General features: G+C 42.8%; 1 protein-coding gene across 2 annotated transcripts; it reads right to left on the reverse strand.

The window, feature by feature from the left end:
• Positions 1 to 3,853: 3,853 nt before the first annotated feature.
• LOC111760600 (zinc finger protein 83-like) lies at positions 3,854 to 34,124 on the reverse strand. 2 transcript variants are annotated; one of them, XM_058279428.2, is made up of 3 exons: positions 33,819 to 34,124; positions 21,416 to 21,542; positions 3,854 to 7,858 (listed from the first exon to the last, which is right to left on the reverse strand). In XM_058279428.2, exons 1-3 carry the CDS (start codon positions 34,080 to 34,082, stop codon positions 5,901 to 5,903), a joined length of 2,349 nt encoding a protein of 782 aa, XP_058135411.1. In that variant the 5' UTR covers positions 34,083 to 34,124; the 3' UTR covers positions 3,854 to 5,900. The 2 variants fall into 2 exon arrangements, with proteins under 2 accessions (XP_058135411.1, XP_071065739.1); XM_071209638.1 differs by lacking the exon at positions 33,819 to 34,124 and adding an exon at positions 31,834 to 33,614.
• Positions 34,125 to 62,096: the final 27,972 nt, after the last annotated feature.

A 62,096-nucleotide genomic window follows, 5' to 3' on the forward strand; every position in this document is an offset into this window, starting at 1 on the left:
AAGCATGGAATAAAGTCAATATGCATAAACTCCCTGCAGCTCAGTGTGCCTTTGTCTTTGCTTATGGCCCAGACTCCCCCAGTCTGACTGAGGGGCCCGCTTCAGACCCCAACAGACCCCTTGTTACAAACCTTCTTTAGAGACATGAGTACACTAAACCTCTTTCTTGTGAACATGCCATCTTCACATCCTAGAGAAAAATCTGACTTTTACAGATCCCAAACTTCATGCAGTTTTCTCCCTGATGTCATGTCTTTTTTACCTGTTGACATGCAAGAGATGGCATTTGAAAATCAGCTAAACATAGTTTTGTGCTCCTTCCCTCTTTTTATTTTAAAAAAGATCTATTTATTTATTGCCCCCCTCCTTCTGGATTGTTTTTTGCTATCTGTTCTCTGTGTCCATTCGCTGCACGTTTTTTCTGTCTGCTTGTCTCCCTTTTGCTGTGTCATCTTGCTGTGTCAGCTCTCCATGGCACACGGGCCAGTCTGCCTTCACAAGGAGGCCCTGGGTCACAAACCCAGGGCCTCCCATATGGTAGACAGGAGCCCAACTGATTGAGCCACAGCTGCTTTCCATGTGCTCTCTTTTCTGCAACTCCAGTTAGATCTGAGCATTTCTACATGAAACTATTTTAAATATGCCAATATACCATCATAACATGTTTTATACAAATCGCTACCATCCCTCTAAGGATGAAAGATATAAAACCCATAACTTGGCTTCATTTAAAAACTTGCTTTATCAACACCTGTTTCTACACACTGCCAGGTATACAAGCTTGAAGTAGGAAAAAGCAAGGGCAATAAACCTTGTCTTTCAACATCATTTGTTCCTCATGCTGCTCAGTAATTGCTTTAAATGCTGTAAACCTGTGTCAGGTTTCCGCTGCCATTCTCTTTAGATACTCACTATTCTCCAAGACACATTCTATTCATGACATCATTCTATTTAAAAAGTATAATACGGTAGTTGCCCCAATGTAATTGAACAAATAATAATAAGGGTGTAAACTCTGAGGGGGCATTTGGGCAGGTCAGTCTATTGAAAGAGGGAAGGCGGCTGAGACCTAGCAGAGCACATACACACCAGACAACAGGGCTGTGAGATCCCACCCAGAAACCTCCTGAGGGGAAGCCTGCTGGAAAGATCCCACAAGCCCCTGGCCACAAGATCTCCATTTAGAACTTTTTCTGGGGTGAAGGAGAAACCCTGGACACCTTCAAACAAAAGTCCCCAGCATTCACGTCCTGAGAACTAACAGGTGGGGCAACCACTCAGAACAGCACAGCTGGGTCCCCTCCCCAATCTTATGAAGGGGGAGGAATAAGAAGGCCTAATCAGGGGCAACACATCCTGCAGCACAACCACAAATAATGCCTCAGATTGTGTACTGTTTCTCTTTTTTTGTTTGTTTCTTATTCATAATAGCAGAAAAATAGAATCCAATTTTTCATCAACAGATGAGTGGATCAACAAAATATGGTACGCTTATACAATGAAATATTATTTAGCCACAAAAAGGAATGAAATGCTGATAGATGCCACAACATGAAGCTTGGAAACACCCTAAGTAAAAAAAGGCACACATGATGCCCAATATTGTATGATTGTACTTACATGAAATGTGCAGACTAGGCAAATACATAGATAGATTAGATGTTGCCAAGAGCTGGGAGTGGGGGTTGAGAGTGGGGGATTGGGAGTGACTGCAAATGGGAGCAGGGTTTCTTTTCGGGTGATGAAAATGTTCTGGAAGTAGATAGTGCTAATGGCTGCATAACTTTGCAATACACTAGAAACCACAAAATTATACACTTTAAGACTCATTTTTATGGTATGTATATAATAAAACAAATCCATCTAATAGATTCACTTTGAACTCAGAAAACCAATTGAGATCTACAAAGTTTGTTCTACAAGGACTTAGAAACACATCATCCAATGTCTACTGCAGTAAGGGAGGCAAGAGATATGATGGCAATGGCAATGGAGAGAGGAACTAGATACATTGTTTTAAGGCAAAATGAATATATTGTGTACCCAAAGTCCCAGTATGAGAATTACACGGTACCAACAGGTCTCCTGCCTTCACTTTACAATATTTCATTTCATCACCTTAAAGCACTCTGGCTCTTTCATGAATTAATCTTTTCTTCATATTTAGACAGGAACTATGATGTTTCCATTATTACCATAGGTACATTCTCATCTCACACCAGTCCCAAAACAATCCCTTATGTGTCTATTAAATTTCTCACAGGAGTCAACAAAAGAAAATTTATATGTATTATATAGGTAAAGGAATTTTATGAGATTTGTGGAAGTCATGTAACAATGCATACCATATTTACAAATTTAAATTTTTATCTTTCAAAAATTGTTTTACTTATATTTGTTCTCTCAGTACTTCCATTTTTAGTAGTTTTTTTTTTCTTTTTTAAAGTGTTACATTAAAAAAATGAGGTCCCTATATATCCCCCCCCCCCCAATTTCTCCCACATTAACAACCTCCCTTATCATCACAGGACATTTTTATAAGGTTAGTGTAAAATTACCCTAGGAAATTTTCCTAAACAATATTTCACAAGCACTTTCATCATATTGAACAAAGGGTCCTAGCTATGAATCAGGAAAGGCTATGTAAGAATGTACAAGCATGAGGAAAACTGTGCTCCTTTCCAACCATGGAATCAGGAGCTTCAACAGGAAACATTCTATTGTATTAAAAGGCCTGACTCCTGTGTGTTCATGTTCATTGCTGACAGCTTTAAACTGTCCTCCCTATCTGCCCTACATCTGGCCAAGCTGGTAGCTCAGGTCTTCCTTTAACACAAGCAGGAATATCAAATCATGCAATGGTATCTCATCCCAGATCCAGACCCTAAGCTCAATCAACAGCCCAAGCCAGTCTCCTTTTCCTAATCTCTGAAGCCATATTTCGAGAACAGGTTGGGAAGCTCTATCTAGAAAATCTCATTATATAATAAACATCTTCAATCCCTTTTGCGTGTGGAATTATCGGTGTCAATCTCCAAATCAAATTTTTCGAACTAAATTTGTGTTTCTAATTTGGTTAAAATTTAATTAGCATGCGGAAGCAGCTGTGGCTCAATCAGTTGGGCTCCCATCTACCATATGGGAGGCCCTGGGTTTGCATCCTGGGGCCTTCTTGTGAAGGCAGAGCTGGCCCATGTGCCGCAGAGAGCTGTCGGCCCATGCACTGCAGAGATGACCCAGCAAGATGATGCAGCAAAGGGAGACAAAACACAGAAAAAATGTGCAGCAAATGGACACAGAGAACAGACAGGAAAAAACAAGCCACAAGGGGGGGATAGATAAATACATTTTAAAAATAAATATATAAATTATCAAGAAGCGGATATGGATTAGGCGACTGAGCTTCCACCTACATGAGAGGTCTGTGGTTTGGTTTCCTGGTGCCTCCTAAAGTAGATATCAAGCTGGCATGACAGGTAGGCACGGCGAGCTGACACAAGATGATGCAAAGAGACACAAGGAGGAAAACAATGAGATACTACAAAGCAGGGAATGAAGGTGAACTGAGTGATTAGGCACCTCCCTCCCACATCAGAAGTCCTGGGTTGTTTCTAGTGCCTCCTAAACATACAGCACACAGCAAGTTCAAACAATGAGGGACGAGGGAGAAATAAATCTTTAAAAATAAACTGTAAGTTATTTTAGGGAGTATGTGAATTTCCTTATCTACAAAAAAAATTTTCCTTTAATGATTATGTTCATAATCATTTCACATTATTTTACGAGGGATCAAGGCAGGAAAAACAGTTGCCTTTATTTTTACTCCTTAAATTTTCTTTTATTTCCTAATATCTTTCATATGCTTAATATACTTTTTTTAAAAAAGATTTTTATTTATCTCCCCTTCCCCCCACTGTCTGCTCTCTGTGTCTATTTGCTGTGTGCTCTTCTGCATCTGCTTGCATCATCCAGCAGCACTGGGAAACTGTCTCCTTTTTTTTCGTTGTTGCATCATCTTGTGCATCAGCTCTCGGTGTATGCGGTGGCACTCCTGGGTGGGCTGTGCTTTTTCCATGCAGGGCAGCTCTCCTCCTTGCATGTGGAGCACTCCTATGCAGGGGCACACCTGCGTGGCATGGCACTCCTTGGGTGTGGCAGCACTGCATGCGGGCCAGCTCACCACATGGGTCAGGAGGCCCTGGGGATCGAACCCTGAACCGTCCAATGGTAGACAGACACTCTATCAGTTGAGCCACATCTGCTTCCCTTAATATACTTCTAACCTCCTGAAGTAAATGCCAATGCAAGCCATGGACATTACTGAAGCACAAAATGGGCATGAAAATATAAGATTATATGGTGCCCCCTAAAACTATGACACCTATTTGAGTATCAATGCAGGTTCTGGAAGGGCAGCCTGAAACTGCAATGCATAGGTATTTTAACTGCAGTTGCAAAAATACACAAGGGATAGAGTGCAGGTGAATAACTTAAGTGCAAACTACAGAAATATATTCCCCAAATTTTACGTTGATTCCACAACGGTAAGGAACTATAAATGTCATTCAAACTTGAGAGCCTACTGGGTTATTTTTAATGCTCATTATGAAGTACTGCAATAAGGTGGGGAAGACTTGTTTTGATAGAAGGAAACAGATTCATCCAGAGTTATTAAAGATTACTAAATTAATTAAAACACGAGAACTACCGTACATTTTCTGAATAAAATGGTACCAAACACAGAGCAGTGATTAAATGTGAATTCCACATGATATTCTTGTGCTTTTTGTTAGTTTTCTCTCTCACCTAAATTACCAAGATTAAGACAAAATGTTTATTAATCTTAGATACAACCACTATTTCCTTTCAAAGGCAAGGGTAACCATTATTTCCCATTAACTCCATGACAGAAGCAGTAACTAACAACTTACCATTCTGCTCCCATCTTAGTCACCTATTGTCCTGGCCTGTTCTGGTTCATGTTATATTAGATTCACAATGTTGCTTTTCAGTATGTAATTTGTGATGTCCATTCAGATTTGCAAATTGGGTGCAGGCTTTACCACATTCATAACGTATGTAGGATTTCTTTCTAGTATGGGTCCACTCATGCTAATTGAGGCTTGCACATAAGTAAAATATTTATTACATTAGTAAAGTTTCTGACATTTCATAAGGATTGAACTATGGATAAAATTTTTGGCAAACATTTAGAAATTCAAGTTTTCCCACAGAATCATAAAACCATCTAACCATCTTTACCAACCTTTTTGTAGGCAGTTATACACTGCACTTAGAACATGCTACACCAAAATAAAAATCATACTAAGTCCACACTACTGTGTACTATTTAATAAATACATCATACCTGCACCAACACATCCCCGTAAGAATATTTTTAATTGCATAAAAAGTTGCATTAAAAAATTAATTGCATAAAATTACAAAGGAAATCAGTTACATATATAGAGTTACTAAACTAAAAAACATATAATACTATACATATGGGCTCCTTTCTTAACACATTAAATAATCCAACACATCAAAAATATAGGACAAATTTAAACTTTATTTTTAAAATATGACATCCTACTATAATTTTTTACAAACATTCATAAGTGAAGGAAATGCTAGATTTTTTAGTGGAGGTCAGAGGAAATAAAGATAGTAAATTGATTTTTTTCTAATCCAACCTCCAGACTCCCTGTAATCTTTCCATGGACGCCTTAGGGGTCTGTGGACTCCTGGTTAAGAACCCGTGGTTTAGATCATCTTTATAAATTGCTTTAGTCCTATATTATTCCAAAATGTGGATGTTCCACATTTTATTTTATCTTATTTAAGAAAAATTGCAATGAACTATGGGTAAAACTTTAGCACGAACATTACATATGTGTCTTCTATCCAGCATGTGTACCCTGATGCTTAGAGAGGTGTGAGGACTGCTTAAAGGCTTTGCCACATTTGTTACATTTGTAAGGTTTCTCTCCAGTGTGAACTCTTCCGTGGTCCTTGAGGACAGACATATAGCTAAAAGTCTTGCCACAAATATTACATTTGTGTGGCCTTTCTTCAGGATGACTATGTACATTCCGATGTCTAGAGAAGGGTGTCCACGTAGTAAAGGCTTTGCCACATTCATTACATTTGTAAGGTTTCTCTCCAGTGTGAATTCGTTGGTGGGTCTTAAGAGTAGACCGATGCCTAAAGGCCTTGTCACATTCATTACATTTGTAAGGTTTCTCCCCAGTATGAATTCTCTGATGTTCTACAAGACAGAATTTTTTCACAAAAGATTTACCACATTCATCACATTGGTAAGGTTTCTCCCCAGTATGAATTCTGTGATGTTCTACAAGAGAGAATTTTTGCACAAAAGATTTACCACATTCATCACATTGGTAAGGTTTCTTTCCAGTGTGAACTCTCTGATGACACCAAAATTCTGAACAATTCATGAAAGTCCTACCACATTCATTACATTTGTAAGGTTTTTCTCCACTATGAATTCTCTGATGCTTTACAAGAGATGACCTGTGGATAAAAGTCTTGCCACACACATTACATTTGCGTAACATTCCAGTATGTGTATTCTGATGGTCAGAAAGGAGAGAGGACCGCTTAAAAGCTTTGCCACATTCCTTACATATGTAAGGTTTCTCATCAGCGTGAACTCTTCGGTGCATCCTGAGGGTACACTGTTGCCTGAAGGACTGGTCACATTGCTTACATCTGTAAGGTTTCTCGCCAGTATGAATTCTCTGATGGTCCACAAGGTGTGACCTTCGCCTAAAAGACTTACCACATTCATTGCATTTGTGTGGTCTTTCTCGAGTATGAATTCTCTGATGTCTCAGAAGGCGTGAAAGATGGATAAAACTCTTGCCACAGAGATGACATGTGTGTGGCTCCTCTCTAGGAGGGGTATGTCTATTCTGATGCTTAGAGAGGTATGACAACTGACTAAATGCTTTGCCACACTCATTACATTTGTAAGGTTTCTCCCTGGTGTGAATACTTTGGTGGATCATGAGGCCAGAATGTTGTTTAAAGACCCTGTCACATTCATTACATTTAAAAAAGTTCTCTCCAGTATGAATTCTTTGGTGGCTCTTGAGGCCAGACCAGTGCCTAAAGGTCTTGCCACATCCAACACATTCGTATGGATTTCCTCTGGTATGGATTCTTTGATGTCTTGTGAGGTTTGAGAAGCTGTTAACGGCTTTGCCACACTCCTTACGTTTGTAAGACTTGTCTCTAATGGGAATTTTCTGTTGTGCAAGCAATGAATGATGCACAAAACCCTTACCATATTTATTGCAAACGTTGGTTTTGTCACTAGGAAATTGTTGAACTGGTAACACCAAGAAACAATTTTTGATGGATTTCTCAACTTGACTACATTCGTAAGTTTTCTCTTCAGTTTGAAATCTCTGCATTTCAGCCAGATTTGATTGAAAGTCAATTCTATTTTCAAAGCACCTGATATCCTTGTTCCCTGCACAGCCTCCGTTACTTCTTAGATTCAAAGAAGTCTCTAAAAATGATGTGTCATGTTTGAAGTATTGATATGCAAATTTTCTAACAAAAACACTGTGCTTTAGAGAGAAATTGCTGCAAAATTTGGTAGGCTGGCAATCTTTTCTGCAAGTGACATCATTATGGGTCACAGGCAATGTTTTACAATTTACTTTGCCACATCCCTGCCAATTCTGAAATACATTTATATCTTCCCAGACTTTCCTGAAGTCAAAATCCTCAACTCCATGTCTTTCCAGTATCACTGGTTGGCATAATTCTCCCATCCTAAAGTCCTCTTTTGGCAATAATACCTTCATTGCACATTTAGGAGAGATTTCTGAAAGATAAGAAAAGATCATAGACTTCATATTAACCACAGTTGGAACATGATACTTGAACATGATAGAGTGATTCTTAGAGTGAAAAGAATTAAGAAACCTCTCAATCATGGTCCTCAAACGTTTAGGAACACAGAGACCAGGATCCTTCAATAAACAGTGATTACATGTAATTGAAATTCTTTTAAGCGAAGCCTACTTTCAAATACTCTTATGTCCAGTCCACTCACACTATGTAAACTTACATATCTTGAAACAAGGAATATCTTTTCACTTTCATCTCAGCATACACATCAATTCACAGTAGACATATGGGTGTGTGATATTTGGAGAGAAACAGATATTTGATTATAGAATACTGCACAATTGCTGTACAAAAGGAAATACTAAAGCACAGAATTATGAAATATAATGTATATAATACACAAAAATCTTATGTAATGAATAACAAATGGCAATTCAGGGTTGCAAAACTAAAATGAAGAGGAAAATCAGGAAGAACTTAATAAAAACCACTGGAGGAATAACAAAATATTTTTATGAATAGCTGTTTTAAAACTAACTTTATCTATTCAGTACAAGCATTTTCTAACGTTGTAGTCAAGGAGGAGCAAAAAATATGAGAACTGAAAAATAATTGAGAATCACTGACTATTGAAATATCAATCTGGGAAAAAAACAAAGTACTATAAAGATTAAGAATTGGGGAAGGGTGGTGCCAAAGAAACTGGCAAGTAGGGAACACTTAATTAAAAATGCATTCCAGGGAAGCGGATTTGGCTCAACTGATAGAGCGTCCACCAACCACATAGGAGGTCCAGGGTTCAAACCCAGGGCCTCCTGACCCATGTGGTGAGCTGGCCCACGTTCAGTGCTGATGCACAGCAAGGAGAGCCGTGCCACCGCAGGGGTGTTCCAGCGTAGGGGAACCCCACACACAAGGAGTGCACCCTGTGTGAAAAAAGTGTAGCCTGCCCAAGAGTAGAACTGTGTAGGGAGCCACCCGCTGTGAGGTCTGTTTACAATCTCCAACAACATGGCGGATTTCATAACTACCACAGCCCTGCCCCGCCATTTCCTTCTTCTTCTTCCTCTTTGTTTCTTTGTTCTCCCCTTCCCGCCACAACTCTGGTGCCCACAGCAATACGCATGCGCAAGGCCCGGAACTCCGCAGACCCGGCACGAACTTTCAGCCAATCCCCTCCTTGGACATCTGCCACCCACAAGACCGGCCTATCACCTATGGACACATTCCCTTCCCTCAGTATAAATTCCCATGTTCTACCCCCAGTAAACGAGGCTTGATCAGAATCCTGTCTTGCCTCCATTCTTTCTCGTCTCCTGCCCACTTCTTCCCACAGGCCCCTGGAACCCACCCCCACTGACTTGGGACAAGTGGCGCCCAAGGTGGATGGGACCCGGCGAAGAAGTTCTGGCCGACGCTGAAAAGCCTGCGCAGGTACCCCAAGCCATCAGCTGGGGCAAAAGAGATCCAAGCCATCAGCTTGGGCAGAGGAGACCCAAGCCATCAGCTTGGGCGGTGGAGACCTTCAAAAGACTGCCTATCTTCTGAAGACTGTCTCGGTGACTGATCGGCTATAATGGGGCAGGCATCCTCTAGTGATGGCTCCCTTTTCCTATCCGGCCTGCAGGCCGCGCTTAAGACGAGAGGAGTAAAGGTTACTGTTAAAGAACTCTCTAAATTCTTTGCCTTCCTGCAAGAAATCTGCCCCTGGTTCCCCCAAGAAGGTACTATTGATGAGAAATGGCGGCGCCGCATAGGCAACGCCTTGCAGGATTTTTATAAAACCTTCGGCCCCAGTAGGGTCCCTGTTACTGCTTTCAGTTACTGGGCTGTTGATTAATGATCTCCTTGCCGTGCGCCACTTTTGCCCCCAAGCAGCTAAAGTGGTAGAACAGTGCGAAAAAGTTCTTTGCCCTCCGTCCTCTCCCCCCCCCCCCCCCCCCCCCCCCCCGCAGGATAATGAGGCCCCTTGCCCTCCACCCTTACCTCCTTCCCCTCAGGCTGCAAAGCCTGCTAGCCACTCAAGTTCAGTCTCCATCACTATAAATAGTGATGATGACAGTTCCCCTTCCGATAGCGAGGAAAATAGCTCAAACTTATGTCCAAAACCTAAAACTGCGCCCTCAAAAAGTACTCCCCCTGCTTCCCAAGCTCCGGCTCCTTTAAGCAATCAAATAACTCATTATCCCCCGCCCAGCGCTCCACTGGCCGCGCCCCCGCCTCTCTATCCGGCTCTTCCTCCTTCCCTACCCCCCGGAAACTACCCCCCACCCCCACCCCCCGGCACCTCATGCCCCGGCTCCCCCCCCTCCCCCCCCCGCCTTCTTACCTCCTCCTATGTTTCAGCCGCCACCTCATGCCCCCTTTCCTGCCTCTGAACCTCCTGATGCAAACGCTCAATTGCGCGCTGAAGTTTCTACCCTTACTGCTCAGTTACTGGGAAAGAACCGCCTTTTAGAACACCGTAACTCCCTTCTCCACCAGCTTGCCCTGCAGTCCCCCGCCCCTGCTCCTCCTTCGTCTGCCACACCCGCGCCCGCCACTGCACACGCTTCCTCCTCTAACGTTCTCGCTTCCTCCTCTAACGTTCTCGCAGTTCGCTCGACCGCCTCCATTCCGCTTTAGCTGGGCGTGTCACAGCTTCCGCCTTCCCTGTCACTCAATCACCCGCCTCCTCGGATGACGAAGGCGACGGCGTCTCCCAAAGCAAGTCTACCAGGCCTGCCCCCAGCGGCACCATACCGCTTTCAGTGTAAAAGACCTAAAAGAGCTCAAAGTGCGGCTGCCACCTATGGTCCTACCGCGCCTTGCACACTTTCTGTGCTGGAGAGTCTTGCTGACTGTTGGCTCACCCCAAATGACTGGGTTACTCTCACACGCGCCGCCCTCTCAGCTGGCGATGCGCTCCTCTGGCGAGCCCAATATGAAATCTTTTGCAAAGAGGCCGCTGATCGTAGCCGTACCGGCCTTGACGACACTAGAGATACGCTTCTCGGCGCCCGCACTTATGAAAAAACCAAGGAGCAAATTGAATTCTCTGCGGTTCTCTATGACCAAATTCGTACAGCTGCCCTGAAGGCATGGAAGCGGCTCCCTACTAAAGGCCAGTCATTCACCTCCATCAGTTCCATTCTTCAGGGTCCTGAAGAGTCATTTTCAGATTTTGTGGGGCGCCTTCGCACCGCAGCCGAGCGCCTGTTCAGGAGGCCACCGACTCTGATTTTCTAAAACAATTAGCTTTTGAGAATGCAAATGCTGCCTGCCAGGAAGCCCTTCGTGCTCACAAAGGTACGGAGTCTCTCTCCGGTTATATAAAGCTCTGTTCCAGTATTACTCCCACTAGTCAACAGGGCCTTGTTATTGCTACAGCCTTACAGGAACAGGCTGCAGCCTTACAGGAGCAGGGTCGTGCTACTGCAACAGGTACTGAGCAGCAGAGCCTCGCCCTTGCAACAGCCCTAAAAGAACAACACCGTGCCCTCACTGCCGCTTTAAAAACCCTCCTTACTCCCCTCCCCTCCGCTATCTCCTTCTCGCACAAAACCTGCTACTCCTGTGGCCAACCTGGACACTTCTCTAAAAACTGTCCCTCCCGCATCTCCATTCCTCCTGCCGTCTCTCCCACTCCCCATCCACCACGGCCCCCAAGTCTATGCCCCCGTTGTTTTCGCGGCTATCACTGGGCTCGCGACTGTCACTCTCGTGTCTCCGCTTCCGGAGCGCCACCCACTCCACCGTCGGGAAACGGGAAAGGGGGCCTGCCCAGGCCCCACAAACAATGAGGGCTCCACCACTTCCCGTCTCCTTCCTTCCTCCAACTCCAACGCGCCACCCCGGGCAGCGCAGGACTGGACCTCTGCACCACCTCCCACACGGTACTAACACCCCCCACAGGCGTTCAGCCCCTGCCTACAGGAGTTTTCGGCCCCCTACCACCTAACTCCGTTGGCTTAATCATTGGCCGCGGGTCTAGCGCCCTTCTGGGCTTCACATTACACCCGGAGTAGTTGACCCAGACTTCACAGGAGAAATAAAAATTCTCGCTTCTGCGCCAAAAAGCGTACTGTCTTTCCCCGACGGCACTCCTGTCGCACAGCTTCTCTTGCTACCACTAACGCCCACCTCACATGCCGCGGCTGGAACCTATAGGGGAGAACAAGCCCTTGGGGCCTCTGATGTTTTTTGGGCCCAACCAATTACCCCTTCCAAACCTATGCTAACCTTACGCTTAAATGGCCGTGCCTTTAAAGGACTTGATACCGGAGCAGACGTTACCATCCTCCAAAAAACTCATTGGCCTCCCTCTTGGCCGTTAGTCCCCGCTATCACCAGCCTGCGTGGAATCGGGCAATCCCAACTCCCTGAACAAAGCTTGCAACTCCTTCACTGGGAGGATGAAGAGGGAAATAAAGGACTTATTCAGCCCTATGTCCTCCCTCACATTCCCTTTAATTTATGGGGGAGAGACCTCCTCTCCCAAATGGGAATAATCATTGGAAGTCCGAATAATATAGTTACTGCACAGATGTTAAACCAGGGTTTTAAACCCGGCAAAGGTCTAGGAAAATCAGAAACAGGCAGAGTTGAGCCCATCCCCGCCACCGGCCAAACGGACCGTACAGGCCTGGGATATTTTTCCTAGGGGCCATTGATCTTCCTGTACCCCACGCAGATAAAATCGCCTGGGTCTCCAGTGAACCTGTGTGGGTCGATCAATGGCCTCTGTCATCGGACAAGTTATGTGCTGTCCAGCAGTTAGTACAGGAACAGCTGGCAGCAGGACACATCACCGAAAGTAACTCTCCTTGGAACACTCCTATTTTTGTTAGCAAAAAGAAATCAGGAAAATGGCGGTTATTGCAAGACTTAAGAGCAGTATATAAAACTATGGTCCCCATGGGAGCCTTACAGCCTGGTCTCCCAACCCCTGTTGCCATTCCTCTTGGATATTATAAAATTATTGTAGATTTAAAAGACTGTTTCTTCACTATTCCCTTACATCCAGCCCACCAAGAACGTTTTGCGTTCAGCCTCCCCTCTATAAATTTTAGAGAGCCCATGAAAAGATACCAGTGGAAGGTTTTGCCCCAGGGCATGGCAAACAGCCCTACTTTGTATCAAAAATTCATTGCCTCTGCTATAAATGGCACTAGAACTATGTGGAAAACCTTGTACATTATCCATTATATGGATGATATCTTAATTGCAGGTGCCAATCACCAGGATGTCCTTAAGTGTTACGGGGATTTAAAAGAAGCCTTACAAAACCACGGGCTTCAAATTGCCCCCGAAAAAATCCAACTACAAGACCCCTATACTTACCTCGGTTTTCACATAACTGGCAACAAAATTACTACCAGAAAGGCCAACCTTAGACTAGATACATTAAAAACCCTGAATGACTTCCAGAAACTCTTGGGGGACATAAACTGGTTACGTCCTTACCTTAAATTAACCACAGGAGACTTAAAACCCCTATTTAACATTTTACAAGGAGACTCTAATCCCAACTCTCCTAGGAGTCTTACTCAAGAAGGACGCCAAGCCCTTAAAATAGTTGAACAAGCTATGCAGTCACAATTTGTCACTACTATAGACTATAACCAACCCTTGTTTTTTGTCATATGCAAAACTTCTCTTACTCCCACAGCAGTATTCTGGCAAACTGCCCCTATAATGTGGGTGCACTTACCCACGTCACCCACTAAAGTAATTTATCCCTATTATCAAGCTGTTGCAGATATTGTCTGCCTAGGAAGAGAACAAAGTAGGCGCTATTTTGGCAAAGAACCTGATACCATTATTCAACCATACACTAAAGAACAGATCAACTGGCTATTACAAACAACTGACTGCTGGCCTATTGCTTGTGCATCTTATGCTGGACAAATAGACAATCATTACCCTAATGATAAGTTACTGCAGTTTATGAGCACATGACTTCATTTTTCCCTTAACCACCTCTTCCCAGCCCATCACTGAAGCTCTGTCAGTATTCACTGACGGATCCTCCTCAGGTATGGCTGCTTACGTCTATAATGACAAAACTGTCTGGTTTCAAACTCATTCAAAATCTGCTCAACTTACAGAACTACAGGCTGTCATAGCTGTATTCTCTGCATTCCAAAATGCCTCTTTTAACCTCTTCACAGATAGCGCTTACATAGCTCAATCAGTCCCTTTGCTTGAAACAGCTGCTCAAATAAAAAATGTCTCAGAAGCAACCATTTTGTTCACTCAACTGCAGTCCCTCATTCATAATAGGAGTCACCCCTTCTTTATTGGCCACCTCAGAGTCCATTCCAATCTTCCAGGTCCCCTCTCCCAAGGCAATCATTTAGCTGATCAAGCCACTCGGCTACTGTGCTTTGTTACTCAGGGCAAGCATGACAACTCGAATAATCTTGACAAAGCTGTTAAAGCCCACCAGTTGCATCACATTAACACACATGCTTTAAGGCTTATGTTCAAAATTACCAGGGAGCAAGCTCGTCTAATTGTCAAAGAATGCCCTTCTTGCATAACCTTTTTACCTACACCTCATCTAGGAGTAAACCCCTGTGGTCTAATACCCAATGCCCTCTGGCAGATGGATGTAACTCATGTTCCTGAGTTTGGTAATCTAAAGTATGTGCATGTTACCGTTGATACCTTTAGTGGCTTTATTTTTGCCACCCCACAAACAGGGGAGGCAGGAAAAAACGTTATCACACATGTGCTAACTGCCATGTCTGTGTTAGGAGCCTCACAACAAATGAAAACAGACAATGGACCCGGATACACTAGCCGTGTATTCACCACATTTTGCAAACACTTAGGCATAAAGCACACCACGGGCATCCCCTACAACCCCCAAGTTCAAGGCATCGTCGAAAGGGCACATTTGTCTTTAAAACATACTATTGAAAAAATAAAGAAAGGGGAATGGTACCCCATCAAAGGATCCCCCAAAAATCTGCTATCCCACTCTCTCTTTATTCTAAATTTTTTAAGCTTGGATCAAAAAGGACACTCTGCGGCTGACCACTTCTGGCATCCTAATACTAGCGCAAAACATGCCACAGTCCTATGGAAGCACCCAATGGATAACACCTGGCATGGACCAGACCCTGTCCTAATATGGGGCAGAGGATCAGTTTGTGTCTACTCTAAAGAACTAGATGCAGCCAGGTGGCTGCCAGAGCGATTAGTTAAACAAATAGATAAGAACAACCTATCCAGGGTAGAGGAATCTCCCTGAGATTAGTTTCCTTTTCATCCACAGGTAGTTACTAACCTTCGTGCAGATGTGTAGCATCCCTGGAAGCTTCTTTTGTTGTGGAGCCATCATCAGAGAAGCCCTCCTGCTCTACGCCGGAACACCTAACGATTGGACCACGCTAGAGAATCTTCTACCAATTTTCTTCTTCGTAACGTATATTTGCCTCCCTCTCGCTATCGCTTGTTATCTGTAGTCTACCTACACATAATGCACCCCTTTGTGTTTTCTCTTACTCTTGCTCTAACCCTCTCATTCTCCGCGTCACAGTCATCAGTAAGTAAGGTTAAAAAAGACCACTATGCAGTTACCTTTTCAGTGCGTTACTCATACACTGACCCGCACGTCCAGGCAAAATCTGGACCTCTAGGAATAGCGTATTGCGGTCCAACCAAGTGCGAGGGTGCCCTCGATATACTAATCAATAGGGCAACCCTGCTCAAAGCAGGAGGGATGGGTAAAGCTCTTGGTGCATACATGTGCTGGCCCACCACCAAACACTCACCTACTGCACCCAATATGGTTATGACAAGACATATGGCGGGTGCCCCTATTGGCAATGTACCATAGACCGCCCGCAATCTTGCAAAGGCGTCACCAACAAATGGTGTATCTACCACCAACATCACAACGGTACTGCCTGGCTCCATATTCAGGACCTCAACCATGAAAAGTGGAAAGCGGGAATCACAAAGGCCTTTTACTCTGAAACCGTGAGCTACCCTAAACCCACCGTCTTTATCTCTATCTTCAGAACCGTCTCTAAATACAATACTACCTGGGACATTTCAGCCCTTGCAGAAGATATAAAGCAACAAGAACTAAGCCTAAAAACAAACCTTGCTAGCACACCCCTACTTACATGGCCAGAGATTATTCAAACCACTTTGGACATTCTTAATAGCACCAGCTGGCTAAACCTCATTAGCTGTTTCCTCTGCACTGCCTTCCAGCATCCCTTACTAATCGCTACCCCAGTCCCTCTGAACGCCACCCCCCCAATTCAACAGCTCCCTCGCCGCAGACAACACCTTCCCCCTCGCCCCACCTCAGGGCAACCTCACCTGTATTTTTCTTAACTCAACAGCTCGCTCTGCCCCCTCATTCAAATGCACTCGCAACCTATCTAGCACTGCGACTTGTGCACCCCCCCCACTCCTTTACTGGTGTTAAGGTACCATCTCCCACTGCATCAATTACTCCAATCCTGTCCCCTGCATCCCCGTCCTCCTCACTCCATACCTAACCTACTATACACAGGGGGAACTACGCACCCTCCTAGCCCCCCGCCAGCCCAGGGCCATTCTACTCCCAATCTTAATTGGAACAGCCCTCGCAGGCACAGTCACGGCCCTCGGGCTCAGCGCCTGCAGTTTAGCACACTCTGTCCTGCAAGGACAACATTTTGAAACATTACGACAACTTAATCTACAATTCACTGCCGAGTCCCTCCAGAGGCAGCTTACCTCCCTCGCCCAAGTAGTCCTTCAAAACCGCATGGCCCTTGACCTACTTACAGCTGAAAAAGGGGGAACCTGCCTCTTTCTCCAGGAGGAATGCTGTTACTATATAAATGAATCTGGTATTGTTGAGCAAAATGTTAAAAAATTGCGAGAATTGTGGGAAGGAATACTGCCCTCCCAATCAACTTCCTCCTTATCTGCCTGGCTCACCTCCCCCCTCGTAACGTGGCTGGGTCCCCTCCTCAGCCCCCTAATCGCTCTTCTTTTAATCTGTGCATTTGCACCTTGCCTCCTTAAATTCCTCCAAGAAAGGATGAAGCAAATTTCTGCCCACGTGATGTTTCTTGCCACTGTTCGTCAATACCAGCCTATCTGGACCGAAGAACAAACAACCAACCTTTGAAAATACAAATCTCTTATGTTGCCTTTGCCAACTTGTACCCTAATAGCGTTTCCTTGCCTGTTTTCCCTATCCACGGTCACCACCGCCCCTATCACGGCTTAACCTTCTCTGTTTAATTAATATCACTGAATGGCTTCAGCAAGGACTCAGCGGCTCGAATGGGCAACGGGCACCCTGGCCTAACAAGACCAGGGCGGGTGTGACCTCACCCACTAATCTCAGTACATCATGCATGTCATGCGCGGTGTGAAGCTCCCTGTTACAGCTTGCTATATTTGCAAGTCATTTGTCACTGAGGCGCTGGTCTGGTTAGCCAATGACGGGCAACTGGGCTGACCCATCAGTCAACCTAAGACAGGGATGTGGCCTTTCGCTGCCACTCTTCCCAATGACGGGTAAGACTGATCACTTAACGGGTGCAGCCCCGACCTAAGACAGGCACAGCCCCCCTCAGTACGGGAGCACCTTGCAGCCGCACGTCACCACTGAGCATAAGCCCTGCCCTAATGTAAGCCATCGCCAGCTGTTCTTTTCTTCTGTTCATAATACATTAAACAGAGAAGGGGGACCTGTGGGGAGCCACCTGCTATGAGGTCTGTTTACAGCCTCCAACAACATGGCGGATTTCATAACTACCACAGCCCTGCCCCGCCATTTCCTTCTTCTTCTTCCTCTTTGTTTCTTTGTTCTCCCTTTCCCGCCACAACTCTGGTGCCCACAGCAATACGCATGCGCAAGGCGCGAAACTCCGCAGACCCGGCACGAACTTTCAGCCAATCCCCTCCTTGGATGTCTGCCACCCACAAGACCAGCCTATCACCTATGGACACGTTCCCTTCCCTCAGTATAAATTCCCATGTTCTACCCCCAGTAAACGAGGCTTGATCAGAATCCTGTCTTGCCTCCATTCTTTCTCGTCTCCTGCCCCCCACTTCTTCCCACAGGCCCCTGGAATCCGCCCCTGCCAGTTTGGGACAGAACTGCACACATGGAGAGCTGACGCATCAAGATGATGCAACAAAAAGAGACATGGCAGGGGCTAACAAGAATGCAAGTGGACAAAAGAACACACAGTGAATGAACATAGAGAGCAGGCAGTGGGGTGGGAGGAAGGAGAGAGAAATAAATAAAAATAAAATCTTTAAAAAACAAACAAAAAAGTGCATTCCAAAAATGAATAGCAAAACACTGGAAAAAACTAACAGAATCTATTTAATAACAACTCTGGAAGTTAATAACAGGTATACTAGAAATAACTGACCATTTAAGAGCATGCCTTTATTTTGCCTAATTTGAAGTCTCTCACAACACAAAGTAGAAAAAGGACCAAAATACAAGAGTTAAAGCTATAAAATGATTAGAAAGAAAAAGGAGTAAATTTTCATGACTTAGTGTTTGGCAATGGATTCTTAGATAATGGGACCAAATGCACAAACAACATTTAGAAAACACAGATAAGTATGACTTCATCAAAATTAAAAACTTTTCTGCAAGAGAAGTTTGCATTAGGGATCCACAGACCAAACTCACAATGAGATATCATATCAAACTTATAAAGATGATGGTATTTAAACAACAACAAAAAGACAACAAATGTTCAAGAGGATATTGACAACTAGAACTGAAGTCCATTGTTGGTGGGAGTCTAAAATGGTATGCATTGTGGAAAGCAATATGGTAGTTTCTCAAAAAATTAAAGACAATTAGTATATGATCCAGCAAATGAGCTTCTAGAAATAAACCCAAAGAAAGTGCAAACAGGGTCTCAAATAGATAACTGTACAATAATATTTATAGCAGCAATATTTACTATAAGCAAAAGGTGGAAACAAAACATGCCCAACAACAGATGAATGGATAAATAAAATATGGTACATACACCTAATGAAAAAATAAGTATGAAGTATGAAGACATGCTGTAACATGGAAAATGCTTGAAAATATGCAATGAAATAAACAGGACACAGAGGTACAAATACTGTATCATGTCACTTATAAGAGATGTCTAGAAATAGTAAATTTGCACAGTCAAAAGTAGATTAGAGGTTACCAAGGAATGGAAGCAGAGAGAGAATATGTGTTTGGTGGATGTGGAGTTTTGTTTAAAATAACTAACTTTGTTCTTCATGAAGAAAGTGAAAAGACATTTCACAAAATTGGAGAAAATATCTGAAAATCATATATCTGGAAGAGGGTCTTGTAACTAGAATACACAAAGAACTATCACAACTGAGTAACAGAAAGACAAACAATCCAATTATTACATGGGTCAAGGATGTGAACAGATACTTCTCTAAGAAAGATATACAAATGGTCAATAAGCGCAAGAAAAGATGCTTATCATATTTAGCCATTAGGTAAATACAAATCCAAACTACAATAAGAAGCCATTTCACGATGACTAAAATCAAAATGTCAGGCTATAATGAGGGCGGGTTTCTTATGTAAGTGAAGAAACTGGAAATGTCATGGATTCAACTTTGTACCCTATTTTGGAAATTGAGGCAGTTTGAGATTATTTTATGAATGCCCAAAAGAGAAAGATTCTGTTTGCAAACTAATCTATTCCTGGGTGTGATACCCTTTGACTGTATTAAATTTAGCCATGGGGCCTTGATTAAGATTACTTGGGAAGACTTATTTAGCGCTTTTGATCAGGCTGTCAATATGCATCTCTGCCCCCTGGCTGGGTGTGATATAAATGCACATTCATTGAAACACACAGCAAGAAAAAGACAGCTGTCATTTTTGATCCTGCTATGTGACAAAGGAGAAAGCTCAAATAGCTGAGGCCCAGGGGAGACACAAGACATTTAGCCTGACAGCTCACAGCCGAGATCGGGACGAAAGTAGAGCAACAAAGACTAATATAGGAAGCCTAGAAAGAAAGAAGCCCTATTTAAGAGGAAGATGAGGCCCAGAAGGGGAAGGCAGAGACCAGCCAGAGATCAGTGACCATCTTGTTTCAACACATGACACGACAAATGACTTTGGTGAGAAAGGAACCTTGAATTGGACTTTTTACGGCTTTGTAACTGTAAGCTTTAACCACAAGTAAATATCCTTCATAATCAAGATTCCTGGAGTCCTTTAAAAGAGGAAAGGCCATGGGAAGAAGGGAGAAGTCAACAGTACCTGGAGGAAAAAGGAGAAGACACTGCCATGTGCAACGCCATGTGACAGCAAAGCTAAGGAACTCTGAACATTGATGACCAGCAAGAAGATACCAATCTTGGAAGCTAGCAAGACTTCTAGTGTCTGAAACCACGACCCATTAAATTCCTGTTGTTAAGCCAGCCCATTGTACGCTATTTGTTTTAGCAGCCAGGAAACTAATACAGGAACCCTCATACATTGTTGGTGAGAATGTAAATTGGTGTAGCTACTTTGGAAAACAATCTGGCATGCCCTAAAATGATTAAACCTAGTAGTACTATATTACCCAGCAATTCCGATTCTACATATATACATAAGAGAATTGAAAACATCTATTCAGTCAAATAATTAAACACAAAGGTTTATAACAGCATCATTCATTATAATCAAAAAGCTGGAAACCACTGAAATGTCCATCAAGTGATGAATGAAAAACAAAATATGGTATATCATACAATGGAATACAATTCAGACATAAAAAGGAATGTCTTGATTTGTGCTACACTATGGGTGGAAACATGATGCTAAAAAAGAAGCCAGTCACAAAAGACTACACACCATGTGATTTCATTGGTAAGAACTGTCTCAAAAAGGGAAATCTATAGAGACAGTAAGTAGACTAGTGGTTGCGTAGGGCTGGAGGGAATGGGAGGAAGCGAGGTTGACAATTGAAGGGTAAAATAAAGGGCTTCATTTTGAGATGATGCAAATATCTGTGAAAATACTAAAAACCACTGAAATATACCTCTTATATGAGGGCCTTGTGCAATCCATGAATATCTCAATAAAGCTTTTAGGAAAATAGTTTGGCATAAGATTTTTTTTTTTTTAAAGGGTATACTGAGGATTGAAGCTAGCACCTCATACACAGAAATCAAACACTCAAACACTGAGCTATATCTGCTCCCCATGAGAGTTGTTGTTTTTTTTTTTTTCTTTTGTTTTTGTTTTTAGGAGGTCCTGGGGATCAAACCTGGGACTTCACATATGGGAAACAGGTGCTCAACCAGTTGAACTATATCTACTTCCCTGACATAAGGTTTTGTGCTTCCTTAAACAATTAGATCCACCACTAATATGGTATGAGGTGTGTGCTTAATGTCCAGATGCTATAGTACTAAGCTTTTCATTTCTGAAATCAACATAAGCTAATCTCAGTTAAGCAAGGCTAAGGATCTTAAGTGACTTCCAAGGCAAAATGCAAAGATACCCAAGGGCACACACTAACTTAGGGAAGGATGTCATCCTCACCTAGGGAAACCAGGTTTCTGTAGTTCTCCAACATCACGTCCCTGTACAAAGCCCTCTGCTCAGGGTCCAGGCATTCCCATTCCTCCTGAGAGAATTCTATGGCCACATCCCAGAATGTTATCAGCCCCTGAAATGAAAAACACATTTCACCAAGTGGACATGGGGAAGAATTCTTGTCCTCTCACAAAATGATAGGAGACAGAGTTAAGGATTAACTCAACTGATGTGTCCACAGATTCAAGTAAATTAATTAGGAGCAAGTTAAATAGCTCATCATTTATCTCATCATTTTATTATCATGCTCTTCCATGAAAGGGTATAAAATACACACTAGATCACTATGAATTTCAAATCTTTGTGGATGGAAGAAGAAACATACAAGTGAAAAATATTCAACAGTGTCCTCTATATGGAAGTGGTAGATATGATGTACATAATGAGTTACTATTCTTCATAGCATTAATTCAGTAACTTGAATATGTAGAAAACCATTAATTTCAATGGAAAGAATTGAAGACATATTTATAAATTGATTTTCAAATGAATTTAAGAAGGAAAATATGGATAACAACAAACAGGACAGTAAGAAGACAACATGCGTGGGGGAACCATGGTTAGGTGCACCAGTATTTATCACTGTTACTGCTTCCTTGTGATTTGTCTCTTTAATTAATATATAATGGCCTTCTTCATCTCATCACTTTTTTGCATTTAAAGTCTGTTTTGGGGAAGCGGACTTAGCCCAATGGATAGGGCGTGTGCTTACCACACGGGAGGTCCATGGTTCAAACCCCAGACCTCCTTGACCTGTGTGGAGCTGGCCCATGCGCAGTGCTGATGCGCACAAGGTGTGCCCTGCCATGCAGGGGTGTCCCCGCGTAGGGGAGCCCCACGTGTGAGGAGTGCGCCCTGTAAGGAGAGCCATCCAGCACGAAAGAAAGTGCAGCCTGCCCAAGAATGGCACTGCATACATGGACAGCTGACACAACAAGATGATGCAACAAAAAGAAACATAGATTCCCGGTGCCGCTGATAAGGATAGAAGAACACACACAGGGAATGGACACAGAAAGCAGACAACTGGGGGGAAGGGGAGAGAATAAATAAAATATAAATCTTTAAAAAAAAAAAAGTCTGTTTTGTCTGACACCAGTGTAGCTACATCTGCTTTCTTTGGATTACTATGCTGTGAAATATCTTTCTCCAAACTTTCACTTTCAGTCTATTTGCATCCTAGGGTTAGGGGCAGAGGTTTTAACCAGGGGTCCACGGACTCTCAAGGGGATCTGTGGAAAGATTTCAGAGGGTCTGTGAGCTTGAATTAATTTTGAATAATCCTAAAATTAAATTTAGACATGCTGATGTCGAGTGACATAAAACTATGCCACTACATTGAGAAGGGGTCCGTGGTTCTCACCTGACTGGCAAAGGAGTCCACAGATCAAAAAATGTTAAGAACCCCTGGTCTAAGGTGAGTTCCTTTCAGACAGCATATGGATGGCTCATGTTTTATTATCCATATTATCAGCCTATATCATTTGATTGGGGAGAATTATACATTAAAATCCAATGTTTTATCCTTTGACCTTCAGAGATCAGATCATACCTTATTTTGTCCATCTTTTTACCTTTTTGGTTACACTTTTTGCTAGTCTTCACTTCTACAGTCACCCCCATGCCTCTCTCTTCTCTTATGGCTGCAGAATTCCCTTTAGTGTTTCCTGTAGAGCCTGATTCTTGGTTGTGAAATCTTTAGTTTCTATTTATCTGTGAATATAAAGTCGCCATAGCTGAAAAGTATTTTTGTCAGATAAAGAATTCTTGGCTGGCAGATATCTTTTAGTAACTTAATTAGATCGTACTTTTGCCATCTTGCCTCCAGTTTTTGAAGAGATACCCACTCGAAGTCATATTGGATATCCTTTATGTGTGATGTTTTGCTTTTCCCTTCCTGCTTTCAGAATTCTCTTTATCTTTGATATTTGGCATTCTGATTATGTGTCTTCGGGTAGGTCTATTTGGATTTGTTCTAATTGGAGTACGTTGCATTTCTTGGACATGTATATTCATGTCTTTCAAGTGAGCTGGGGAATTTTCAGCGATCATTTCCTCAAATACGCTTTCTGCCCTTTTCCCTTCTCATCTGCTAGAACTCCCAAAACATATGTCTGTGTTATCATTCAATTCCCTGAGCATGTGCTCAAGTTTTTCCATTCTTTTCTTTCTCTGTTCTTTTCAGTTTCAGTTCTTTTCTCCACATTGCCGAGGCTTTCTTCCAGGATTTCAAATCTGCTGGTGCGGACATGTATTGTATTTTAAATCTCACTTATTGTGTCTTTCATTGCCATAACCGTTTCTATTTCTATCCAATATATTTTGGATTGCTCCTGTTAACTCAATCCAGGGATAAAGACCCAGCATTGGAGAGCAGGCCAGATCCCAAGGGCCTTGGAGAGGATGGCAGTAAAGGTACCTGCATGCCTCTTTTATTTATTTATTATAATTTGTACTTTTGTGTGAACTTTTCTGATCTGGCAAGCAGATGGCGGTCTTTGGCAGACTACTCCGCTCAGAGGCAGGTGCTGGGGGATAATGCATTCAGCTTAACTCCTCAGGCAGGTGGGAGGTAGAGAAATAATATCCTCAGGGCTGGGCAAGCTTACAAATGTCCTCAGTGGCTGTTCTCCACCCTTGGTTGGCCACACCCTCTCTCCTCAGCAATAAGCCTGGGGCAATAGGGAGGGTGTTTGAGAAGACAAATAAGCTTTAGCCCCTGGTGGGCTCTCAGTACAAAGTATTGGCCACTATTAACAAAACAGAAAACTCAGAAGTGTTGGAGAGGATGTGGAGAGATGGGAATGCTTATTCACTGTTGGTGGGAATGTAGAATGGTGTAACCATTTTGAAAGTCTGCTTTGCAGTTCCTAAAGAAGTTATATATAGATCTATATACCTTGTGACCAGGCAATACTGCCACTAGGTATAGACCCAGAAATACTGAGGGCAATGGTATTAATAGACATCTGCATACCAATGTTCATAGTGACATTATTCACAATTGTCAAAAGACGCACACCACCCAGGTGTCCATAAACAGGTGAATGGATAATCAAACAGTGATATACATACGATGGAAAATTATGCAGCTATAAGAAATGAGGTCATAAAGCAAGCCAGGCACAAAAGGAAAAATATACTATAATTTTGCTGTGATGATCTAAACATAATGAGCAAATTCATGGAGTTAAAAGCTAGAATCTAAGTCACCAGTGAAAAGAATGTTGTAAGAGAATGGAAAGCTGAGCTTTAATCTGCAGAATTGGTAAAAACATGTTTGTGAATGTTGGCAAATAAATAGAAATAGTGAAAGTACATCACAGATTTTGCAATTAGCAGCACTAACATGAATATGATAGTGGTTTATTTTTTGTTGTTTTACTTTTTTTTTTTTGATTAATGAAGATGTTCTAATATTGAGTGAAGTTATGAATGCACAATTTGGTGATTATCTCAAATGTCACTGACTGTAAGTTTTATGAATAAAATAAAATACACCAAATGGAAGATAGTAGTAATGAAGCAGGCTAGTAGGACAGGGAATGAATAGCCGGGATTTGGAACCTGACAGACAGTCCACGTGGACATCAGTAACCCCCAAGATTCTGCTGTCCAGAACAAAGACTTCTTCTGACAGCAAGGAAAAGCACCAGATGTTCCCTAGGAACTTTATCACTGGGTACTCACTAGAGGATGGGTGGGTAGTGTAATCAATTCTAACAGCAAACAGCTGGAACCCCCTCCCCTGCCATTAGCAAAGGGGTGGAATAATCAACAGTTTAAAAGCAAACCAAGAGCCCTGAACACACTCTCCTGCTCTTTTGCCTCTGGACCCAGGCTCCAGCTGCTTCTACCCAGCTTGGATCACCACACAAGTAAAACCTGGGCATTTATAACCTATAATGGGTAATTGTAGCCTGTAAATCAGCCCTCTTTATCACTTTTCAGCCCCTTCCTCTCTATCTGGGACCCCTGCTCTATTATTTTCTCCCATTTCTCTTTCCTCCCTACTTGAAAAAAATACTGGTCTAACTCACCCGACTTGCTCTTGAAATTCATTTCTCCAGCATAGTCAAAGAACATAGATGAGATCTGATAACAGTAATACTTTCATGATGCTTGTCATAATTTATTTAAAAAGTTTCACAATAATGCAAGGTATTTGTGGTGGGGCGATGTATAGGAGCCCTGTATGATGTTATACATGTTTGTTTCGTAATTTCACAACTTTTACTAAACACATTGTTTATGTATGTTCATGTATGACCGATATGCTTCAAAAATTGTTTTAAGGGAAGCAGATTTGGCTCAGTGGATAGAACGTCCACCTACCACATGAGAGATCCAGGGTTCAAATCCAGGGCCTCCTGATCTATATGGTGAAGCTGGCCCACGCGCAGTGCTGATGCGCACAAGAAGTGCTGTGCATGCAGGAGTATCCCCTACATAGGGGAACCCGCTGCGCAAGGAGGGAGCCCCATAAGGAGAGCCACTCTGTGCACGCCAAAAAAAAGTGCAGCCCGGCCAGGAGTGGCGCCGCACACACGGATAGTTGACACAGCAAGATGACGCAACAACAACAACAACAAAAAACTGTTTTAAAATGAAAAATATATAAATAAATAAAACGCTATTCCAAAGCCCCAAAAAGTCATATATTTCAACTGAATTCTTAGGATTTAAGGTAAAAACACAAAATCACTCCACAGAACAGGGATTCTTAAGCCTAGAGACTATGGATCCCCCAAAGAATGCAATGATGTGCTCTGGGGCTGTGGGAAAATGGGTGGGAAGAAGCTGTCAACCTGCTAAAATTACATACACTTTTAGGAGGCAGCAGTACGGAGTCTTTATCAGATTCTCAGAGACCCATGATCCCAAGAGTGAAGCCCTGTTGGTATAAGACCAGGCCTAGAGCTGTAGCCACATGGATATATGTCTAATGCCATGAGTCCTTGCTCAGTACTTATGGAATAAATGAATTACACAATCACTATTTTCTACTTCTCATATCTTGTCAAGATCCAGGTTAACTTCTTTCTCCAGGAAGCCTTCCGTCATTACTCTGCATTCCATCCAAACCAGGTTGGTGCCCCTCTGCTTCTCTCATTTACAGCTCTCAGGCCTGTTCTATACCTAGGAGCAGCTTGAATATACGACAGAGCAGCTATTATAAGGAGGAGCTCAGTTCTGATCCTGGCTCTGCCTTCAGCTCAGTCAAGTCATTCTGCCTCAGTTTCCTCATCTGTAAATGTGACCAACACTAGTACCCAGATCACAGGGAGGCTGTGAGGGCTCAACAGATTAATGTACATGAGGCAATAGAAATGGGCCCCTGGATGCTGTGTGTGCTGTGAGCACCAGGCCTCCCAAGCTCTGGGTTCCTCCGCTACCTGGCCCACACAAGGCTTCCAGATAGTCTGTCAGAAAGAAGTGTGGGGCTTTTGGCAGAAAGTGGCATCTTATGGTAATTCACCAAAATGACAAACACAAAGGGAAAGAGTGGAGAGGCCCCAGCTAGATGTTCTTTTAGGCTGTTTATAAAACAAGGCGTTGTTCCTTTGTCCTCATAAATATGACTCTACATGAAAGGTTTTGTTTTAGACAATAAGAGAATGGCACTGTTCATAAAGGAGCATCCCACACATGTGACCACAGAAAAACCAGAAGTTCAAAGTATAATCTGGAAGTTGGATGTGGCTCAAGAGATTGGGTTCCTGTCTACTACAAGGGAGGTCTAGGGTTTGATTCCTAGGACCTCCTGGTAAAGACGAGCTGGCCCCAGTGGAGAGCTGGCCCAGCAAGGTGATGCAACAACAACAAAAAAACACAGAGGAGAGACAATAAGAGACATAGCAGGCCCAAGGAGCTGAGGTGGCACAAGAGATTGAGGACCTCTCTCCCACTCCAGAAGATCCCAGGATCAGTGCCCAGTGCTGCCTAAAGAGAAGACAAGCAGACACAGAAGAATGTACAGCAATGGACAGAGAGAGCAGACAACTAGGGGGAGGTGAATAAGTAAATAAATGAATAAATAAATAAAGCATAACCGAGCAGGCTGCAGGTGCTGTTGGAAGCAAACAAGGGCAAGATTCCTGCCAAGAAGATGAATGTAGGGATTGAGCACAGAGAACCCTCAGAGCCCAGAGCTTCCTAAAAGGCCTCAAGGAAAATGATCAGAAAAAGAAAGCCAGAGACAAAGGTAGCTGGGGTTGAACTGAAGCTCAAGCTGCCCCAACCAGAAAAGGAGACTAATCAGTAGAGAGGAGCCTGAGCTGCTATACCTTATTCCCTAAGACTTCCTGACATAATTACTATTAAAAAAAATATTAAGACCTCTGCATGGGTGGGGGGAGGGGGTTTAAACCGTGTTTTGTGCTCCTGAGTCCTCCCAGAAGCTACCAAAAACTATGTATCCTCTTCTCAAAAAGCCTGAGGAACACCAAGGGTTACAGTTTTAGAAGTTCAAGGGAAGTCGTCGACTTTATGTTCCTTATATTAAGAACCCATTTGGTGTAAAACATATGAAATTGTCCCATTTACATGATGTTCTCATGTACATGTGAAAAATATATGTATATACATGAGAGGTAAAGTACCAAAATTCAATGATAATTACTAAGTGTCCTGAGAGCTCTGTTAAGAAAAAGAAACTGCCATATTGCTCAAATCCAAGATACCTGCAATTATGATTAGCACAGTTATTTCATAAATTACTAAAAGGAAAAGGGGTGTTATAGACCAGCAATATTGACCAGACTCAAACTTTGAATAAAGTTCCAATTGAGAGCCTTATTAGCTGTGTGGCGACTGCCTCTACCTGCGCAGAGGAGAGAGCAGCCCTGAGTCTAAGGGAAGAGGTGTTTATATAGCCTTTTAGGAGGGGGGGTTACTAGTAAGCGAGCAAGCAAGCAGGCACAGAAGTGGAACACTGCGGTTAGCTGAAGGTAGCGTATCTATTTTTTTCTTTTTAAAAGCCCTTTCTTGTGAGCAGTCCCAAGTTATTTATTGGTTCTTTTCTTGTGAGCAGCCCTAAGTTATTTATTGGTACTTTTCTTGGGAGCACCCCTAAGTTATTTATTGGCACTTTTCTTGGGAGCAGCCCTAAGTTATTTAGTTATCTGAAGGCACTTGCAATTCCTATTTCCTAATATAGTTTTATTCCTATTTTTCCAATGTGGCCTTACCCTTACAGGGGCTGATGCTAATTGGAAAATACCTTCAAGTACAGATGAAGCCAAATTTGGCACATGACAAATATGAAAATGTTTAGAAACAAAAATCCAGAATTACTGAAGAAAATGAAAAATAACCAGCTGGCTGCAGCAGTGTCCCTGAGCCCTGAGGTCCTGGGCAACAATTCTGCACTTCTCCAGCCTTACTATTCTCACCTATAAAATGGGGACATAACACCTCCCCTGTGAAGAGTATGCAGGGAATGCCTGAGTATGAGGATGACATTGCTTTGCTGGGGCAGTGGAATCCCTGACTGAAAGCATCCTGATTTTGTTACGGTATTGAGACGGGCACGAGTGGCAGCCAGCAAGCTGTCCGCCAAGGTCTGTTCTTCTTTCATAAACATTTCCCTATTACTTAGGTTTTGCCAGGCTCTGTTCGAAGGGCTTCAGGTTTAAACTCATTTTACCCTCACCGCCACCCCAGGAGAGAAGAGCAGGATCATCCATTTGATGGCAGAGGAGCCAAAGGCACAAGAAGGTGAAATAACTTCACATTCTCATGGAGGAAGGGCCGGGATTTGAACCCCAGCCACGGGGCTCTTCATCACGACAGTTTATTCCTATTTCTGGATCCTTTTGGTTGCATTGCGCAGCACAAATCCTTGGCAACTCCAATGATGACCATAATTTTGGAACAGCAATGGGCATAAACAACCCTCTTAGAGACCGTAACAGCTGAAGTGTGCCATGAACATGCCGTGATTGAGAGCCTGTGTCAAGGAGAAATCTCGACTGCTCTTGACCATGTCCCAACCTTAGAAGACATCCCTGTGCACAGTCCCCCACGTGCTCTCTTCCACCCCCCAGCACTGACTTCAGTCCACCTATATGATTGAGCACAGCATGTATCAGCAGGACTTGGACCGGAACCAGTACATGGGAGACGTAAAAACAAACCCCCTCCCTACCACTACATCCACTGTAGAAAAGCTGCCTCCTAGAAGGCCAATCTCACTTTTGATCCACGCAGGCTTCATGGATGTGGGTGTGCCAAATATGACCCCACTAAAATAAAGGTTTAAAAAATGCCCCAAGTGCCCCAGACAGACTAAGCCCCACGACGCCACCATCAGTGCTGGATGCTATTGTGAACTAGTGTCAGGTACTGGGCTAAGAACTGATGTTTATTTAGACTTCACTACAACCCTGTGAGCTGCTAAGTCACAAAATTATCCCCATTTTACAGATGAGAAAACTGAGACACAGAGTGAGAGAGTAACACAGACACTAAGCCCCTTGATCACTGGGGCTAAGAAACACACATTAAAAAATAAGGGGCCCCAAATGCCCCAGGAGACTGCAGTGAGCCCCCTGCCTCTCACAGGCTGGGTGGCCTCAGGCAAGGGACGCCAGTTCTTTGCCTCTCACTCTCCCCAGATATAAAACCAGGAGCCATGGTAACAGCTCAGTGAGGCCACCATTCACCACTTAACAGCCTGTGTTCTCTTGGCATATCACCACCAGGAAGTTATTAAGCCCTCATCACAACCCCAGCTTTACAGATGGCAGCTCTGGAACTGCATATGGGGCAGTACAGGCCCCGGGGCCCACAGAGACTGACTGGGAGAGCTGGGCTCCAGCCAGGAAACACCTGCCTCCTCCCTGCACATGGCCCACCATGCTCCTCCCGCAGAGGCCTCCAGCCTACTGTCCCACACAGTGCAGCTCTAACACTGGACACAAGGGTGCCACAGCTCTCTCTGCCTCCTCCCCCAAGACCCACCTCTGAAGCCAGAGGGACCCCTTTAGCATGAAGGTGGAGCACCATGGTGTCCCTCTACTCAGAGCCCTGCAATGGCTCCCCACCTCACCAGCCTGCACCCTGGACCACAGGTCTCATCCTCACCCTGACAGGCACAATCTCACCTCCCACCCTGCTTCCCCAACGGGCCTCGGGCAGTTCCCCCCTAGGCCCTGACCCAGCTGCTCCCCTGCTAGCCGCTCTCCCACCTCCTTAGGTCCCTCATTCCACTCGAGCCCCGGTTCAAGGACACCTCCTCAGGGAAGCCTTCCCTAGCCACCCTGTCAAAAGCAGCAGCCCTGGGCTTGCTCCGGCCCCTGCTCCTGCCTCCTTTGTCCTTTTGCCTTTCAGCGGCCATCCCCGCTGCCATCACTATAGGCCACAGTCGTCTCCTCTACTAGAATGTAAGTGCCACCAGCACAGCTGCTGTGCTCTTTTGCTCCCTGCTGGGTCTCTGGCAGCTACACCAGAATCTGGTGCAGAAGAGGTGTTCAGAGACCAGTTTGCTGAATGAACGGATCAAGGCTATAGGATTTCAAATCCCATTTATTTCTAGCATCCTGGACTCTCTCCTTTAAAATACAAAGTCTCTGGCTTAGAAATATAAGTCAGCAAGGCCTGTCCCACCCCAAGCCTTCATCTGCCCTCAGGTCCTACATCCTGGGCTCCTCCCTCTGCTCTTGCTACAGGATTTTGATCCACTTCCACAGTCCCGTGCTTCAGTCTCCTCATCTGGGACCTGGGGCTAAGCACAAACCCTACTTCAAAGATGTGGTGAGAAGTCAGGAAGGACCTAAAGCCTCTGTAGGGCACCCAGCACAGAGCAAGCATCCAGTAAAGGCCCACGGTCCTCCAACCCTCTGTGCTCCTGTGTTCCCAGGGCTGTGCTGGGAGCTGAGTCCTTGGGGATGAATCAGACCCAAGCCCTGTCCTCAGGACACCACGATGCCATCTCTCAGTGTCCTTCTCTGCTGCTTGGGGAAATGCTCCAACTCCTTACAAACCGAGATCTACAGCTATGCGCATGGAAAGCTCTGGACCAAATACTAAGTGAAAAATCAAATTGTGGAAAAAAGGTTCAGCCTGTCTGACTCCAGAATCAGGGCAATGTACTCAGCACCTCGGAGCTGGGCCCAGATTTCCAGTGCAGCCCCTAGGTTTTATAAATGGGGAAACCGAGTGAGAGGTTAGATGGGAAGCTTTACTCACCACTCCCATGAATTACAGCTAATATTGACTGGGCCCTTATAACCGCTCAGATGTGATAAGTTTTACTTGCATTGTTAACACAATCCCTCCCCACAACCACCCAAGAAGGCCAGGAGGGCTATGAGCCCAAAATACAGAGAAAACAAGAGATTCAGAGTAGTGAAGTAACTCACCCAAGGTCACGCGGTGGGTGTGCGATGTCACTGGGACTGGTACCAGGGCCACCAGGAAGCCCTCATTTGCTCAGTGCCTTGCAGGAGTGGCTCAGGCCCCCCATCCCCTACAATCCACTCAGGAGAAAAATGGAGCCTGCTTAGGCAGCTACTCACACCCCTGGTGTTGTATAGGTCGAGAGAGGCTCAATTATTTGCATATAAAAAGGCCAGGACTCAGGAATAATTTGGGGAAGGAAAAAAAAAAGATTTATTTACGACTAGCCAGGATCAGAGCTTCTCATTCCAAAACCCAAAATGCCCTGTATAAAATTTTGGGTTCCCTTTTATACAGAAAAGATATAAGGGTGGGGAGGTAAATCATGCTTTTATGAAAGAAAATGACTTTGTTAGTTGCTTGTCTGAGTACCAGATATGTTTTGAATTAACATTATCGCCCACATTCCCTCTGGATGCAACCTTGAATACACATCCTGTCTGAACATTCAAAGTCTAAAGGGCCTATATTACTCAATTTGATTTCTAGGCACACTTGGATACAGAATTAGAAATTTTGAATTTATGCACAGGCTGTATTATATTTCCCCTTTGAGGTCAAACTTAAGTTTATTTAACCTTCGGCATCACTATTATAGGAGTCTCTCTGGACTGATTGGTATGTATACAGAATTTGCATTGCTAAATTGTTTTCTCGGGACTGGAGTCGTTACCAAGAGCAGGGCTGCAGCTTCTCACTGTCCCATATGCACAGCTCAGGTTACCTATAAAGAGTTGAAGAGCCTCCCACCCATACCCATATCAATGGGAGAGAGGATGGAAGGGCAAGGAGGCGGGTTGCTACACTGCAATTGCCCCCAACACTGGCTAGTTTCGTTTTGCTTTTCCATCCCCCCTCCTTTTAGGAGGCCTACACCAAAATCGGAGAGAAGGGCAGGAATGACGAAGGCAGTCCGTTCCCGCCCTCCTCTCCCCGCCAGTGCTTCGGTCCCACAGCTGAAACCCAAGAAAGAAAAAACATACCCAGGTCCTGGCCAGCCGCGCGCCCCCACAAAGGGCCAGTCGACGGCCACTCACTCCCACCACAGCAAAGGCCTCCTGATGAGGCAGAACAGAATAGGGTTCTAAGGAGAACGGACAGAAAACCAGGAAATCTCCACACAAATCCCACCCAGTGGGAAATACTGAGGCAACATCCAGCTGGATTCACACAAGTTACCTGGGAGTGTGTGTGTGTGTGTGTGTGTTGGGGGGGCGCCTTTCAACTTTCACATGTCAGCTGTGTAATCAGCTTCGACAGTCTGCGCCTTGCCTACTTGATCAAACAAGTTACAAGAATTAGCGTGCAACGACCCCCAACGAAGAGGAGAAAACCAGACATTCCCACAGCACCCACCCACTTCATCTGCACCCGCACAGCAAACTCCAGCAGGGTTTGGGGACCGTGGTCAAAGACAATCACGGCTGGACAGCAACCCCTAAAATCCAGACCACCCAATTAATTTACCCGCTTTGTCTAAAATACACGGCACAAACCCCAACACTTTACGATGGTTCAAAACCAGGAAACCCAGGGAGCGCACGCCCTCAGTCGTCCTCAGTGTGCACTTTTCGCTCACTAAACTGTGCAACTTTCATAAAACTGCGCTGCGGCTCTAATTCTTTTTTGCGATGTGACCAAGGACCTGGAACGACCAGCTCCGGGAACAGACACCGCCTGAACGGCTATTTTCAACTGTAGGGCCAGCCCGCGGTCGCCGCACGCGCAGCACAGCTGAGACCCTACCGGCTCGCGCACGCGCGCGCCGCGTGAAGGCCGACACCCAATCGATGAAGACATCTCAGCGGGTCCGAGGACCTAGAGAAGTGAGAGTTGGACGCTGATTGGCCGCCACTCCTTTCCACGCTTAAAACCAACGCCGTGCCTCCTCCGCGAGCGCCTCCCACGTCCCCTCACGTCTTGCCGGAGCCCCGCATAGCCTCCTGACCTGCACATCTTCGCTGTCGAGCTCGTCTGTGAGCACCGCGACCGGGTGGCGCTGCTCGTAGCCGGCGGCCGCCGCCATCTTGGCCCCCTCCCTTCCGGTCAGCCTCGGGTCAGAGCCGCGCTTCACCGGGAAGAGAGGACGAAAGAGGAGGGAGAGGAGGAGAGGGGGAAACCGGGAGCCCGGGACATTTAAACGGGCCACCCCGCCCACGCCGCGCTTCATTGGCCCGAGCAAAGCAGGTCCCGCCCACTGGTTGTTTTCCATTGGTCGAATCAAGGAGGCTGGGCCTGCGGGAGCCTAGGAACGGGTGAAAGAAACCAAGTCCCCGGGCTCTTAGCAACCAAGGGCGTTCCTTCGACCATCTCCGCTGACAATGGCTAAGCGGGCAAGGGGCGGGACCCGCGGAGGCGAAGTGGGTCCTTCCTTGAGTCCCGGAGTTGGCTGCAGCGCGCGGCAGGTAGGAAGGCGAGACGTCGCCTGGCGCTGGGCCTGCGCAGCTTGGTGCTGGCGGCGGGTCCCGGGCCTTTGTGCGCGAGGAGGGAGGGCGCGTCCTCGGCTATGCCTGGGCAGGGGCGACGTGGCGTGCTCTGCGTGACACCCAAGGCCCTCGTGGGTCTGCGTCCCGCACCCCCTTACCGCCGTCGCCCCCCTGCCCTCCTCACCGCCCCCCCCCTCCCCCAGCAGTCCTGGCAAACTGGAGCCGCCTCAGCACGTCTGGCTTTTCCAAGTCGCACCTTCGTGGAGCGCAGCCCTGTTCACTGGTCAGATCTCCCCATAGGTTCCCCCCCCTTCCCTGCCTCTGTCCTCTGGGCCTCCCTCTCACAAGTGTCCACACCCCGCCTGGGGTCGTGATCCCGTAGGCGCCTGTCTCCTCCTCAGCGTGGGCGCAGGGCCGGGCCTGACCGGTGGTGTTCCCAGCCTCAGTCCACACAGCCCCCCACCCACAATCTAAGAACTACCTTGAGGGTGGTCCCTATAGGAAGGCCTGGACACCTCCGCCCCCTTTATCATGCCCACCTGGAGGGCTGGGCCCAGCTAGGAGCCCTGAACAGGTGTGAAGACCCCAGGCATCTTCTCCAAACGCCCCCACCCACTCGGGTCAGGAAGCTACGCCACATTACAAAATGCGTGTGTGTGTCTCTGTGTGTCGGGGTATTTAGCCCCGGCCCTCCAGGTTCCCACGCTTCCCCGCTGAAGAGCACTGAGGCGGTGGATTGTTTCTTATTTAGCGGGACCTGCTCCGATGTCACACTGCTCAGGGTCCGTGGATTGGGGCCTTTTATGCTTTAGGTAGTTAAGGCCTAGGAATTTTCAAAGGTCTGTAAGGGTTTTTTAAAATTTTTATCTTCCCCTCCACCAGATGGCTCCCTCCTCTGTTTATTCCTTGTTTGCTGGGCAGGACTTCCCTTGTGGGAGGTGAGTGCCCACCTTTTGAGCCACATCAGCTCCCATATAAGGCTTCAAAACACAAGAAATTTAGGATTTAATAAAATATTTCAGAAAAAAAAGCTATGCTTTGACACTTGGTGTTTTTTTTAAATCTCTGAGACAAAAGGAAAAGATCTAATTATTGGCTCCAAATACGAAAACTGCAGCCTTATTAATTAAAGAAATATCCATACAATAAAATATTAATGCCAAATGATGGACACTTAAACTATAGTAAATTGCACTCCCTCACAACAACCCTATGAGATGTATATTATGGATTTGGAAATTGAGGCATAGAGAGTTTTAGGAATCTGTCCCAGGTCTTCAAACTATGGCCGTCTGAGTCTGATGTCCTCCTTGAATAAAGCAAAAGCTTTATATAATAATATAAAAGTTATATAAATTATATTTGGTATGGGATGTTGCTGTGTCTGAGCTCATATTGGGGTGATGGCATTTTGTATGCTTTATCCTAAAAAAAAAAACAGAGCTTGAATTACCCTGCATTCACAATTCGGAGAACAAATGAGTGATGCTTAGGAAACACACCTTGATTAACGCAGAAGTGTTCACCATACAACATCTGGAATTTGTTTACTGGTCAAACTTGGAAGATGGAGGAGAGCGTGTACAAATGGATAAAGATGCTCACCAGGAGGATGGTTTGTGTAACTCTGAACTCAGAGGAGAAACCTGAGGAGATGTCTCTTATGAATGTGATACATGGCAAAGGGATTTGCAGTTGTAGTTCAAGTTAACTCATCACCTGACCTGAAGGTGCAGAGATTAGTGTGGATTATACAGGTTTGCACAAAATAATCAAATGAGCTCTTAGGTGATCCCCAAGAAAAGTGGTAGAAGTAGTAAGAAATTTGAAGCATAAGATAAAACTCCTGTTGGGGAGGGAGGGGCACATGGAAAGTGGGAGGAGGAAATGGATTCTGCCAACACCCTAATGATGGCGGAAGTAGATTCTTTCCCAGAGCATTAAGATTCGTGCGCAGGCTGGCCAACACCTTGATTTAGGCCCAGGGATCCTCTAAGTGGAGTACGCAGCAAAGCCCAAAATACTTTCTTAAAAAAAAAATTTTTTTTTAAAGATTTATTTTATTTATTTCTCTCCCCTTACCCCCCCCCCCCCACTGCCTGCTCTCTGTGTCCATTTGCTGTGTGTTCTTCTGTGTCCGCTTGCATTCGTCAGGTGGCACCAGGAATCTGTGTCTCTTTTTGTTGCATCATCTTGCTGCGTCAGCTTTCCGTGTGTGCAGCACCACTCCTGGGCAGGCTGCGTATTCGCACAGGGCGGCTTTCCTTGTGGGGCACACTCCTTGCACGTGGGGCACCCCTATGTGGGGGGCACCCCTGCGTGGCATGGTACTCCTTGCGCGTGGCAGCACTGCGCATGGGCCAGTTCACCACACGGGCCAGGAGGCCCTGGGTACCAAACCCTGGACCTCCTATATGGTAGGAGGATGTTCTATCAGTTGAGCCACGTCCACTTCCCTTTCTTAAAAATTTTTAACAAATCAATTTCATTGGTACATATTAATAAGGCATATAATTCATCCTAAGTGTACAATTAGTGTTATTTGGTATAATTACATAGTTGTGTATTCATCACTTTAATCGTTATTACAGCCTTCCATTATTTTAATAATAATTTTAAAAGGGACAAGAAAATTCTTCAATTCTCATTTCCAAAATACATCTAGTCTGAGAACCATGAGAAATTAAATAAGGTGTTATGTTAAATAGCTAAATTGGTGGTGACTTCCTCTCAGTAAGAAAAAACTAATACACATAGAGACAATTTTATTAAGATATTTACACAATAAAATAGTGGAACACAGAGGCATACTTATATAAACACAAAAACACACCTTAATAAGATTTTATTCTTGTTTTAAAATCTACATAAATATATCACCATAGGTTTATTGTCCAGTGGAATTGCTTCCCTCAATCTCTAATCTATGAAGGAGATATTAATACCCAATTGTCTAAATCATGATATCAAATTCCCTCCCAAGGAGAGCAGATGTGGCTCAAGCAGTTGTGTACCCACTTCCCACATGGGAGGTCCAGGTTCAGTTCCTGGTGCCTCATAAAGAAGACAAGCCAACAATGAGCAGCATAAACAGAGCTAAAGCAATGAGAAGACAGATGAGGGAGCCATCTGGAGGGATGGGGGATAAAATAAAATTTTTTAAAAAATTAGCATTATTTTTTAAAAACTTCCCTCCAGATTAGCAGAGTGCCATCTTTATGGAAAAACAGCAAAGTTCATATGTTTTCAACTTTGAGTGTATCTTTCTGTCTTCTTCTCTCATTCCTATTATGGACCATGGGCCATTGATTGAGTTGACTAGTGCACATGGAGATTTTCTGTATCTTTTGGAGATTTAGGAGTGGTGCACCATAAAGTTGGCCCATTCTTACTGTTGGTTTATACATGGTAATTGTACATGCAAAGATCTATCAAAGTTTTAATCCATTGAAGTTCAAGCATCTAATTATTTTTAAAAAATCAATTATATCAATATGTATTAATAAAGCATACAATCCATGCAAAGTGTACAGTCAATGGTATTTGGTATAATCACATAGTTTATGCATTCATCACTTCAATCTTTATTAGAACATTTTCATTATTTCAATAATAACTAATAAGAAAAAAGACAAAGCTCTATACCTTAATAATCATCTCTCAATTTCTCTATGTTTCCCTTACTGTATTACCGTATTACTACATAGCTGCTATTCTGTTTCTGTTACCGGATTTCATTTAGGTTCTTTGACTATGCTGCAGAAATGAATTTCAAGAGCATGCCAGGTGAGTTAGGCCAGTAATTTATTCAGATAGGGAGGGAAGAGAAATGGGAGAAAATAACAGATCAGGGATCCCAGGTAGAAAAGAACGGGGTGAAAAGTGATAAAGCAGGCAGATTTACAGGCTACAATTTCCCATTATAGGTTATAAATGCCCAGGTTTATTTGCGTAGTGATCCAAGTGGGGGAGAAGGCAGCCAGAGTCAGGGTCCAGAGGCAAGAGATCACAGAGAGTGAACTCAGGCCCCATGTTGCTTTTTGAACTGTTAATTATCCTACCCCTTTGCTAATGGCAGGGAGGAGTTCTAGCTGTTTACTGTTTTGATTGCTTATTTCTCCTATCAGTCTCCCAGGAGGGCCCAATGATAAAGTCCTTGGGGAATATCCAGGCCTTCTCCTGGCTTCTGGAGGAAGTCTTCTTTATGGCAGAATCTTGGGGAGGACCTTCCAGCAACCATCTTGGGGGTTATTGATGTCCACTTGTACTCACTGCCAGGTTCCAAATCCATCTGTTGATTCCCTATCATACTCGCCTGCTTCATTTCCATCTTTTTAATTTATTTGTATTTGTATTTTGTATAGATGGAGGCAAACAACATATAAAATATGGACAGTAGTGTTGCCAGATTTTCTCTAGGTTCTTGGCTAAGCTACAAAAATGAATTTTAAATGCAAGCCAGTTTAGTTAGGCCAGTAATTTATTAAGGAATGGAGAGAAGAGAAATGGGAGAAAAGAACAGATTAGGGGTCCCAGGTAAAAAGGAAAGGAGGCTGGGAAAGGGATAAAGAGGGCTGATTTACAGAGTACAATTCCCCATTACAGATTATAAAATGCCCAGGTTTACTTGCATGTTGTTCTAGGCAGAGGTAAAAGGCCATCGCACTTGTTTTTTAAGCCATGAGTTACTTGTCCCCTTTGCTTATGTCAGGTAAGGAGTCCCAGTTTGCTGTTTTGATTGGTTATCCCACCCATCACCCGCCCCCCCCCCCCCCCCCGAAGGCCTAATGATAAGGCCCCAGGAGAATATCTGGGGCTTCTCCTGGCTTCTGGAGGAAATCTCATTGTGAATGTGGGTTCTTACAGTTCTTCCAGCAGCCATATTGTGGGGTTATCAGTGGCCATGTGTTTAATGGTGGCAGTTTTTCTGTATCAGACAGTAAATCTCTCTGATACAGAAGCCCTAGTAAGAAGAGCTTTGGGACATTCCTCACATCGATATCTAGCCGTCTAGATCAGGGGACAGTAGTCTCTGTAAAGGGCCTGACAGTAAACATTTATGCTTTCTGGGTCATGAAATCCCTGACACTGTGTCCTTTAGTGAGAAAACATCCAGACAAAAACAACTGGGAGAGTTAAAACAGCATGAAACTACAAAAAGCAAAAAACAAACAAAAACACCAAAAAAAAAAGCAAGAAACGAAGGTTTATTTTTATTCTTTATATACTTGATTACAGAACCCAGGCAGAAAGACAAGGAGAATGACAGATATAGTTTCCCTTAACTTTAACATTGTTTAAACAAAATACATATTTTATTATAAAACACCAAAAAGACAATAATCAAGTCAACAAAAAGGGGACTAATGCCTATTCCCCCCCCCCCCAGTTTTTTTAAACAAAGACACTATGGTTGTACCTCGTTGGGCAACAGGGTAAGGTTCATTCTCTGGTGCTTGTCTCTAAGCACCAGAATTAGCTATGAACAGAGAAACCAATTGTATAGGGTTCTCTCAGTAAACAAAATCAACATGAGATATCTGTCAATAGTATGAGATTTTATAAGAGTCTTTCATGTGACCGTAGGGATGCACAAGTCTAGGTTCCAGAGGTAGGCTGCAAACCAGGGGCTCCAATCAAAGTCCATTGAAGGTCCTTGAAAAGTTTCTGGGAGATGTTGGCTGTTCAAAGAGGAGCTGGGAAATTCTCCGAATGCTGAAATCACTTCCCCTTTTAAGGCATTCAACTGATTGAATAAAGCCTCACTCATGGCTGAGGACAGCCTCCCTGACTGATGTAGATGTAATCAGCTATCTGTGCAGGAAACTCACTGGTGACTGAAGTCTATAAGTGTCCTTGTATTACAATTAGCCCAGTGCTTGCTTGACCAAACAACTGGGCACAATTAGCCTAACCTTCACACCATCCCTGACATGGGAAGTGTCTTTGTATGTTCCATTGACTCACTGACTCCAAAGGCAGGATGCCTCCTTTGAAGTGCCACTTGTCAAGGATCAGGCAGAATCATGGAGAGGGGTCTCCTCCTCCGTTTCCCAGGAAATGACTTATAATTGACTTTGCCATTGAACCCAAGGTTCTGCTTGTGACAATCAGCAAAGTTGGGTTTGAAGGTTGAAATGTCATTGTGCAGGGGCTAAAGACCTTGCAGAGGCAAACAGATCAGGTAGAGAAAATCATGCAGGCTTAATGCAGTAGCTGCTTGGTGGTCTCCAGTAGTCAGCATGTTGGATGAAAGTTACAGTAGCAGGGAAATTGCTGGTTGAGACGTGGACTGAGATCACAGCAGAAGATTTCAGGTTCATCCTATTAAGCTTGTTCAGGTACAACATGAAAATCCTGTGCTTGCTTTGTTCCTGGAGAGATCTCTGCCCATGAGATAGCTCTTTGACCTACCAGAACCATGGGCTTGCATGGGGGGCAAAATAGCAACTCTCTAAGAGTCCACCTCCTAATTCCAGGAACCTGTGAAAATCTTGAAATGGGGAGGGTAACGTGGATTATCTAGGGGTCCAATTTAATCTTTCATTTATTTATTTATTTATTTTTTGAGGTACTGGAGCCAGGGATTAAACCCAAGTTTTCATAAGTGGGAATCTGGCACTCGACTACTGAGCCACATTGTCTCCCCTGAGTTTTTTTTCCCCATTTGCTTGTTGTTTGTTTTCTGAGGGTATTGGGAACCAAACCAGGGACCTCCCATGTGGGAAGCAGGCACTCAACTGCTTGAGCTACATCCACTCCCTTCAATTTAGCCTGAAGGTAAAGAGGGAGGCAGGAGAGTGAGTTGAGAATGAGACATTGATGTGAAAAAGACTCAAACCACAGTTGATAGCTTTGACGATGAAAGAAGGGGACCATAGTTCAAGGAGTGTGGGCTGCCTCTGGGAGGTGGAAAAGACAAGGCAGCAGATTCTTTCCTAGAGCATCCAGAAGGCACAGTCTTGCAGATACTTTGGGTTTTGTCCAGTGGAATCTATTTCAGACTTCTGACCTCCATAATTATAAGATCATAAGTTTGTATTCTTTTAAAGCCACTAAGTTTATAGTAATTTGTTGCAGTAGCAATATAATACTAATAAAACCTGTAAGAGCCAGTTATCTCACCTCTGCCTGCCACAACTACTCTTGGTGGCACACAGGGTAGTAAGCTACTTCTTCTGTTTTCTGTCCATTTTCCAAAGGTATAGGATCAAAGTGTCTTACAACTATTTACAGAGGTAGGATGGGCTAGTCCTCAGTGGATTTGTACAGGAAACTCCATGAGGGTGACAAGTTCAGGCCCTATAACATAATGCACATAACCTGGGAAGCAGACATGGCTCAACTGATAGAGTGTCTGTCTACCATATGGAGGGTCCATGGTTCGATCCCCAGGGCCTCCTGATCCGTGTGGTGAGCTGGCCCACATGCAGTGCTGCTGCATGTAAAGAGTGCCATGCCACGTAGGAGTGCCCCACATGCAAGGAGTGCACCCGGCAAGGAGAGCCGCCCCATGTGGGAAAAAAAAGTGCAACAAGCCCAGGAGTGGCACTGCAAACACGGAGAGCTGACACAGCAAGATGACACAACAAAAAAGAGACAGTTTCCCAGTGCTGCCAGATAATGTAAGCAGATGCGAAAAAAACACACAGCAAATGGACACAGAGAGCAGACAACAGGGGGGAAGGGGAGAGAAATAAATAAAATAAATCTTTAAAAAAAAACAACCATCCAACTTGCGGATGCTGCCTCTTGACAATTCACTCACAGCTTCTGAACCCAGGGCTGCTATCCAGTCATAAGGGCTGTAGTTTTGCACTATGTTCCTCACCCAACTCCTTCCCAACCTAGCAGAAATTCCACTACAAAGGTAGACTAGGGTGGGTCAAGTGGGGAAATTCTTCTTTTGCCTTGTTTTCCACGCCAGAGTCTTCTATATCAATGGTATGAACTGAACCAGAGTGAGAGCTGTTGAAAACCAGTTACCCTGTACCTGTATGAGTTTGGTTTTGCCATATCCTTCCTTGGGAATCTTTTTCATCTTGTTATGTTAGAATATTTCAGAATTCAACTAATGTTCAGATGAGAATATTAGAGAAGTTTTCCATGTAAAACTCCAAGGATGGCTATAAACGACTCTTTTATTTTATTTTTTTTACATTTATTCCCCACCCCGTTGTTGCTGTTTGCATTCGCTGTCTGCTCTCTGTGTATAAACCACTCTTAAAAAAGAGGGGGAGGTAGAGCTTGAGTATGAGATACTCTAAGTACATTGCTTCAGAAGAGTAGAGTATGGAAGTGGGAGGAAATTGTGTACAATGAAGAACTCCATAAAGCAGGCCACAGGCTGGGATCTCCCATGAAGGTTTTTGATCAATCCCCCAGGAGAAGCTGGCTAGCTGAAGGAGATATGGAAATTCTCCCTTCTGACTGCTGAAATAACCATTTCTTCTTTGAAGGCCTTGAAATGATTGGATGAGACATCTCTTATTGTTAAAGGCAATCTCCTCAGTTGGATGTAGATGTCATCAACCATAAAAACAATAAAAATACTGATGATTTAAATCCACAAAATAGCCTCACAGTCAGTCAGGAGAGTGCTTGCTTGACCAAACAACTAGACCTCTAGACATAGTCAAGACGACACATGAACTTAACCATCACACTACTCAAGAGTCAAGATATTAAAAAACAAGGAAAGTTTGAGAAACTGTCAGAGCAGAGCAGTTTAAAGAAATAAGATGAGTAACATAGGGACTTGTTAACTCAGCAGATCCTGTGTCAGTCCAAGGTGTGTCCTCAACAGGAAAGGAGGAAATCGGCTGTGACCCACCTTTCTCTGCTCTTAAATAACATCAAAAGGTTTGGTTTTATTTAAGAAAGCAATCATTTGCTTTATATACAAAGAACTCCTGCCTTCCATTCCCAGGAACAAGTGACTCTTTTTGCTCATGAGACAACCTATGTAACAGTACCATTGCACTGTTAAATTGCAGTGAAAACCCTGATGAGTCATTTGGGGAAAGTGGCAAGAATAGGCCTATTTTCTTTAAGCCACAATACATGGAAAATATAAGAGGTGTAGGGAGGGGAAGAATGGAGAAAACTTACAACTATCAACCCTCCAGCTCAGGTAGGCTTCCACCCTGGCCAGCAGAAGTTGATAATTCTTTCCTTGTAAATGATGTTTTAGAAATGTCCTGACTTTGCTTTCATGTTTTGAGTTTGGGGGCAGGTTTGTACCAGGCCCTTCCCTTACAGCACTGCTGAAAGGCAGCAATAGGGCTTTCCAGCATAGGTGGGAAGGCAGAATCCTTCCACCAAAAATAAAGAGATAAAGGACATGAAGAGCTTCAAGCCTCAGATTTGCCATGCTGCCATGATGGTGCTTACATAGCAGTTTCCATTTCCCAGCACGATCTTATTGGGTGTCTCCAAGGTGTTTGGAAGCTGCTCCTCAAAAATCTCTTGCAATGTCTCCCTGGTGAAGGTGTTCCTCTCCTGGAAGATGGTGTGGTGGTTTGGCACTGTATATATCCTAGAAAAACACGTTCTTAAGCTTAATTCATTCCTGTGGGTGTGGACCCATCATAAGTAGGACATTTTGATGAGGTTATTTCAGTTAATGTGTGCCCAGCTCAATCAGGTGGTCTTTTTTTTTTTTTTTAAGATTTATTTTTATTTATTTCTCTCCTCTTCCCTGCCCTGCCTCAGTTGTCTGTTTTCTGTGTCCTTTGCTGTGTGTTCTTCTGTGTCAGCTTCTATTCTTGTCAGCGGCACTGGGAATCTGTATCTCTTTTTGTTGCATCATCTGGCTGCGTCAGCTCTCCGTGTGTGTGGTACCACTCCTGAGCAGGCTGGACTTTCTTTCGTGCTGGGCGGCTCTCCTTTCAGGGCACACTCCTTGCGTGTGCCCCCCCCCCCCATGCGGGGGAAACTCCTGCGTGGCAGGGCACTCCTTGCATGCATCAGCACTGTGAGTGGGCCAGCTCCACATGGGTCAAGGAGGCCCTGGGTATGAACTGTGGATCTCCCATGTGGTAGGCAGATGCTCTATCTGTTGAGCCAAGTCCACTTCCCTCAGGTGGGTCTTAATCCTATTACTGGAGTACTTTATAAGTGGAAGGAAACTTGAACACAGAGAGAGAAAGTCACAGAGGAATCAGCCAGAAACTGAACGACAGTGGAACCCCGAAGAGAAGGGAGACACCAGGAGATGCTGCTATAGGTCTTGCCATGTGACAAGCTAAGGACCAAAGATCTCCTTTAGCCAGCCCCAGAATGCCACAATCTTAATGATTCCTTAAGTTGGACTTTTTCCTAACCTCAGACCATTAGCAATTCAATTCCCATTATTGAAGCCAGCCAATTGGATGGTATTTACTTGAATAGCCAAGGAAACTAAAACAGATGCTATTGAGGTCAAGGAGTTCCCTGTACTGTTTTTATGTTTTAGACTTGTGGGGGTCCTGCTTGGGGGAAGCTCCAGTTATTCAGATTTATCCTTGTCTCCTTTCCAAGGCTCACAAGAATGCTTTTTTTTCCATTTGTTTTTGGTTCCAGAGAAGGGAAAAAAAAAAAAAAAGCTTTGATTTTATATTTATACTTCCTTTCTCTTTTATGCTGAAAACCTTAGTTTTTAATGACATTGACATTTATTTGTCTTATCCCTATTTTAGAATTTTTATCTATGTATATAATGTTTATAATTATATTTAAGAAAACATCTTTGGAAACATTAAATATTAAACATTTGTCTAGAATATTAGAAAAGTAAAATATATGTCATGTAATTATATACTCCATGTATTACAAAATATAGAAAACATATTTGTAATAGTTCCAAATGACCAAAAGGTTTATTAATGATCAGTCTGGTGAATGCAGCTTAACAGTTCTCAATTAACAGGACATTTTACACTAGTGATAGATGGGCAAAATACTGTTTTAAAATCACTTTAAAAACATTATTCACGTGAAGTGTATGTGGCTGAAACGATTGGGCTCCTGCCTACCACATGGGAGGTCCCATGTTTGGTTCCCAGTGCCTCCTTTAGAAGGCAAGCTGATGCAATAAGATGATGTAACAAAAGACACACAAAGAGGAAAGAAAGACAATGAGAGAGACAAGAAACCAGGGAGCTGAGGTGGCTCAAGTGATGGAGTGCCTCTCTCCCATATGGGAGGTCCCGAGTTCAGTTCCCAGTGCCTCCTAAATAGAAGATAAGCAGACACAGAGAACACACAGCACATGGACACAGAGAGCAGACAGAAACTTCAAACAATGAGGGGGTGGAATAAATAAATTTTAAAAGCCTTTTAAAAAATTACTCAATGATGATACCCCCACTTAATATAAAATCACTGTCCATAGCGGCATTATTCACATTTGCCCAAAGCTGGAAGCAAATATTTATCAACCAATGAATGAATAAACAAATTGTATGATATACATATGATGGAATATTCCTGTAAGTAGAAATGAAGTTGTAAAGCATATGACAACATGGATGAACCTGGAGGATAGTAGGTTGAATGAAGCAAGCCAGGCACAAAAGGTAAATATTGTATGATTCACTATTACGAACTAAATACAATAAGTAAACCCAAGGAGTTAATAGCTAGAATATAGAGCATGTAGAAAGAGGATAGAGAATGGAAGGCTAGGTTTTACTCTGTGCAAAATTGGTAAAAATGAATAGAGCACATTCTGATGTTGTAATTAGCAGTGCTAATATATGCTATAATAGTGGCTGAAAGGGAAAACCCAAGTTCATTTATACCACTAGATGGAAAGCTACAAAATGCAATATGGGACCGTATAGCATAGCAAACCTTCTTGTGGAAATGAATACAGCTAATAGTGTAGATACAAGAATGTTTTTCATTGAAAAAGAACAAATGGATATTAATGTTATAACATGTTAATAATAGGGTGATATTTGGGGCAATAATACAACCAAAGCCAACTATACACTGTAAGGAATAGTAATATACTAATATTCTTCCATTAATGGTAAAAAAAAAAAAGGAAGCATGCTAAGTGAAAGATACCAAAGTACTAAATATTGCTTGACTCCATCTGTACAAAATATAAATACAAATAAATTTATAGAGACAGAAATAGATTAGCAGTGATATAGGGCAGAGGAAGGATAGAGGGACTGAGGTGACTGCTAAGGGGTAGGGGGTGTCTCTTTTTGGAGTAATAAAAATGCTCTAATATTGATGGCAGTGATGAATGCACAACTCTGTGATTATATCACATGCCACAACTGTACACTTCAGATGGTTTCTGAATATATTTAAATAAAATTGATTTTTTTTTTCTGCTTGATGTTCACAATCTGTACAGGGGTATGTCCATTGGCACCACTTGCCTCAAGTATCTTCCAGGCTATCACCATCAGCCCAGGAACTCCAGCAGGAAAGAGCTTAAAGTAAAAGATCCCAAGTACATTCAATCCTTGATTATCCTGTGTGGGTGTGGGATCCTGTACTTGGCTGGTAAATATTCTTTTCCCCCTTATGTCACTGAAAAATGGACGAACAAAACATCACAGGTCAAAAAGACTGCAGACACTGCTGTGGTATAAGTAATCACAAAATCATACTTCATCCCTATTTCAGCATTGTGAAGCTCTCTTGATGTTTTGTGTCTGTGATTCAAGATCTGGGCCAGTATTGGGGGCTGGATCATATCCCCCACACAAGGCACATTCAGCTCCCATTCCCCAGTCCTGCAACTGACAACTCATTTGTAAACAGGACTGTGGCAGTTTGAGATTATTTGATGAATACCCCAAAGAGAAAGATTATGTTTTTAACTGTTTCTGTGAGTGTGATATTCTTTGCATTAAAATCTGTTGAGGGTCCTTTGATTAAATTACTTGATAAGACCAAGTTAAGGCTTTTGATTGGACTATGCCAGTGAGACATGACTCAGGTTGAGTCTCCACCCTCTTGCTGGGTATGATAAAAACATAGAAACAGGGGAGCAGATGTGGCTCAAGCAATTGGTCACCCATCTCCCACATAGGAGGTCCGGGTTCAGTTCCCAGTGCCTCCTCAAGATGAGCAGATGCCACAGCCAGTAGATACCACAACCAGCAGACAACACAGCCAGTGGGGAGCAGATGTGGTTCAGGTGGTTGAGCACTCACAGCCCATATGGGAGGTCCTGAGTTCGGTTCCTGGTGCCTCCTAAAGAAGAGGAGCAGACGTTGCAGCCAGTACTTTACAACCAGCAGACGATGCAGCCTGTGGGGAGCAGATGTGGCTCAGATAGTTGGGCACTCGCCTCCCATGTGAGAGGTCCCAGGTTTGGATCCTGGTGCCTCTTAGAGAAGACAGGCAGACAGACGATGGAGCCATCTCAGAGTGGGGATGGGGAATCAATCAATCAATCAGTCAATTAATCAAAAACAAGAGTGAGACACACAGACATAGACACAGGAAACCGCCATATTTGGTCCTGCTATGTGAGGGAAGACAACAGGTATACCACAGCTGGGCTGAAAGATAAGCCTCCTGATAGGCTCAAAGAGCTGAGGCAAAAGGAGAGGTGAGCCATATGCCTGACAGCTTGCAGCTGAATGTGGAAAGAAAGTGGAGATGCTGAGACTCAGAAAGAAGGCCCAGTAAGAGACAAGCCCTAAGCCAGGCTTCCCTACATCTGCAGGAGGGCAGAAACCTTGACAGATGGCGGCCATATTGGCTCCACCAAGGGTAGTTGACTTTGGTGAGAAAGCACCTCTTAGGGTTCCCTGTGTTGGACTTTTCATGGCCTTGGAACTGTAAGCTTTTATACTAAGTAAATCCCTTTTATAAAAGGCAACCCATTGTGGTAAATTTGCATCAGCACCCTTTGGCAAGCTGAAACAAGGACCTTTGGAAAGAGGATGGGCCTTAGTCCAATATGGCTGAAGTACTTATATGCAAAGGAAATTGGACATGGAAAGAGAAGTCAGAGAGTAGCAAGAAGGTCAAAGTAAATTGAACCCAGAAGAGAAAGGATAAGATGCTGCCATGTGCATTGTCATGTGATGGAAAAGACGAGGAGCACCAAAGACTGTCATCCAGTCAGAGGCATTGATCCCTGGAGAAAGCAAGCCTTCTATCCTCTGAAACCAGGAGCCAATAAATTCCTGTTGTTAAACCAACCAATTGTATGGTATATATTTCAGCAGGAGGGAGACTGAAACTGCCATTGACTGTGCGGTTTTCATTCTGCACATACAGAAACCACAGGTCCAAACATTCAGAGGAACAACATGTCCCCTAGATCCTCCTCCAGACCAGGGCCACGCAAAGCATCCTTTTCCCGGTGAGCACCTTCATCTGCCTTTCCACCCCCTCTTCTAGCTTTCAAGCTTATATGGCTCTTTTTGATAATCCTGGTTAGTGGGTGTACAGTAACTCAGCATCAATTGCTGCATGTTTCTCAACAGTCAGCCCCTTTGTCCTCGGGAGCCATGACCCCAAATTATCCAGGCTCTGCTTTGCCTTGACACTGTATACAAATCCTTTAATATTACCAGAAACCTACGGATTGTCTGTTTTGGCATCATTTTCAGTCATTTATTCACTCGTTTTCCACAGAGTCTTGGAATAATCATGAAACAGTCACATTACAAGAGTATGCTAAACAAAGGAGACTGGCCTACCATCCCAGTGATAAATAGTAAAAAGTACTATCAATTGGTTTTTTTTGTTGCTTTGGTTGTTTTTTTTGGGGGGGGGGAATTTCTATGTTTATAATTTTTTTAATTTATTGAGCAGTTTTACTGAGATATATTCTATACCATATAACCTATCCAAAGTGTGGATCCAATGGGTTTTAGTATAATATTAATTGTTCCTGCTAAGTAACATGGGTTATCTCTCTAGATACATCTTTCTTAATGTCTTCTAATCAATGTTTATGCTGTTTCCCAGGAGAAATCCCTTGTGTTAGATATTTTTCTCCTGGTACTTGATAGTTTTTGCAGCTGTGTTATAATAATTTATGCCTTTTTTAGAACTGCTGTTTCTGCTTTTTCCTGGTGAATAGACATTCAATTTTTTTTTATTGCCCCCCCCTCCTTGCACCTTGTTGTCTGCTCTCTCTGTCCATTTGCTGCGTGCTCTTCTGTGTTCTTACTTGTCTCCCTTTTTGTTGTGTCACCTTGCTGAGTCAGCTGTCCATGGCACTTGCAGGCTGGTGGCTCTCCAAAGTGTACAGGCAAGCCTGCCTTCACAAGGAGGCCCTGGGATACGAACCCAGGGCCTTTCATATGTAGACAGGAGCCCAACTGATTGAGCCACAGCCGCTTTTAAAAATAATAAACGTTATTTTTAAAGAGGTTTTAGATCACAGTAAAGTTACATAGAAATTATGAGGGACTCCCGTGTACCCCCCACCTTCTCCCACATCATCCCCTATTTTTTTCTTAATGTAGCAGTAAAATTTATTATCTGTAAAATCTGCTGTATCTGTAAAATCTGCTCATTAAATGCACTTTAAAAAAAAAATTCACTTGTGGTAAAGACTAACCTACAGTGGAAATCTGAAAAATAAAACCATCATTGTGACATTCATCAGCACATCTAACAAATACTGAACTTCACACATCTAACAAATACTGGAGGAGGCAACTACCTTTGTTATAACTTCTTTAAAGCCAAAAACATAAGCACAAATCAGAATTAAAACTCAGAATGTTTACATTTGCATGCATTTTTTTTTAAAGATTTATTTTATTTCTCTCCCCTTCCCACCTCCCACCCCAGTTGTCTGTTCTCTGCGTCCATTTGCTGTGTTCTTTTTTGTCCACTTCTGTTGTTGTCAGCGGCACGGGAATCTGTGTTTCTTTTTTTTTTTTTTTAAAGATTTATTTATTTATTTAATTTCCCCCCCTCCCCTGGTTGTCTGTTCTTGGTGTCTATTTGCTGCGTCTTGTTTCTTTGTCCGCTTCTGTTGTCATCAGCAGCACGAGAAGTGTGGGCGGCGCCATTCCTGGGCAGGCTGCACTTTCTTTTCACGCTGGGTGGCTCTCCTTACGGGCGCACTCCTTGTGCGTGGGGCTCCCCCACGCGGGGGACACCCTTGCGTGGCACGGCACTCCTTGCGCGCATCAGCACTGCGCATGGCCAGCTCCACACGGGTCAAGGAGGCCCGGGGTTTGAACCGCGGACCTCCCATATGGTAGACGGACGCCCTAACCACTGGGCCAAAGTCCGTTTCCCTGTGTTTCTTTTTGTTGTGTCATCTTGTGTCAGTTCTCCGTGTGTATGGCACCATTCCCGGGCAGGCTGCACTTTCTTTTGCGCTGGGCAGCTCTCCTTGTGTGTGGGGCTCCCCTGCGCGGGTACACCCCTGCGTGGCACGGCACTCCTTGCGTGCATCAGCACTGCACCTGGGCCAGCTGCACACGGGTCAAGGAGGCCCGGGGTTTGAACCATGGACCTCCTATGTGGTAGATGGACGCCCTAACCACTGGGCCAAGTCTGCTTCCCTGCATGCATTTTTGGCTGAAGTTTCAAAGATTCCACATATAATGAAACCAAAACTTTGAATCAAAATGAATATTAAAAACATTTAAGCCTTGTGACAAACTTACTCTACAGAAGCAAGGAAAACAGAGTGAATAGTAAGAGCAATATATTTCAAGAGAGAAAGCAATCACTTTATAATAAAACAAGTCAATTAGTCAACATTTTAATAACACTGACCAAGTTATTTTCTATTCAAGAATTTGCTCTTCAAAAACAAGATAAACAAAAGAAGAAAAAAATAGAAAACAAAAAAGAATTTGCTCTTCAAGTTGTGTCTTTAGAATGTATCCATCCATATATTTGGATTAAAATATATTTATACACCAAAAAAATCCTCAGAATTCTAATCTTAAGTATAAACCATAACTTATCAAAGCATTGTCCAAATATTATACAATAATGCTACCATTTAGTTTATATGCTTCATCTGAAAGACTTACTTTACAAACAAGAGTTTTGCCCTGTTTCTCCAGAATAAATGTCCCTGTGTCTAAAATTTTAAATGATAATCAAGAAAGACATTCAAATAATTCATGTTATGCATTTTCCTTCATCGGGCTTTGATAAACTCTTCTCCAGATCTCTCACCCTTGTTATTTCCTTTCAGGCTGCATCACCCCCTTTAGTATCTCTTGCAAAGCTGCTCTTTTGGTAATGTATTCTATCTGCTTTTGTTTGTCCGTGAAGACTTTGAACTCACCCTCATTTAAAAAAAAAATTTTATTCCCCCACCTGTGGCTTGCTTGCTGTCTGCTCTCTGTGCCCATTTGCTGTGCATTCTTCTGTGTGTCTGTATTTATTTTTACTTATTCCCAACCTCCCCCCGCCCCGTGGCTTGCTTGTTGTCTGCTCTCTGTGTCCATTCTCTGTGCGTTCTTCTGTGTTTTACTTGTTTCCCTTTTTGTTGCATCACCTTGCCTAATCAGCTCTTCACATGCTTGCTGGCTGGCAGCATTCTGCGGTGCATGGGTGAGCCTGACTTCACAAGGAGGCCCTGGGATGCGAACCCAGGGCCTCCTGTATGGTAGATGGGAGCCCAGCTGATTGAGCCACAGCCACTTCCCTCACCCTTAGTTTTGTGGGACAGCTTTGCTGGATACAGTGTTCTTAGCTGGCAGTTTTTCTCTTTCAGTACCTTAAATACATCACACCACTTTCTTTTCTCCTCCATGGTTTCTGATGAGAGGTCTGCACTTAATCTTAACAGTTCCTTGTATGCGATGCTTTGCTTTTCCCTTGTTGCTTTTAGAGTTGTCTCTTTATCTCTGATATTTGTCATTCTGAATAGTAGGTGTCTTGGGGTAGGTTTACTCAGATTTATTCTGTTTGGGGTGTGTTGTCCTTTTTGTATATTGATATTTATGTCCTTTATAGGGGTTGGGAAGTTCTCAGTCATTATTTCCTCAAATATTCTTTCTGCCCCTTTTCCATTCTCTTTTCCTTCTGGGAAACCAATAATGCAAATGTTTGTGTGTTTTGCATTGTCATTGAATTCCCTGAAACTCTTCCATTTTCTCCTTTTTCTTCTCTTTGTGTTCTCCTGTCTTTTCCAGTTCAGATGTTCTTTCCTCAGAATCATTAATTTTGTCTTCAGGCAATTCAAATCTGCTCTTATGTGCCTCTAATGTATTTTTAATCTCTTCCATTGTGTCTTTCATTCCCATAAGGTCTATTACTTTTCTTTGGAGACTTTCAAATTATTCTTTATGCTCTCCCAGTATCTTCTTAATATCCTTTATTTCTTTAATCATTTTTTCATTAAATTCTTTGAAGTGATTTAGGAGACTTGTGTAATTACCACTGATTAATTGTATTAAATCCTATATCTCTTTAGGAGATTTGGTTTGTTCTTCTGTTTGGGCCATCTCGTCCTGTTTTCTAGAATGGCTTGTAATTTTTTGCTGATGTCTAGACATCTGCATTTGTTGGTGTATTTACTCTGATGGCTAATTTCTCTGTCTTGCCAATTGTTGTCCCCGCCCCCCCCCACCCCCTCCAGCTCTTCTTTGATATTTAGTTCAACTTATTTTCAGTCTTTAAAATTGCCCGGCTTTAGTTTTCAAAATTGGGCAACTATGGGATACAGGTTTTCTCCCTGATATTGGATACAGACAGTGCTAGCAGATTTTGTCCATGAAGGTTCCAGACAGGCCAGCAGAATACACCTTTCCATGGCGGTGTTTCAGTCAGGGCTTTGCTAGATGGGTGATTCACAGCATGCTCTGGTGGCTCAATTCGCTGAAAAAAAGCACCCCAACCTCCCCTCCCTTTTCCTTTGAAAGAGCTGACAGGGAGGAAGATGTCTCTTCCCTTCTCAGTCAGCTACAGTGAGACTGGGCTTTTACCCCAACTTAATATCTTGGGGGCAGGGGAGGGGAGCCCTTCCCAGCTGGGGCAGGGGCTTGGTAACTATGTTTGTCTTTTCGACTTCTTCACCTCTCTGTTCCTTGCCCTCCTGGGAGTTGTCGAGCACTATCCTAGTCTGCTGACCCCCAAAGCAGGTCCCCCGGACAGGTTTTGTTTCTTTTTCCATTGTTTTCATTTGATCATTCAACTCTGCCTGTCAGTTCATTGCCATCTTCCTATAATCCTCAGTAATAGCAATTGTAAGTGGGATATCATGAAATTATGATGGTACTAGTTATATAATTACAGTTTCATTAATAATTGCAATGGAGAAGTTCAGATTCTATGCCATAATAAAAGAGCAGCCCCAGGAAAAATATCGAAATTGTAGAGAAGTATTAGAGTGTATAACTTTCAATTTAACATGTTAAATTTTCTCTTATATTATCTGAATATGAAATGAGAAGAAAAGTTCTACTAACTGGCAGCATGTAAAAAGATCATTCAAATAACTGAAGAAAAAAAAGTTCCCTCCTTAAAATGAAGTGGCATGATATGAACCTGGAGGGGAAATTCAGCTTCAGCCAGTAGAGGCACTGGAAGCCATGGTGCAGATTTTGTATGTTACATCCTTAGGGTGATAATAGACATTCAAAATAGGATTCAATAGATGGAGATTTGCATATTTCAATATTTTCATGTAAAAATGGCCAGTCTGGATTGGAGTAGGGCTAAAGATAGCACAGAAAGATGTGTTAGCTGACATTTGATAGACTTCATGCATTTGGTTTTGGTTTAAAAAGACATGATGTCTGGTATGAAACTGCAAGATACGAGATCTGTAAAAGGTAGCATTCCCATTCCAGAAGGGAGAAGGTGGGAGGAAAACAGGCCTTACAGGTCTCCAAAAAATCTAAAACCCAGCAAGGCTAACTCCATTGGATTTCAAGTCATCTGTGATTAACGTCTTGTCTGTCATCTGTGGATTGACATCTTGTCCTACAGCCCCGAGGGAGTGGCAGTCCGACCCCTTCCAAGCGCTTGTGGAGAGGCCATGCTTTTACGGAACCATGGGCTGTAGGCCCTACTCTCTCTAAGCATTGGGGTGGCGATCAGGCACTCTGAAAAGAAACCAGGCTTCCCCTTTCACATTTAGCATGGGAATCCCCCCAGCTAAATATCCAAGTCCATCACTCTTGAGTTCTGACTTCCGTCCAACATTAGAACTCAATTTCATCATGTTCTCTGCCACTTTACAAGGATTCCCTTTCCTCTAGTTTCCACAAACACACTTGTCCTTTCCTCCTCAGGCCTCATGGGAAGTAGCTTTAATGCCCATATTTCTACCAAGTCTTTTCAGAGCCATCTGGCCTTTTCTACAAGTGCCTCAGAATTCCCCCTCCTCTGCCTATTATCCAATTCCAAAGCCATTTCCACATTTTTAGGTACCTGTCAAAGCAGCAGCTTACTTTTCCTCACAAAAAGATGCCTCTTGTGAGGACATGATTCCATCCCTACCACAGTCACTATTCCTGATAGTAAACTACAAACTAAAAACAACCTATAGGCATAATAACACTGGAAGGACTAAATTAATCATTTGCTGTTCACACAACGTTTAGGAATGGACCACAACAACATGCAAAAATAAATCCACAAACAAGGAAATAAAAAGCCTAAACACAGAAGAGCCAATGCTCTATTACGCCACTGATAGAAAGTACAAAATGGGCAGATGTGATTTATGCTGTGCAGAGCCAGAACAGAAGCTACCATTAGGAATAGTGACCAGGAGGCCACGAGATGGGCTCTGGAGGCCAGCCAACATTGTTTCTTGTCCTGGGTTTTGCATACAGAAGTGTGCTGGGTCTGTGAAATATCATGGCTATGTGCACTTATGAACTGTGCATGTGCCTTTAGATTTTTAAGAAATTCCTATCATTATTAAAAAAGGCAGGAGAGGGTAAAGAGCTTAGTGTTGCATGTGCTTGTATTTTCAAAGTGGAGGTTCAATGTATGAAACAGGCATCTGGGAGCTGATGTGGCTCAAGGAGTTGGCCATCCCCTACCACATAGGAGGTCCCAGGCTTGGTTCCTAGTGCCTCCTAAAGGACAAGAGCAGGACATTGAGCTGGCCTGGCTGGCTGGTACAGTGAGATGATGCAACGAGATGACACAATGAGGAGACACAATGAGAGGAATAACAAACATAGAGCAGAGGTTGCTCAAGCAATTGGGTGCCTCCGGAGGTCCTGGGTTTGTTTCCTGGTGTCTCCTAAAAAGAAGATGAGCAGACACAGCATACAGTGAACAGACACAGAAAGGACACAGTAGGCTCAAACAATGAGGGGAGGAGAAATAAATAAAATATATCTTTTAAAAAAATAACTGACATGACTCATTTTTTACTGTATGCTGAAATTTCTAGGTTCAAAAACAAAGATATTGAAGACAGCTTCTGAGAAAAAGGGTTAAATATATAATTATTTCAAAAAATGAATACAGAAGAAGTGAATTTAGAAAGAATAAAACAAAGTTCAGAACAATTATACACTTATTGTTTATGTATGTTTATATATGAGTGATATATTTCAATAAAATTAAAATAATAAAGAAAAGCACGACTAAAAAAAAACAGGTTTACTGCAGTGAACATAAAAAGCTTGAACATTCAAATCCAAATACATCTGTTGTTACATTAACCATAAATATTCTGTTACCATAAATACTCTAAATGTTACTGTTGAGTTAAATCCTTTTTTACTATATTTAATTGGATGTTTTTTAAGTGATATAACTAAAATATAAGAATTAAAGTAGAAAAAAAATACTTTCCATGAAATTTTAAAAACTATCATGGACATTTAGATACTATACAAATTAGACTTTAAGGATGAAGGATTTTGCCATCACTGTCACTATTATTATTTTAAAATTTCTTAATGTACAATTTCCAAATATTATTTATTGATGGATTAGTCAGCCAAAGTGGTACTAAAGCAGAGTACAGAAATGTTTGCTTTTGTAAAGGGTATTTATTTGGTGTAAAAGGTTACAGAAACAAGGCCTTAAAGAGTCCAACTCAAGGTACTATAAGAGGCACTTGCTCACCAAAGTCAGCTGCCACATGTTGAAACAAGATGGCAGATGATCTCTGCCTGTGCCTGGTCTCTCCTTCCTTCTTCCTCTTAAGGTTCCATGGGCCCAGCTTCTTCTGATCTCAGCTGTAGGCTGGAATAGGGCTTGTTTCTTTCAGGGCCTTCTCAGCTGGTCAGCTGAAGAGCTCTGGTCTCTTCAGCTCTTCAGCTGCTAACAGTCACATAAATGAATCAGCTCCCCCTCCCTCCCCCATGCCCCCAGGCTTTATAGTTGAGGCTTCTCCTTTCTGTCACATGGCAGGACCAAAATGACCAATTTCTTTCCTCTTGCATGTGTCTTCCTAAGTGTCCACTTATTGAATGAGTGTCCGTTTATATCAGTCCATTTGTATCAGGGACACAACCCTGAGTCATGCTCTACTGACATGGTTGAATCAAAGCCCTAATCTTAGCAAGTAATTTAATCAAGACATGTCAGCTCAATCTACTGCACTCAAAGGGCATCACACCCAGAGGAAAAGGCCAGTTTACAAACATAATCTCTCTTTTTGGGGATTCCTTAAATAATCTGAAACTGCCACAATGGAGAAGAAACATAATTTGACTGATTTTACATATGTAGATATGTGTATTAATATATACACACACGCATCTATAAACTAAGTATATGTATGTATACACTTACTCAAATGTAGGTAGCAAGACAATCTTCCTTTGTCATCTAATGTCTTAAATATTTAAGTAACTTATGTGAGTTAAAAAACGTGTGTCTCTGTAAATTGTGATACAAGGTATAATATATATCCATTAGACTAAATTAATTCTTCTGTTTTTTCAAATTATTGTATCCTTAACACATTCTATCATTTTCCTAATGGAAATACAAATATTAAATCTTTCCTAAAATTGAGGAAATATGAAATTTGCTCCACTGGAATCCCACAAGTCCCATAATCCATGAAAGATAATGGATCCTTGTTATTTTTCCCTCCAAATCGCTTTTCTTCCATTGCTCCAAGTTTAATGCAAAACTCCACTTAAACTTATTTCATCACTTTAGAGCAGGGGTTCTTAATCTTTTTTGTTCCACAGACCCTTTTGCTAGTCAGGTGAAAACTATGTACCCCTTACTAAGTCCACACTATACTGTGTAATATTTAATAAATATATCACACCTGCACCAAGACATCCTCACAAGCATAGTGATTTTTTTAATTTAAATTCAAGCTCACGACCTCTTGTTTTGAATTCCTGCTTTAGAGACATGAATAAACTAAGCCTCTTATAAACATGTTAAACTGCTATCTTCACATTCTGGAGAAAAATCTGACTTTTATAGAGTCCAAACGCCACGAAATTTTCTTCCTGATGTCATGTCTTTTTTACTTGTCAACGTGCAAGAGATGTCTTTTGAAAATCAGCTAAAACATAGTTTTGTGCTCTCCTTTCTGCAACTCCAGTTGGATCATTTCTACATGAACTATTTTAAATATACCAATATACCACAATAGCCTATTTCATATATATCACTACCATCCCTCTATGGATGAAAGATACAAAATTTATAACTTGGCTTTATTTTAAAATTTGCTTTATCAGCACCTCTTTCTACACTGCCAGAGATACAGGACTGAAGTAGGAAAAAGCAAGGGCAATAAACATTGTCTTCCAACATTATCTGTTCCTCATGGTGCTCAGTAATTGCTATAAATCTGTGTGAAGTTTCCCCTGCCTTTCTCTTCAGATACTTACTATCCTCCAAGACACATTCTCTTCATGATATCATTCTATTAAAAAAGGATAATACGGTAGTATTCAAATTGAGTATTCATAATTTTCTCTTCAGTTTGAAATCTCTGCATTTCAGTCAGATTTGACTGAAAGCTAACTCTATTTTCAAAACTTTTGACATACTTTTTCCCTGCATAGCTCATGTTGTATTTAAGCATGAATGTATTCGTTTTGTCAAAGGTATCTTTTCTTGATAGATTGAGCCCCACATAACAGCTAACAAAATATTAAACTCCCATCCTGGGTGTTCAAGAATTAGGCCAATATGCCAACCCTTCAGTCTTAATGCTTATACATAGGAATCTTATTCCTGTAAAAAAGAAAATTAGCCTAATTATAATTAATGCCTAAGAGTTATTTGAAAACCTTGATACTCAAATATGGCCTCTCAAAGCCTAACTTGGCAAATAAACTACCTATCCCCTGATATAGGTCATGACTCCCAGGGATGAGCCTCCTTGGCATGAAGGGATTATTTCCAACACCAGTCACTGAGGCATGTGGAAATAGACCTTGTCCAAAATGAAAGAATTAAATAAGAGTTTTTTGTGGCTAAGAGATCTCAAAGTGAGATGGGAGGTCATTCCGGAGGTTGTGCTTATGTAGGTTTCAGGAAGATTTCACTAACTACCACAGTAAACAAAATCAAAGGAACGTGCTCCCAAGGGCTCTCGGGACATCAGACATTATAGACAAGGTACACAGCTACATGAAACCAACACCATTTCAACAGGCCTTATTTGGAAATATATGATAATCTATTTCTCCAATATAACAGAGATAGATTAATTTATAAATTCCCTATTTGTGTTTCTTCTAAAACCAATTACAACAAAATATATGATGAGATTCACCATCATTGGGGAGGCAATTTCCTGGGTCCAAAATCTGTGGCTCAGTTTCCAAGTTGGAGAAGGCAAAGGTTAAAGAACTTGCTAGTAAACTGGATTAAAAGTACACAGTTATGTAACAAAAATATACTTAAAAAAGAAAAACACTGGGTTGGGGGAAAAATACACCAAATGTAAGATAAGGACTATAGTTGGTAGGAATATTTTGACAATGCTTTTGCATAGTTTGTAACAAATGTTTCACAACAATGCAAAGAGTTGGTGGAGGGGTGATGTATGAGAACCCTGTGTAATGTTATGTATGTTTATTTTGTAAGATCACAATCTTGACTAATAAGTGCTTATGCACGTTCATGTATGAATGATATACTTCAATAAAAAATTAAAAAAATTTTTTAGAAAGTACACAGTTAACTTTTCTGGACATAAAAGTTCTCCTTCAAGCAGTGTCTGAAAAAACAAAACAAAATATGGACATCATACCAAATTACTCCAAGATACACTAATGAACAAACAAAATAGGGGGAGGGGGTGGGGAGCCATGTACCAATGTGAATTTGTGTTATTGTAGGTATTATTATGTGTATAAAGAAAGAACTTAAAACATTTGTACAGGAGGACCAGAGGGAGGGGGAGAGAGAAAATCAGTGGAATACAGGGCATCTTTAGGGTACTGGAATTGTTCTGTATTTTTACTGCAATGATGGATACATGATAGTATATATTTGGCAAAGCGTATAAAACTGTACATAGCATAAAGTGGAAACCATAAACTATAGACCTTGATTAGAACTAGTGCTTCAATTTGGTTCATCAATTTTAAGAAATGTAAGTCAATAATGTAACATTTGAATAAGGGAAAATTTATATGTGGATGGGTGGGAGTAATATGGGAATCCCCTATACTATTGATGTAACTTTACTGAAATATAAACCATCACTAAAAATAAAGTTTAAAATGGATTTAAAAATTAGGTATTTTCAGACATCATAGAACATGCCCCTCTACATCACATTCTTCACAAGTGATTTTGCACACAAAACTCTAATAACATGCTTTGCTAATATGGCTCTCTCCACATTGTCAGGTGTACAGGCCTGATGTAGGAAAGAGCAAGAATAAGAAACTTTGTCCCCAACATCATTTGTTCCTCAGTGTTGCTCAATAATTCCTAAAAATCCTATAAATCTGTGAGGTTTTCGCTGCCAGTCGCTTTAGTCACTGTCCTCCAAGACCCCATTCTATTCATGCTAACAGTTTATTTAAAAAGGGTAAAATCATAGTTGCCCCAATGCAATTAAACAAATAATTTTCTAATTCCCATTCTAATTCCCTCTCAAAATTTCAAAAGTCACCTACAACTTTGATATCAATTTCTCTTCTGCACTGCATTGTCTTTTATTCACTAGCATTATACCACTCTAATGCTAGGGCTTTATGTTTTCAAAATGACTCTTGACTGTATAGCATTAGCTAAGGATTGCTAGTTAGGGAAGCCTATTTGAAATTTAGATGGCAGGAGTGAAGCAGAAGCCATTCATTGCAGAAGAATCTAGTGACCACCATCTAGAGAGGATTACAAGTATCTCCACAAGGTTTAACTTCCCAGTCAAATCAGGCAGAAGTAGTGATATCACAGACATCTCCTTGGACTCTACCTGTATCCCCTACTATGCCAATTCATGATGAAGTTACCAATATTATTTGATCTATCAGTCTTCCATACATTTCACTTCTCAAACTCCTCTCAAATTTCTGCCTAATTTATATAATAATTTTTATACTCGAAGTAGCTGTGTGCACAAATTCTTAACTTCAGAATGATACTAGGATAGTTGGATATTGGCATGCAAAAACACGAGGTGGACCTCTGCTTCATACCATAGACAACAAACAAACAAAAAAATCCAAAAAACTAAAAAAACAACCAACCAAACAAGAAACAAAACTCAAAATGGATGGAAGACCTAACTGGAAGAGGTAAAACTCTAAGAAGTGTAGAAGAAAATCTAAGTGTAAATATTCAAGACGTTGGATTATGCAATAGTTTCTGAGATATGACACCTAAACTACAAACAACCAAAGAAAAATTAAGTGGATATAAGCAAAAGTATACCCTTTGTGCTTCAAAGGGTACTATCAAGAAAGCAAAAAGATGATTGACAGAATGAGGAAAAATATCTGCAAATCATATATCTGTTAAAGTTCTAATATCCAGAAAATAGAAAGAGCTCTTACAACTCAACAATAAAAATATGTGCCAATTTAAAAACTGCCAAATATTTGAATAGCTATTTCTCCAAAGATACAAATGGCCAGCAAGGACATGCTCAATTTTCATTAATCACTATATGCAAATGCAAACCACAATAAAATTAAGTATTAGAGCTTCAATAATGGCAATAAAAATAAAGACAGAATAAACAATAGTGTTGACAAGTATGAGAAAAAAAAGCCTTGTATGTTGCTGGTGGGAAGGTAAAATGGTGCAGCTACTTTAGTTATCAGTCTGACAATTCCTCAAATAGATAAACATAGGAGTTACCATATGATCTAACTATGTCTCTTAAAACATACCCAAAGAGTAGTGAAAGCATGTCCTTTTTTAAAAAAATTTCTCTCCCCTTCCACCCCCCCCCCCAGTTGTCTGCTCTCTGTGACCATTCGCTGTGTGTTCTTCTGTGTCCACTTGTATTGTCAGTGGCACCCAGAATCTGTGTCTCTTTTTGTTATGTCATCTTGCTGTGTCAGCTCTCCATGTGTGTGGGGCCATTCCTAGGCAGGCTGCACTTTTTTCACGCTGGGCGGCTCTCCTTACGGGCACACTCCTACGTGGGGGACACCCCTGCATGGCATGGTACTCCTTGTGTGCATCAGCTCTTTGCGTGGGCCAACTCATCACACAGGTCAGGAGGCCCTGGGTTTGAACCTTGGACCTCCCATGTGGTAGGTGGACGCCCTATCTGTTGGGCCAAATCTGCTTCCCAAAGCAAGTCATTTTGATGACCTTAAATCAATGCCTTCCAGAAAGGTATTAGTCCTATGTGGATTTCATCCAGTTCCAACCATGTTGCTGGACTCATCATCCCTTAACCTTATTAGAATAGTCAGAGGGTTTCACATGCTGTCAGGCAGGGCTGACTCCCTCTAAGCAGCAGAAAGCACCTACAGAAGAAC

Source organism: Dasypus novemcinctus, chromosome 18 (genome assembly GCF_030445035.2).
Source record: "Dasypus novemcinctus isolate mDasNov1 chromosome 18, mDasNov1.1.hap2, whole genome shotgun sequence".
Classification (NCBI taxonomy): Eukaryota; Metazoa; Chordata; class Mammalia; order Cingulata; family Dasypodidae; genus Dasypus; species Dasypus novemcinctus.

Bases quoted from the DNA above. Each gene is read 5' to 3' on its own strand.
- LOC111760600 (XM_058279428.2), bottom strand. From the start codon at position 34,082: ATGGAAAACAACCAGTGGGCGGGACCTGCTTTGCTCGGGCCAATGAAG. The intron at 21,543-33,818 runs GTCAGGAGGCTA...TTTTCATTTCAG, and splicing joins TCGACAGCGAAGATGTGCAG to GGGCTGATAACATTCTGGGA. The intron at 7,859-21,415 runs GTGAGGATGACA...CTTATCTTTCAG, and splicing joins CAGAAACCTGGTTTCCCTAG to AAATCTCTCCTAAATGTGCA.